The 72,089-nt window shown below is 36.5% G+C and overlaps 5 protein-coding genes across 5 annotated transcripts; 2 read left to right on the forward strand and 3 right to left on the reverse strand.

Annotated features, from left to right (window-relative positions):
- Positions 1-13,094: 13,094 nt before the first annotated feature.
- Positions 13,095-13,663, reverse strand: LOC131435233 (general odorant-binding protein 56d-like). Its single transcript, XM_058602902.1, has 3 exons — positions 13,583-13,663; positions 13,407-13,523; positions 13,095-13,345 (listed from the first exon to the last, which is right to left on the reverse strand). The coding sequence occupies exons 1-3, from the start codon at positions 13,634-13,636 to the stop codon at positions 13,112-13,114; spliced, it is 405 nt and encodes a 134-aa protein (XP_058458885.1). The 5' UTR covers positions 13,637-13,663; the 3' UTR covers positions 13,095-13,111.
- A 4,866-nt stretch (positions 13,664-18,529) lies between these two features.
- Positions 18,530-19,154, reverse strand: LOC131435550 (general odorant-binding protein 56d-like). Its single transcript, XM_058603560.1, has 2 exons — positions 19,059-19,154; positions 18,530-18,997 (listed from the first exon to the last, which is right to left on the reverse strand). The coding sequence occupies exons 1-2, from the start codon at positions 19,107-19,109 to the stop codon at positions 18,650-18,652; spliced, it is 399 nt and encodes a 132-aa protein (XP_058459543.1). The 5' UTR covers positions 19,110-19,154; the 3' UTR covers positions 18,530-18,649.
- Positions 19,155-44,865: 25,711 nt separating this feature from the next.
- Positions 44,866-45,788, forward strand: LOC131438218 (general odorant-binding protein 56d-like). Its single transcript, XM_058608087.1, has 3 exons — positions 44,866-45,025; positions 45,115-45,280; positions 45,354-45,788. Exons 1-3 carry the CDS (start codon positions 45,015-45,017, stop codon positions 45,699-45,701), a joined length of 525 nt encoding a protein of 174 aa, XP_058464070.1. The 5' UTR covers positions 44,866-45,014; the 3' UTR covers positions 45,702-45,788.
- Positions 45,789-50,925: 5,137 nt separating this feature from the next.
- Positions 50,926-51,848, forward strand: LOC131438819 (general odorant-binding protein 56d-like). The gene is made up of 3 exons (XM_058609131.1): positions 50,926-51,085; positions 51,175-51,340; positions 51,414-51,848. The coding sequence occupies exons 1-3, from the start codon at positions 51,075-51,077 to the stop codon at positions 51,759-51,761; spliced, it is 525 nt and encodes a 174-aa protein (XP_058465114.1). The 5' UTR covers positions 50,926-51,074; the 3' UTR covers positions 51,762-51,848.
- A 12,520-nt stretch (positions 51,849-64,368) lies between these two features.
- Positions 64,369-65,161, reverse strand: LOC131436475 (general odorant-binding protein 56d-like). The gene is made up of 3 exons (XM_058605202.1): positions 65,016-65,161; positions 64,815-64,958; positions 64,369-64,734 (listed from the first exon to the last, which is right to left on the reverse strand). Exons 1-3 carry the CDS (start codon positions 65,073-65,075, stop codon positions 64,522-64,524), a joined length of 417 nt encoding a protein of 138 aa, XP_058461185.1. The 5' UTR covers positions 65,076-65,161; the 3' UTR covers positions 64,369-64,521.
- Positions 65,162-72,089: the final 6,928 nt, after the last annotated feature.

The following is a 72,089-nucleotide window of genomic DNA, read 5'->3' on the forward strand; positions in this document are numbered from 1 at the left end:
GCCGTCTGGATTCTTTCTCCTTGTTTTGTTTGGTAGGTCATTTCTTTTTGGAGGTTTATTTTGCAGGTGGGTCGTACTTTGGTTTGAGCCAAACCACGCCGAATTGGACACTGATTGATTGCGGTTTTTCGATTAGCTGAGGATGTATGTCGGCATAATCGAAGATCGGTCTGAGCTCAACCCAATTCGCCAGACACACGCTGTCACATTAAATTGCTACTCCACCGATTTGCAAAACAAACGGATCGCTCTACGCGAGCAAGGAGCCTGAGATGATGAATTTGAATTAATGGAATTCGGGGATTTAATCAAAAATGTTTATCGGCGATTGTTTATAAGTATGTTGATCATATCACATGCCAAGTTCAAGGTGAGTCTACTTTTCTTTTTTTTAATCCAAGATGTTACACTGGAATCTTAATTTACACACAAAGTTGGGATACGTAAATTAAATATCGCGTAGGTTAAATAAAACCTCACGTTATTTCAATTTTTTCGCGAAAAAAAATGCTTTCTCAATTCCATTCGATTTTAGTTTAAATAATATAAGAAATCGAAGTACGTCTATACGCAAAAGCATCTAGGGCCATCATAATTTTTCAATGCTGTTCTGAGTCGTGGAGGTACATATTGTTCACTTGTCTATTCTGATCTATTTCAGGAACATTTTCAGTCATCCAAGGACTTCAGTGAATCACGAGTATGGAACGTGAAGATTAAGCTTGTTAATGCACTTTGTTTTTTTTCTTTTTTTCATAAATACGTTTATTTCTTAAGACAGTTTACATAAGTTTAACTTCGCCGTAGCATCACTTTTACATAAAATTCTTATCCTAATATAATTCTAGTATAGTCACAACGATTTGAATTTAATAAAACATATTGCTTTTTTTTAAATATCATATTAAGTATTTCGTCAATTATTATTAAATCTACTCAAGAATATTATTTGAACCAAACTATTAACTGCTATAAATTATGAAATATGCTGTTATTTTTATACATTTTGTTGATAATTTAATAAATTATTTCGATTTTATTTGTATCATTACATCATTTCATCATCATTACAGAGTCTTAAAAGGGTCAATTATTAAATTGAAACTCCAATTGTCTTTATGAAATAATAAAGAAGTTTCATGTATGGAAGGTCACGACAAGCAAGAATGTCTCGAATTGGAACATTGGATAGCCATCTTTGGGTACGCAAAGAGTTTATTAGTTGAGATCAGACATCACGATACTACACGCATGTCCAAACGACATGATCAATATCCCGATAACCTTCGGCACAAGCACAATGATTAGTCTCGGAGGGTCCAATTCGAAAGAGAGTAATGCACTTTGTTATGCAGGTGGATCTTGGTGCCCAAACTCCAGACGGTTTTTGTATGATCTAGAGCATCCACAATAAGTCAATTATTCCCATGTGATATCACAAGCATAGACCGTATACTAGGATATTGTTAATTCACTTGGTTATGCTGGTAAATCGTAATGCATATACTGTGGGTAGTTTTTTGGAGGAACAAGCGCTTTCTCATCATTCATCACAATGATCCAGATGATGAATTCGATACCACGAGTATGGACCCCAAAAATGAAACTCGATAGTGTCATCGGTTATATAGGTAGACCTTGAGGCCTATATTCCAAGGAGGCATTGGATGAACAAGAACTCCCACAGACATTATCACAGTATGTCAATTTAATTAATATAGAACTGCGAGCATATACCGCCTTTAAAAGTCATATAAAAGTAACCAGTCACGCGGTTATATACTGATTCCTTTTTTTTCAGAGAATTCTTGGATATCCACGATCTTAGCTAGATTCTATGAAACCAATCAATTCCGTAATGTAGATCGCAGAATATTCAATTCACTAAAGCATGCTAGATTGCTTTGTCTGCGTAAAAATAAAAATTTCTTTCACTATGCAAAAACTTTTTATTATCGATTATCGCGTAAATTTAATCGAAAATCGCGTTATTAAAAAAAGTGCTTAATTCACCTATTACTTTTTTATCTATCCGCCTGTGTTTTTTTTTGCGTGAATATTCTTCGGTGTTTTTAGTATTCATGAATTTTTTTCAATTACCGTCGTTTTAAATGAATTGTAATTAAAGTTTTGGAAACATTAAAATTATTCCTTCCAATCTAAACAATCGATCAAGCATTCAATGAGATGTAGAAATGAGTTCTTCTTTAAAGGTTTTGTCATTATTTATGGTATTTCTAGAAATGGTATTCAGAGACCAGCATAACATGAAAAAGTCCATGAATTAGTATGACGAATAAATTAAAATATCTTTGAGTCCAACTTTGAAGATTTTTTGGTATCGTCATCTTCTATAATGGTTTGAATTTTAAAAGCTCATCACCCTGTAATTTCAAAATTGGAAGTCGGAATCGGACAAAATTCACCCTAAGTTTATTTTAATTTGAATTTTTGTTTATTATACTCGTTTTGGTCTTTTTTTAGTTTCTCTATTCCCGATACTTTCACAATAATCAACCCTCACATTGCTGAATGCTCTGCACTGATTTACACGCGCTGATGGTAAATCACCCATAATTTGTTAGGCAACCTTTGGGCGATAGCGGAAGCAAGTAATACAATTCCGTGTTATAGATCGAGCTGTATTTCGTCCATCTATTGGCCAAAACCTTTGGCGAACTGCTGCTAGTAAGTGTGACGGCCCCGAATGCAAAGTTTTTTGATGAATATCAAGAAAAAGAAAAGTGACTGCATGATGATTCTTAGGAAGAAGAATCGGCTGTTTCTGTCCAAACGGCATGACAGCATGCGTTAACCTTCCACCGACTCGTATTAGATCTTCACTTTTACAAATAAACGGATTAAGTTCTGATAATGAAGAATGTTTTTTTTTTTGCTGGCAACCCTGCCAATAGTTGGCGATATTCTGCCAGAAATGTTTCCAATTGTATCTGGCGTATAAGTAACAACTCTGTTGATCTGATTTCTGATGCTAATATTGGACCTGTTATCTTTTCGATGCGAGCCAATTTACGCTGGCAGTTAAGAACAAAACGTCGACAAAAGACCATAACGCGCAGTACATCATGAAGGGACTCGTAGTTTTCGAATGTCCGTTTAAACCAACCTTCGTGTTTTCTATTGTTTGTAATGGTTACCATGGCAGTCGAACGAAACTCAAGTTTAGCATGTGGAAAAGAATGAACATTCCAGGAATAGGAGCATGTAGGCCAGTTCTGCGCTAGGTCAGTTAGCCAACAGGGTGCATTCCACCATAACGATTTACGAATAATGTCACCTAGACTCAGACCGCGAGATATTTAATCAGCTGGGTTATCATTAGACGATATATAGCCCCAGATACCACCTTGCGTCAATTGTTGAATTTCAGCTACTTTATTTGCGATAAATATTTTCCAGGTAGAAGGTTCTTTTACAAGCCAGTGTAAAACGATGGTAGAGTCCGACCAAAAATAACGTGAACAGTCCACTTCAACACTATCTAGTACCTTTTTCTGTAAGTTTGCCAGCAGTAGTGCAGCACACAGCTCTAAACGAGCTAGTGTAGGTCGTCGTCGTTCTGGTGGAGCCACACGTGATTTTGCTACCATAAGACGGATCGTTACAGCACCCGATGAAGAAACAGCTCTAAAGTATACGCATACACCATATGCTCGCAGTGATGCATCGGAAGATCCATGCAACTGGAGAGACACAATATTTTCCGTGAGAACAAATCGCGGAATACGAATTTGTTTGAGGACATGAAGCTCGCTTATGAAATTTGTCCATTCTTCATGAAGCTCCGAAGGCAAGGGTTGATCCCAATCAAGATTTAACTCTCACAGCGCTTGAATAAATATTTTTGCGACGACTACTACCGGTCCCACTAATCCTAGTGGGTCGAAATAACTGGCCGTTTGTGACAGAACGCTTCGCTTTGTAAAATAGGTTAGTGTATTCCAGGCAGGTATTTTAAACCAGAATTCGTCTGAAGCCGGTTACCACAACAGGCTAAGGGCTTAATTGGTGGCAGAATTATCTAGCTCAAAGACAATATCGGTTTTCCAATTATCACGCAGTATTTCGTTGAGAACATTTTGATTGTTTGACGACCATTTACGGAGTGACATGCCAGCTGATGCCATCATTCCGGGTAACTGTTTCGTTGCGGTCAAGGCAGCTTCGAGAGTTTCAAATCCGTATAGGAGATCATCAACATAAAATCCGTTTTTCACGACAGGTGCAGCAGCAGGAAAATTTGATGATTCATCCTCTGCAAGCTGCTGTAAGCAGCGTGTTGCGAGAAAAGATGCAGACGTAGTTCCATACGTCACCGTAGTAAGCTGGTATGTGAAAACGAAAAACCAAAGATAGCATGTCATCCTGAACTGTGGGCCCTTTTAGAAGAAGATCGTTCAAAGAAAATCCAGATGTCGTTTTGCACGAGCTGTCGAACACTACACGTAACTTTGTTGATGTACTCTCTGGCTTAACGATCGCATGATGAGGGAGATAATAATGTTGTCCAGGTAATTCCTCTGCGACATCAACAAGCCTCATATGGCCTAATGAGAGATATTCAGACATGAATGCGGAATATTGCTTGTGCAACTCTGGATCGCTAACAAAACGTCTCTCTAGAGCATGGAACCGTTTCAGAGCGATTGAATGTGAATCTCTCAAATGTCCGACAAGTTCTCTTCGTTTGGGTAAGGCAACGATGTAACGACCACTAGGATCACGCTCAGTAGTTGATTTGAACATGTCCTCACACATACGCTCTTCGATTGACCAAATCGAATCTGACTGACAAGATTCGATTTCCCAAAATTTAGCTACCTGCTTATCTAAGCTCTCAAAGGTAGTAACGTGAGTGACCAAGCATACTGACGAAGAAGTGTTCCTGTACGCTCCAGCAACTAACCAGCCAAACACGTAATTTTGTAGTAGTGGTTTGGCATCATCAATTCGCATGTGACCTCTACGAAGAAGATCAAAAAAGATCTCGCTACCGATTACCATATCAATAGCACTTTTGGTAGCAAAGGTTGGATCGGCAAGTTGAATGTGATCGGAAATACTCCACTCTGCAGTGTCTACTGAAGCGCTTGACAGATCAGTAGCAACTTTAGGCAAAACTAGAAACTCCAATACCGACCGAAAGTTGTTAAAACGCGAACAGATGGTTGCTACGGTTGAAAAGGGAACTGATTTTCTTTCAGCCCCAACTCCATAAAGCTCTGTACTGACTGGAGGTTTTCGTAAAGTTAGTATTTGTCGCATTCGCTCCGTCATAAGGTTGGGTTGAGAAGCATTGTCCAACAAGACTCTGGCAATTGCTATGTTTCCTTAGGTCCAACAACCTTTACGAGTGTGGTTGAGAGGAAGACCTGCACTAGGGGTGAGCGGTTAGATCGAGACGTCACAAAGGAAGACTGAGAGGTACTAGGAATAGTGAATTGACTTGACTTTGTATTTTGGTTCGCTGGTGAAGACGGTTGAGATGCATTGATTTTTTCTGAATTGAGTGTAACTTGCGTATTAGCATTAGGTGAAAATGATCTATGTAGAAGACTATTGTGTTTTTTCCGCAAATCCGACAGTTGCGCTGTTTACATTGATTAGGGTGATGATTTCTTGAACGACGGAGTTGTAGCGAGTTATGCTTTCGGATTTTGAGCTTTCGTGTTTCGCTGAGCATCAATTTCCACCGATTGTAATTGCAATACGTGATTTTGTAAAAAATTCACAAGTTCCTCAAATTTAGGCATTGCTTTCGGATCAGTTGTCCTTTCCCAATCTCGCCTTGTAGATTGATCTAAGCGTGAAGTAAGCATATGAACCAGCAGTGAACTCCAATCATTCGTGGGTTCACCAAGCTTATTTAGAACTCCGATGTTCTTTTGAAAATCATCTAGAAGAGTCGACAGTGATTGTGCCGATTCTGATTGTACTATCTGGATGGCGAATAAGGCATTAAGATGACTTTTAATCAAAACTTTAGGATGTTCAACTCGATCAGTGATGACTTTTAGAGCCAATAAGCTTAGCAGCGGTACCCTTCAAAGACGCTTTGAAATAATGAAATTTTTGTATATCGGAGAGCTCTGGATTGTGATGTATTAAAGAGCGAAAAGTGTCGTAGAATGAATACCATTGTTCAATATCGCCATTGAATTCGGGAACTGAGATGCTAGGAAGACGAAGTGTACCATACGTTGCAATCGGGGTGAGATTAGGCTCTCGCTCTGTATGACTCGTGCAAAGTGTCGTAAGCTAAGCTTTCAAAGCATAAAAATCATCTTCAAATTCTTCTAAATCTTTTTGCAAGTCCATTTCATATTCAGTGTTTATCCCATCAGTAAGAAGTTCGAGATTAGCTGAACTGTCCTGATAACTAGCGTAAATTTGGTCTAAACGCGCTAACCGTAAATGAGCTTCTGCGATTTTTGTCGGGTCAAAAGAAGAGGCAAATTTTTACCCCCGCTCTAAAGCCTTTCGGGCACGATTGCAGGTGAAAACAAGCTTTTTAATCTCTTGTTCATTGTTAGAACAAGGGTTAGGCTCGGGATTTCCATCTTCATTGTCAGACTTTTTCATCATGTACACAGAAATAAAAATGGTGACTTACGTGAATTACCTCCAGGCAAGCGCGTCGGTGGTGTTAATTTTTAGGTCCGAAATCACGTACGGAAAAACGTACTTACCGTGAATCGACGGTGTTGCTACTGAATGTATTGGCCGTTGGTGATGATAATCAAATACGATTCTCCGTCTTATGCTCGAAATTCCATCAACGGTCTATTCTACTAACCTACTCAGTCGTCTGACGCTAAAGTTGTACTCGAAATCCGGTCTCCTCCTGAAATGGTATTGAAAGATCGATGAGTTTCCACTTCTCCGCAATTAAGATGATTGGAACCACGCTTATCTTTTATACTTGGGTGGCGTCCGCGTTGGCTACAAAATGGAGTCCGATTTACTTCAATCCGATGAATGGAATTGTCCGAAATCCGGTTCGAAGGACCATGTACAAGCCTGTGCTCGCTGTGCGTGTCTCCCGTCGTTTGGAGTCCCTTGGTTGGACTTGACTCCAAAATATTATATGCCACGTGTTTTACGAAACAGCAATGGCGGGCGTTCGGTCTACCTACCGAGTGATAGCAGTAAGTCTGCTCTCTATGAGCGTACGTTTTCAACTCTCGTTTATTAAACCTTTTATTAATATCGGTACATGTTACACTTATCGCTATCCTACTCTTTCGTCATCCGTGACGGTAAGTGGCTAACTGTGTGATGTTCACTGAATCCAAGATAGTGTAATATGTAGGTGTGCTTAAAACTAGTGTAATAAATTTACATGTCACTTATTCTAGGTATTTCATTTCAATAAATTGATTGGTAATCATTTGAATATCATGCTTGCTCGTACACTTTCGGAAACAGAATTTGGAAATCGGTGTAGCCGAAGTCAGTTAAATTCGTCCAATGGATTGTAAACAATTTCATTAGATTAGAAAATTTTGAAAATCAGTGTGCGTAGTGCGTTCAAAATAACATGTTTGGGTACCTTCAAAATCTTTGAATCCGATAAACCCGATAAATTTATGTGAACCTCCTGAACCGGAAGTCGGATCTGATTAAAAAACAAGCAGTTTTCATGGGACCTTTTATTTGAATGTTAGATGGACGAAATCGGCTCAGCCATCTACACGCAAAATGAGTTACATTATTTTAATTTTATTACATATATCATCCTGTAGTTCCGGAACCCGAAGTCGGAAGTGGATTAAAATTGTAACGGATCAAAATTGTAACGGTGCATCTATATTGAAGTATGACTCATTGACATATAACAAAAGTTACATATTCTATAACAAAACTAAATAACGCAGACCAACTGGAAGTAAAACATTACAACAAACCATGTTAGTTGCTTGTTGTAAATTTATTCATAGTAGGAAAACTTCCGTAGTTTTTAGGTTTATTTTAATGGTTTAAGAAGAATCGATTTGTGGAATTCATCCTATGTTTACGACTATTGGGTATTTTTGCCATCATTTATTTATCTACATCAGAACCTAAATTCTAAACCAAAATTCAGGAACTGGAACTGAATTCAAGAATCTAATTCAGATAATTTGATCATAAATTTAGTTTAGAAATTTAGCTTTAGAACTCTGAATCTGAAATCATTTTCAGAATCCGGGTTCAGAATTCGATTCTGAACTTGAATTCTGTACCTGAAATGAGTTCCAGCATGCAGGTTCCAAATTCTTAAAACGAATCCAGGAATTAAATTCTGGTTCAGGAAGTCAGCTTCAAAAGTTAGGTTTATATCTGAAATTTAGTTCCAGGATCCGTGTGGCGATTTTTATAATGGATGAAAATTTAGAACAACGGCTCGGCTTCGAAGTGTCATTCGGTCGATTGTTGTGCGGTTTCGACGTCATATTCATAGATCCACACCTCATCACCAGTTATGATGCATTCGATGAATGTGGGGTCACTATCTGCGTTGGAAATCATCTCTTTGGCCACATCAACACGACGCTGTTTTTGAATGAAATTCAGCTTTTTTGGCACCAGCCGAGAAGCGACGCGTTTCAAGCCCAAAACATCAGTTAAAATGTGTTCGGCTGATCCATAAGAGATGTCCAACAACACAGCAATCTTTCTAATCGGTACAGAACGATTTTGCCACACAGTTTGCTTCGCCGATTCAATGTTTTCTTCAGTAACAGATGTTGTTGGGCGGCCAGGGATCTCACCATGATCCAAGCTTGTACGACCACCTTTGAAGCGTTGTACCACTCGTATGCCTGTGTTTTTTCCTAGACACGATTCACCAAAAGCCTTTTCTAACATTTTCATCGTTTCGGAACACTTAAATCCATTTGCAACACAAAATTTGATGCACGCACGTTGTTCTAAATTTTCATCCATTATAAAAATCGCCACACGAAAGTTTTTCAACTTCTTTGTATAGACGCCAAACAAAAACTAATCGTACGATATGCGTCAAAATTTGACAAAATGTGTATAAAAGTGTTGCCAACGTTGAGAGAATAAAAGTTTACCGATTGGACAAGCGCGGGAATTTTAAAATGAAAATTCCGGTTCTTTTTTGATCATAAGGTATAATTCATCAAAAAAAAATATAACGGATATGACTTATAGTTCCAGAATATCCCTTATATCTTCAGTCATCTCTCTAATACTATGTTCACACTATGAGCTAAAAACAAGATTTAACTCTGATTTCATGTTTTAAGCGAAATAACATGTTTTACTTTTGCGTTATTTCATATTCAGAAACGTCACATTAAAACATGTTTTCCCGAAATAACATGATATAATCGACGACACGACCTGCCACTCGTCTATCAAAACTGTATCGTAAATTTAACTACCCCTCAGTAACTGGAAATGTCAAATCGAAAACGCTAGTGATTTTATTTTAAACTGGCAGCACAAGTTGATATATTTATTGATTTTGAATAACAGTCGCCATAACCTTGGTTACTGCATATCGAAGGCAAGATGAATGTAAACAAAATAAATTTCAGATAGGTTATTATATTACGGAACATTTTAATGGATTTACCTGACTCGAGCGGAATGTAAAAATTGAGGAGTATGAGTTATATCTTTTATAAAGCCAAGTTCAAAATTCAGGTCTTGACTTGAAACCGTTGTGTGAGAAGGAATACATGGAAATGACCGACAACGAGCTGAGCGAGGCTAGTGCTCTGCGGTACCTGCATAACGTACGGTAAAATGATTTCTTTGCGGAATTCCACTAGTAATCCTCGAATAGTGGCCAACAAGGTGAAATACTGTTTCCACTGCTGCGCAGTCAACCGACACAACACAATTTTGACATCGGCATGTTACACCGAATCCTACTACCCAGAAAAGCTAGCAGTTGAAGTGTACGAATGAATCGCTGGAAGCAGATCATTGTCCTCGTTCGTTGGTTTCATCCATAGTTTCGATTAAATTCCGAAAATCGAGCTCATTTAAATGCATTTCTGCTTAATTTGGACAAAGTTTAACCGACGACACGACCAGACACTCCGAACAAAAAACTAAACGAGAAGTGATTCCACTCCAGTTACTGCAATGATGAAAGACCCCTTGTTAATGATGGGAAAATTAATTCCAGCAACGCTTTTTTGGTTGCTACGAACTCGTTACCCAGGAAACTTGCTTGCAACTCAAATAAACAAAAACAAACCGCTTCGCATTTCGTACCAATATCGTAAAACTGCTAAGTAATCCTGCTCACTTATTACGTTGGAATCGATCATGCAGTAAATCGCACAAAGTACAGGCAATCAACAGAAAGGATGTCCTGTATCGTCCACGTACCGTAAGATGTACCCAGACATACAATTTTTCATCTAAGCGTTCTATAGTGCCCATAAAAGCGCTGGAGCTAAGCTTAAAATGCATATTGCTACCTGTGTGAATTCGGTAAACTTTTATATCCTCGAATAACCGAAGCCGCAGAAACTCAGGAATCAAGACTCATTTAGAAAGGTAGAGCTCTTAGCATCCAGAATGATACAGTACGACAACTAATGCGGGAATGATTTTCACATTCTCGCGCACAACGGACTGTAATATTGTGCAAAGACAAAAACTTCTGACATCTAGGACTACTGCGGGAAAACGGATCTCCTATAAACGGGAAACAGCGGCATAAAGAGTTGGATACAAAAATTAAACAAGAAAATGAAGACTGACAGGTACCGTCGCTTCAGAGTCAAACGATCTCGTCGTAGATCTCCGTCTTAAAATCGTTCCTGGCGGTTTCGATTGATTCCTGAAATATCTTTGGACGAGCTGGCAAACGTAGGCACTCCCGCTCCAGCATGGAGTAGTGCTGTTGTACTAGTTCGGTAAAACGCTAGATGCTCATCTTCATCTGATTATATACGATTGCTATCCATCACGGAATGAACACTACGACTATCTGAATAATTCTTAGTAAAGTGAAGATATGTTTTTTTTTTTGTTTTACGATAGTGATAAAATGTACTCTTTCAGCCTAACCCCACTGTTGAATGAAAATCTAGTGATAGAAATATAATCCTTCATATAAAATATTGTATTTACATGAAGAATCGGTTTCGGTTTTCAAACAACTAAAAATAAATGCATTCTTAGAACTGTTTTATACGGGAGTGATTCCACGCCCTTAATCATCGTGTGAAATCTGCTCCGTTCGCTTCTACACAGTCATGTTATCCAATTGCTTTGAAAACTCCTTTCCAGCATTTAAATTTTTCTTGGTGAACAAGATTAGACCAACTGTTCAAATCGAAGTATTTGATCTACAACGGAAAGGAAAATAGGAGTAGTGTCTTAGCAATATTATGATTCAAAGCTAGTACCTGCGCAAATACCCTTTTTATATTTTTCTTCATGCTGTAAATTCTTCTTGCTATTTACTGGGTTTACTGGGCGAATTAATCAGTATTTCGGCATTCGTGATAACCAACTAACCATTGTTCTTCTGGTTCGCACAAATCGCGTTTGATTTCTTCAAGGATAAATTATATTTTATAAATAAACAACACGTAACCAAGGTTCTGGTAACTATTATTGAAAATCAACAGATTTCGTCCTTTGTTGCCAGTTTCAATAGTTTTCCAGACAATTTCTTTTTGACATTACCAGTTACTGAGGGGTACTTAAATTTACGATACAGTTTTTATAGGCGAGTGGCAGGTCGTGTCGTCGGTTTAACACTAATAGAACTATTCCACAGCTTTCAAAACATGTTTATTTGTTTTGGGGTTCCTTGGTAACTAGTCCATAGCAACTTAAACAGTGTTGCTCGAGAAGATTATTTTTATCATTTACAGGGGGTCGCTAGATTTGTGGTAACTGGCGGTGAATCTTTAGCGAACAGTTTTAATGCTGATTTTTCTTCGGAGTGCCTGGTCGTGTCGTCGATATAATTGTCAGTAAAGCAAAACCCTGCTAGCATTTTCGGTCACTTTACGACTATGTCAATTGACAAGCTGTTCAACAACAGCAGCTTTCCATCAAAGTAGCCATGTAAACATAATAAAACAAAACTGGAAACTGGTACCAACGTTGCCAGTTATACCAATTTCTCGGTATTTATAAAGATTTTTGCCGTTTATACCGCAATACAAATATGTACTCCCAAAATACCGATAACTCACGAATCATACGATTTTGGTTTTTAGCTTGAATAGAAATGAGAAAAGATTGTCGAGGGACCTTTTTTTTTACTCACCTCTTGATGACATTTTCTACTACTTATGTAAAAGAGACTCTGATACCGATATACATATAGATATTTGCGCCAAATACAGATTTTTTGAAAAACGATCTGGCAATGGAGACTGGTACAACCACTTTTGTTTTTGAATTAAAAGCTGACTTTTTTGATCATTTGCTGCTCAAAAACATTCGAAATGCTGGCAATAAGTGTGAAACAATAATATCCTTCATAGCTAGGAGAAGTACCTGGCTTATTTCTTATTTTTCGGATGTTGTCAGAATACTTTTTCTTTCCTACCTGCGACGTAGGCATTTTTGCAAACTCAATACCAACATAACATAATCTTAGTGTGAACAGTGCGTTTTTAACTTTATACTACTATCGTTAAAACATGTTATTTTCTGTAGGTGTAAACATAGTATAAAATAGTTTTGAGTTCCATGTCGAAGTCGTTTCAGCACTTTTGGAACTCGGCTCTGTTTTGCCATACTAAAATTCGGGTCATCAATTAATAATATCTCCCGTAAACTCAATATCCAAATCAATAATCCGAGAAAAAACTATCTGGAATTCAATAGCGCTGAAAGACCCTTAATAACAATCTCAATGGTAGAATTCGCATTAACTTTGACCGTAACCTCCCAAAATATGCACTGTTAAATACATACACTTACATGCACAATATCCGACAGATGGCGTACATAATTCTGGACGTTCGTATTCCAGTTTTGGGTTAGTGGAATGTTTTTAATGTACAATGAAAACAGCGTGTATTACGTTGAATAGGAATCATATTATATTCATTTGAATACATCATTCGGTACAATCTATTCAACCGATTTGTCATTCCGTCTTCTTCGTTCCCCATTTCGCATAAGCGTTCTCGTAAATACACTGATAAACGTCGAATGCCATCGTACAAAGTGCTGGTTCCACATCGGTCGTACATTTCGCGTACACTTCTTCAGCAGCCGCCGGTTTGATGAAACGCTTCACAAAATTTACTATCGTGCCTTTGTTGAAACTTAGGTCTTCATTCATGAAACCAGCTTTCTTAACCAAACATTCACCAAAACACTGAAAAATAAATCACGCATTTTCAATCACCTGTCGGCAAGTTAATGGTGTTTATGCAAACCTCAACTAAAGGAGATCTAACCGAAAAGTCGCCACTTTTTAATGCATTGAACGTGTCCATATCCACGCCAAAGCCAGACTTGCATGCGTTGAATGCATTGAACAAGTTTTGTCCAAGCTAAATAATACAAAAATATCAATAAAATAAATGTCATTTTTCAAACATGATAAACTCACAGCAATTTCCAAAAAAGCAAGAAGTAATATTGCTAACAGCGTTGATTTAGACATTGTTACGAGTCACAATGAAAGTTGTAAGCCGACTGAATCTAAGATTTTTGTTAGGGCTAAGTTTTATGCTATTTCTGTGAACACCCACGCAACTTTGCATATCAAAAAATTTTCTGTTTTCGTTCACCGCACTGATGAACGCTGCTGCATAGCCGGTAAAATAACGGAACAATAACCTATATTTCTTTCGTACGTTTTTGGGCGATCGACAGTAAAGCCATAATCGACCGTTGAGGTGCAATCACTTTACATTCCCAAAAAACTGGGTAAAATTGAGAATCACTAGCAAATGTTATACTGTTATCGTTTAGAGGTGGGATCATGAATACGCTAACAGTTTGTTTAATTTCACCTTTGAATTCCACCAAAATAGTGATCAAATCTTGATACGCTTACTCTACAGTGATCGATAGTGAAAGTTGTCCACACACCCCACTCTGGATCCGGGCGCGCAGAAACAGTATTTTGTCATTCGCATTTAATTTTATACACTTATTTGGAATCATGCTCCATTGGGTAAAAAAAATCTTTCTGCATATCTATTTGATACATTTTTTCTGAATTTCACCCGTTAGAGCAAAATTACATTTTAATCAATTGAACAGACTGCATGTGGGCGTGACAGTTCTCATAAAATACAAAAAAATCCAATTATTCAAAACTATGTTGAATGTATTTTTATGAACTTAGTATATGTCATGTTACTACCTTTTCAATCAATATTAGTAGTGACATGTAGCAAATTCTTTTATGTAACGATGCAATCATGGGTGTATAGATGAAACTAAGTGTGGAATTAGTAAATTATTTTCTAATCGCTTCCGTGAATTAGCGTAAGGGAGAGTGTTCGGTTACCGGCACTCTTTTTTTTTAGCTCATAACTTCTAACTTAGTGCACATTATGCGGACATCTATACATCAATGGAAAGCTCTCCATGGCTGATAACTGATTAAGAAACTAAGTTGATTCATTTGATTGAAGAAAAAAATTGTTATTAATTTAGTAAAGCGATAAATTTTGGCCATTTTAAAAAAGGTGTTCGGTTACCGGCATCCCAAGAAATATCGCAAAGAAAAAACAGAATTTATTCTTTTTGGAAGCGTTTTTGACAAAAGTCTTCATTGTCTGATTGTGACTTCACCTTGGCTTTCTTGGTCGAATATTTGGATGGTGACGCCTTTGGTATTATTTTGGCCGGTCTTCAACGTTTTTTTTAGACGGAGCATCTGCTGTATGAGCAGCTAGATGTTTGTCTCGACAGCAGCTTGCATATCACTGACAATTTTTCACGATTTGTCGAAAAAATGGGGTGGCGGTAACCGAAATTGGTAGACATTTTGAAAAGGACAAAAAAATCTTTGGTTGCTAAAATTTTGATAGCATCCGGTATTAAATCACGAAAAAGATCTATTTTACCTCATAATATTCAATCCACTCACCTTTCCGATTGATGCTCTTCAATTCATGATACTCTAAAAACCTGTTTTAATCCACCTAGTGGTGTAATGATGCCTTTCTAATGTACATATAATATTGTGCTATTCTATTCAAAATTTTTCTCTTCGATTTTTGAAAGAAACCAAGAGATTGTTTGTGCATAACATACAGAATAAAACAGTGCTTTGATTACGTAGGTCATCCTTAAGAAAACGAAGTGGATTCACTATTATATGCACTTCCGGCACCGAAGCCCGAGAACCGGTATATTCAAAGTCGGTTCGTACGGCCACCAACTAACATGACACACAAACTCTACTAGTACGCACTCTAACTTACGATTTAAAGGTTTGTTGCGTCCGAAATCATATGAATCTAAGTTTGTGGAAATCGGTCAAACCATCGCTGATTAAAGTGAGTGAGATATATTTTGGTATATATGATCACTATTTTCGGTACTTCCGGAACCGGATACCGGGAACCAGGATAGCTGGAATCGATTTGGTCTGTTGACTATCGATTTGTGTAGTTGTGAGATCAGTTTAGAAAATTTTTTACGTTTTTTGTTTCGCCGGTTTAAGTGTCGGTGTACAATATGTAACACACTTTACCCTATAGCTCCGGAACCGGAAGTCGGATCCAGATGAAATTCAGGAGTTCCGTATGGGGCCGGAAGACCTTTCATTTGAATCTAAGTTTGTGGAAATCGGTCAAACCATCGCTGAGAAAAGTGAGTGAGATCCATTTTGGTATATATGACCATTATTTCCGGTACTTCCGGAACCGGATACCGGGAACCAGGATAGCCGGAATTGGTTTGGTTTGTTGCCTACTGATAATGACTATCGAATTGTGTAGTTTTGAGATCAGTTTAGAAATTTTTTTACGTTTTTTGTTTCGCCGGTTTAAGTGACGGTGTACAATATTGAACACACTTTACCCTATAACTCCGGAACCGGAAGTCGGATCCGGATGAATTTCGTATGGGACCACGAGACCTTTCATTTGAATCTAAGTTTGTAAAAATCGGTTCAGCCATCAGATTTTTACAAACTTAGATTCAAATGAAAGGTCTCGTGGTCCCATACGAAATTCATCCGGATCCGACCTAGTGAGATTATTTGACACATACGCACATGTTATGTTATGTTATGTTATGTTATGTTATGTTATGTTATGTTATGTTATGTTATGTTATGTTATGTTGTGTTATGTTATGTTATGTTATGTTATGTTATGTTATGTTATGTTATGTTATGTTATGTTATGTTATGTTATGTTATGTTATGTTATGTTATGTTATGTTATGTTATGTTATGTTATGTTATGTTATGTTATGTTATGTTATGTTATGTTATGTTATGTTATGTTATGTTATGTTATGTTATGTTATGTTATGTTATGTTATGTTATGTTATGTTATGTTATGTTATGTTATGTTATGTTATGTTATGTTATGTTATGTTATGTTATGTTATAGATCTGGATGTTTCATGCATTTCTAAGATATTTGGCATAAGCAAATTATTTTTCTTTAGTTTGGATGTTTTTTGAGCGGATTTCCGAAGTTACACGTTTTCTTTATGCGAATTTCCGGAGTTACGCGTTTTTTTACGCAGATTTCCGAAGTTGCGCGGCATATATCTCCCGCGTAAAAAAAAATCTTAGTGTAGATTTCAATGTGTCAACTCTACACGCTATACAAAATTGAACAAGACACGCTGTGTGCTAGGCGGTGGTGTTTTCTTCTTCTGTACCAGCAGAGCCGTAGTGAGAATTTGTGGTGCCCGAGGCGAACTCAAAAATAGTCGCCCTCGCCAATTTTTTAATTTTAATCGTGTTTGAGGTATATGTTTTTTGAAAATTTCCACCGAATTTCCGCCTGGGCATGAGACACAATTGTGAACTGACGATGCAAAGGTTTTTTTTTTGGTTACAAAAAATGTTAATGCAAAATACAAGAAAAAGATCGGCCTTTTATTTCATAAAATATGGAAAAATAATGAAACCGCACACTGCCGAGCCATATTATTCATAAAAGTTCTTAAAGAACTATTTTTTTTATTTTTCTGAAAATGATGATGAAATCGTGAATAGTATGTTAGGCATGATTTCATGAGAAGACGAAAGGATCAATTTAAAGGTCATGCAAACGGCTTAGAATTTGTTTCCGTGCATTATCCATTTTCCATTTTCCATGTTGGATAATGCACGGAACAAATTCTATGCCATTTGCGTGACCTTTAAATTGATCCTTTCGTCTTTTGAAGAAGATTATTTATTTATTTGGAGCTGAAAAAAGCCCAATGGAGCTGAAATATTAATCTCTCACTCCAGCAGGTATAAAACCTCCTCATCGTTTATATCAACAGATTACAACAATCCAACAGATACATAAATGTACTTAATACTATCACTTAAAACTAACCCTAGCTATCTATATTCTCATGAAATCATGCCTACTATTCACGATTTCATCATCAAAGTGATTTCTATCACGAGCAGCATTGCATTTCCTGGAAGAGGAATTAAAGAAGAAATAGGTAATATTTGAACTGCTTATTCAGTTTAATTAAGTCTATGATATGTTTATTCACTAATTATAATCTCTGTGCATTATTTCGCCGACAGGGGGAATCAAGTAGGTCAGCTAGTTTGACGGGTGATTCTAAAGCCTATTTTATGGGTTTTTTTTTCTGAAAAATCGTTGAAACAAAATAATTTACATATTTCATTTTTTTTTTGAATACATTCAAACATTGTTTGGAAATTTTTTCAAGTCTTTGCATGAAAATTTTTCGGAAAAACTTCGATCAACAAAAACAGATTTAGAAGAAGAAGTGCTCCAATGCTGCCATGATTCCGTTGTTTTGTTTATCGGAAATAAAAAAAAAAACATTTTATTCATGCTACTTGATACTATGTTTGGAATAGAAATGAAGAAAACATTGAAAAAATAAAATAATTGTATTGGAAAGTTTCAAAATTCTTTTTTTACCCTTTTTCTGGGGTTATATGTGTTTTAAAACAACTAACGTAACAATTATAAATCTTTTTGGTCTGTTTGAAGTTGCACATGTACTAAACAAGCTGTATAAATTTGAGCAGAAACAGTCAAATAGTTTTCCAAATATCATGGCACTTTTTGTTTAGTGCGAAAGAATACCTTGCCACCCCGAACTGTATTAAAAATTGTTTGGAGATACAGCAGAAATTGTTTCATGCGTCGTTCTTCTAATGAAAATATTTTAGCTATCAAAGTTTTTAGAACAAGTCACAAAGAGGAAAATAAAAAAAACATAAGTTGTTGAAATCATACGAAAAAGGATATTCATAAGCAGGTTAATCAAACCAGCACTATAATTCGTGGTGTATTTTCAAAATTTTCAGAATCAGAATTCTGCCCGTATAGAAGACGCTTTCCATCTGCATCAATATACATGAAAACAACAATAAATGATGATAGTTTTTATTAGGAACTGTTTTCTACATAATAAATGGAAGAGTTTCACTTAGATTTTGCTGTTCTGTTGCGATTATGCAGTCCATTTCCAGGGTCATGTACACGGTTCTGCTTACATCAGACTAGCTCTATTAGCAACGTAACATTCGTAAAGGCTGAATGACCGCTCGCAGGGATTCGAACCAGCATTGTTTTTACATTTCTGCACAATCTCCTCGGCCTTGGATCGGTCGTACTGAGTGGCGAGTTTGTCTACTACATGATCCTCTTGAACGTTTCCGTCACCATCAACGAAGCCTGCACCGCTGAAGAAGCATTGCAAAAAGCATTTGGAATTGTCATCCACATTCGTGGTATCCCCATTGCGAAGACGCTGGACGGATTCTTCGGAGGTTCCTGTTTCTTGCATACATTTACCAGCTAATTGACGAGCCGCTGCCTTTTCCTCCTCAGTAACGGCCTACAAATAAATATATAAATAGAATGTTATGAAACATTTTCGTTCGTCACCACAAACGCACTAAACAGCCGGCAAATAGGGCTAAGGATAGAATAGTGACAAAGGATTTCATATTGGTAATGCTTTCTAGTTCCACACACAAATCGTTTTCAGCTGACTGATGACGAGTCGCTTGGTGGAACTCACTTTTATAGTGCTTTAACTCATTTGATAATTGATTAATAATAATTGTCTGTCGACCCCAATTGACTGACGTCGATTGTCGTGGTCGGCGATAATTAGCGGTTAAACACTTCGATTAATTATTGTAATAGGCGGTTTTATCGCACACCGTTTATTCGTTGATGAGTATGCGCACACCTGTTGTCTTTCACCGTTCACAATCACAATAATAGGGACACGGAAATCATTCTTGTGTATGTGTGTGTGTGTGTGTGTGTGTGTGTGTGTGTGTGTGTGTGTGTGTGTGTGTGTGTGTGTGTGTGTGTGTGTGTGTGTGTGTGTGTGTGTGTGTGTGTGTGTGTGTGTGTGTGTGTGTGTGTGTGTGTGTGTGTGTGTGTGTGTGTGTGTGTGTGTGTGTGTGTGTGTGTGTGTGTGTGTGTGTGTGTGTGTGTGTGTGTGTGTGTGTGTGTGTGTGTGTGTGTGTGTGTGTGTGTGTGTGTGTGGCTGCGTGTATGTGTCAAATAATCTCACTAGGTTTTCTCGGACATGGCTTAACCGAATTTGACAAACTTAGATTCAAATGAAAGGTCTTTCATCTGGATCCGACTTCCGGTCCCGGAGTTATAGGGTAAAGTGTGTTCAATATTGTACTCCGTCACTTAAATCGGTGAAACAAAACACTTAAAAATTTTCTAAACTGGACTCATAACCGTTATTCCCAATCTTAGGGTCTAATAGTCCGATAAAAAATTACTGCATATTTTCGGATACAACAAAAATTTAAATCGTCGTTTAGAATAAAAACTAGTAGAGTTTGTACGCCATGTTAATTGGTGGTCGTACGAACCGATTTCGATTATACCGGTTCTCCGGTTCCTGTGCTGGAAGTACATATAATAGTGAAACATTTCGTTTTCTAACGGATGGCCTAGCCGATCAGAGAACTGTTTCATTCTCTATGTTATACTAGTTAATGCACAAACAATCCCTTGTTTACTTTCAAAAGTCAAAGAGAAACATTTTTGAATAGAATACCGCAGTATTATATATAAGAAAGGTATCATTACACCACTATGTGGTTTAAAACAGGTTTTTACGTCCATTCACCTTCTTACTATAGCTGTTACCAAAAGGCGAACAAAAAGGTTTGAGCGGATAGGTAAGCTGAGTAACTTACTCGTATTGCGCGGGAATAGAAGGTGTTCTTCCAATCATAATATCCGGTTTGTTCGAAAAGGGCGCATCAGACTCATTTCAAACCTTCAGAAGGAAACAAGCTTCCTTCAAGTGACTTGGGCTGGTTATCCACAATCCCTCGTACAATCATCAATTCGTCCGATGCCCTGATGCTCCCTCCCATTCAGAGTTACCATATTCACAGATTTTTCTGTAAAACCACAGATTTTTTGCCTAATTTTTCACGCAGATTCTGTGTCACAGAACACAGATTTTATCAAAATTCACAGATTTCTACAGACTTTTATGGATATTTCATAAAAATGATAGATTTTCAAAACGCTTTTCACAGATTTTCACAGATTATGATCGAAAATATGCAACACAAGTGTTACACAGATTTTTCAAGTTGAAACACAGATCCCATTATGTCTCCATGATAAATGTTTTATACTAATATAATACAATGTAATCTGTATAACAGTTATAGTATAATATAATTTAACACAATATAATGTAATATAATAAAATATCACAGACTAACAGGCATGACACTATGAGTAAATTCTTCTAAAAATAAATTTTCGTGGTGCACTAGTTCCATCTATATTGAACTGCGCGAACTATTTACAATCGGTACACCCCTTGTTTTATGTAATTTTTTTTTACTAGTTGGTTTTCCTATGTTTGGCAACACAGATCGGCTGCTTGCAGGGATGCCTGTATTTATCAGGCTTTCTATAATATTTAAAAATGATTCGTCGCAATAAATTATGGGATTACGTTGATAATATATTTACCTTTTTTAGAGTTGTTTGAAGGCAACAATTTATTTTTCTCAGCGTTGTTCAGAAAAATGACTTCTCGAGTACGTGAAACCGATTATTGTTTTTTGGTACATACATAGCTGTTTTATTTATTTTTTTTAGTTAGTTTTACGGAACGTTTAGAAGTATGAGAACAATTTCGTATTTAGTTTTGGCACAATTCTGTATTTAGTTTTGGTAAAATGTATTAAACCTACAAATCAGTACAGCATAAAAAATTCTGTATGAATGGCAACTCAGTTGGTAAATGAAAAAACCTTCTTTAATCCACCTAGTGGTGCACTGATGCCTTTTTCACGCTAGAAGATTCATTGGATATGAACTAACATAACCCTTTCAATTTTTAAACAGTTATGTTAAGTTGACAAAAATGTTTCTTCTTATTTTGCATCGTCGCACTAAATGATTAAACACACTTTGCACTATAGTTCCGGAATCGGAAGACGAAACCGAATGAAATTAAACAGTGAGTATCGTTTTAGAGTTTCTTCCACTCTTTTCGATACTTCTGAAATCTGGAACTTGGAACCAGTATAATCGAAGTCGGTTCGTTTAGTAAGTCACTAATATACCTTACAAATTGAATCAGTTTTGAGCCAAATCGAGAAAAATTTTACCCTTTTTCACTCTCGCTCTAAATGACAGTGAGCAATTTTAAACACACTTTGCTCTATGAAAGCATGATGAATTTCAATAGCCACCTAGGGAACTATGTTTTTTTTTAATTTTATAAGTGTGATTATTTGACACATACTCACACACATACACACACATAACGGCACATACATTGCTCAGCTCGATAGACTGTGTCGAATGATATAGAACACTTAGCCAAAAAAGGCTTTGAGTGTACTTTTATAAAAAAGTATCGTTATCATAATTTTAATTTAACACTAACAAGTAAGTAAGAATTGAATGAAAGATTTAGAAATTTAAATTTTTTTCACCTGAAAAATACCGATTTGAATGTGGCAACCCTGCACGCTATAGAAATTGAACAAAGCACTCTGCGAACGGAGCAAAGCCGCACGTACCGACGCGTATCAGTTTTGCATCGTCATTTTGAATGACGATTTGAATGTTTTGACTCTCACTGCCCTATAATATCGTAACCACAAGTCGGATCAGAATAAAATTGCCCAGTATATTTAAAGACAATGAGAACTATAATTTGAATCATGATTCGTGAAAATCGGTTGAACCGTTGCTGCGAAAACCGGAAACTAGTAGTCCCAAAGTAATTATATATATTCACTAACTAACAAGATCTGCCAACTAGATGAATATCGAAGTAAGTTTTATAAAAATGTGCACTTCGTTTCGCCATCGCTTGTGAAAAAATACTCACGAAATTGAAAATTTTTACTAATCGCACTGTAATATCGGAACCGAAAGTCGGATCGAGATAATTTTTTCGGAGACTTTTCTAAGAACTTTAGTTTAGTTTGTAAAAATCGGTTAAAAAAATTCCGAGAACATTGAATGCGCTTTTTCTCATAGATTTGCACATATTACCTTTTAATTCCGGAACCGGAAGTCGGATCGGGATAAATTTCAGGGTCTAAATGATGAATCATATTTGGTATAATAAAAAGTATCATTCGAACAACATTTTGTAATTTTTTCATGAAATAATATTGAGAAATAAGTCGGTAAAGAGGCATTTTTGATGACGCTTCTTGGTTTGCGGTGTCCACTGTTTCTCAGCGCAGACTAATCAGAAGTGAACAAATCAAAGCAGCATAGTTAGAGCAGAAGTTTTTCTAGACCCATATGTTCCTGTTTGATTTTTTTTTAATTTTTTTTTTAATTTTTGGTGGTTGCCTAAATTTAAAAGTACGATTTTTCACGAAAAAATCCGCCATTTTGTAGCTGTAAAACCTCCCCATAGTAACAAACAACGAAAAGGAAAACGTTGGGGTCTGTTTTTTTATATGTAGAAAATGTGTGCAAAACTTGAAAAAATTGGTTCAGTAGTTTTTGAATGACGATGGACACGGACTTTCAAAACTTGCTTTCTAGAAAAGCGCGTTTAAAGTTTATTGTTATTAAAATCGAAGGAAACAATTTATTACTCAAGAGAGCACGTAGGCTCTAGCATTCTCAAAAAAACATATTTTTTCTTCTGTATTTTGTTATAATGAAACATTTCGAGAATGTTTTGTCAAGTTTTTAAGTCAATCGAAGCAGAAATCTTGGGCCTGTGCGCCGAGCTCTTATTTCTTCGTAGTATGAGATCGGCAAAGATAAAGGCCCATAACTTTCTGAGTTTTGTTCCGATAGGCTTCAAAATTTCACAGAATATTCTTGAAATGTTTTACTATAGAAAAAATAGAAAGAAAATAATAAATGATTTTTCAAAAGTCTTAGACCCTACCTTAAGGCTTATTGGTTTGACTTATTTTCTTGCAATAATAGTTGTGTACACTTACATTTGAAACTATCAGGCGCGTACCCAAAAAAAAAATTAGAGAAAAACCCCCAATATTATATTTAGGAAACGAGAATTCTCCGTTTGCTCGCTTTGTAGAAAGAACCCTTGCCCAACACGCACAGCTATTTTCACGTAAACGCTCGAAAGTTAATTTTCCGAATTTCACGAAATTCTGATAACATTTTCTGAAAATATCCACTTGCGACCAAATTAGGGAACGCCTTGATCAATGGTAAAATAGATTCATGGACTCGTGCAATTAGATTTTTGGGGTCAATTAAAATCGTGTTGATGAGCACAGGTTCTTCGAGATGAATACGAATCTGGATTTGATTTGCAAGCGAAATGTAGAAGTTCATTATATTTGTTGAAAAATATTCTTCTTCTTTACACTGAATTACATTATTCGACAGTAGATCCACAAGGGATTTTGCCGTTTGTTCCGATGTACATAAATTCCAATGCTTTGTAGTTGTGTTCAATAAAAATCACTTTTTCAAGGTCTTTACAAGTTAACATGTAATCGGCATTCAAGAAATTGTCCAAAATGGTTCGATATAGCTGTGAAACTTCTGTATGAAGCCTACAAAGTTCAGTTGTTTCGGACTGAAACAATCTGTTCAATTTATTGATTGCTGGTAAAATGTAACAAAGAAACATTCCATAAGTTTTTGTTAGCAGATTTTGCAATTCTTTCCTGTTTCTCACGGAAAGATTTGTCAGCCTTATCATTCATTAATTTTTTTGCCCACCACACACCCCCCCAACCAAAAAGCTTCAATTTGGAGCCCCCTGGTAGTGGACGCAGCTAGTCTCAACGGAAAACAACAAGCAAATATACACTGGCAATAATAATACTAGAAATACAAATTTAATTTTGATACAAAGTCCGCTGAGATTCTATTTATTCATGCTTTGATGTGCAATTTATTGTTAACATAAAGTGGAATCCCAGTGGAAAAAATTTCCTTTTAAGGGATCCACAATTAATTACTACGCTATGTTGGAAAGAAACAAATATGTTAGGATATTAGTTATTAATATGAAATACTGTTGACAATAAATACATTATAAAACAAAACACTACATTAGCTAAAGTGTCAAAGTGCATTATCAGAGCATCGTACCGATCTAACATTCGTGTAACTACTACTTCTAGTGAGAGCCAGCAACACGCTGAAGGATGAAGCATCTTTAATGGTTGCATCTCTAAAAGACTTTGCAATTCTCTCAATCTAACACATTTCAAAAAATTATACACATCTCAGCATACTTGCTCAACCTCACTCAGAATGTTCTTGTATACATACGTCGAACATAATGCGAACGAATGACAAATACATTTCATTAGGAAGATATCCGGACAGTCACGACGAAATAACGTCGCAACTGAATGATTTTCACCCACCATTACTTTGGCACCATCTGTACCTAATCCTATCAAGTTTGTTCTGTGGGGTACATCATCTTTTTCAAACCGTGTAGTAATGAGTTTGAATAATGCAATGGCACTAGTATCCGCGGCAGTTACAATTTTATAAAAGTCATCCTGAATGACTAGTACATCATTCACTTATGAATTTTTGGTCCTAGGAGATCAGTCGACTCATCCACCAAAAGGGTCCATTTGTTGGTTTTCATTAGGTCAACAAGTTCATCCGTTTGACATTTATCAAACACATTACTTTGAATAGCAGTAATTTTTGAGCGAACAAGTTTCAGGTTCTGAGCTATTTTGGAATCCTTCAATATATCCTTAGCTATTTTAGCAAAATTCTTGACTACTACTTATACTTTTTAATTTTTCACCATTGGAAATATGTTTGGTTGTTTTCCGTGTCTTTACAGATCTACAAAACTACTTGTGACCTTTATATTTTGCTCATAAACTAGAGATGGGCAACTCGTTCGTGAACGGTTCAAAAGAACTAGTTCTTTTGAAATAATAAACGAACTATAGTTCTTTTTTCGAGAACGATAGTTCCTTAGTTCTAAGTCGAGGGTTTTTTTTTGTTTTTTGAGCTCGCTCAACCTTTTTTCAAAAACGGTACTAATAAGAAAGTTTCGTCAGGAAACCTCAGTTCTACTTCGAGGGACCTTTTTTTCCTCGCTTAAGCTTATAAGTTCTCTTCTAGTTTTTGAACAAACAAACCAACTGTGAATAGAACGAACGAACGGCTCTGGAGAACTAGTTCTTTCAACCGAACTCTGCATCACTGAACGGTTCTTTGAAATGAACTGTTTTGCCCATCTTTATCATAAACCGTGCAATAAGCATATAAAGGTCCCCATTCAATCTTTCAGTAAACCAGTGAAGCTTTTTCTACTAGTCCTTCGCGTAATGTTGAATTGAATGCTCAAGTTCAAGTTCAGTCCTTCGCGTAATGTTGAATTGACTTCTTTATCTTTTTTGGTTTGATTTCTATCGAAGCTGAATTGAAGAAATCATAAACATTGTATTACAACATTGCATAACCTTTTTTATAACAAATTATTTTTTCTCTATTTAAGACATTGTCAATGAAATTGTGTACAAGAAATACATGCCAGAAATTAAAATAATTACAAAAATTTACAAACCTAACGAAGATGAAAGTTCTAGTTCCGTGAAAAAATGTAAACTTTTTGGACATTAGCGTTTAATGAACCTGAAAGTATTCATTTGAAAACTTGTTGAACTGCAGAGATTAGTAACTTACACAAATCTGAGTATTGCAGTGGGGACTCAAGGAGAAGACTGCTCTCCTCAACAAATAAGTTGGTTTCCGATTCTTCAATTTTCTGATGAGTTTCCTGACTTTGTTTTCCCATAATAAACAAAATGTTTTATTAATATTACATTCTCGTTCTTATGAGCTACCACTTACCAACTCTGTAAAAATAATATAATATAATATATTATAATATAATATAACATAACATAATATAATACATTAGATCATCTCATTCAAGTCAGTCGATAAAACAAAACCGCTTACACGGACGGCAGTAACCAAGTACAGTATTGTGTAGAGAACAATATAACGATCTCGAAATGAGTGAGCCAAATAAACAAAAGCTACCACAGGCTATACGAAAAAATACAATTATTGTTGATTTCGATACGAGAACTTGAAGGTTTGCTTGATGAGAAAGACTCTTTGCAAGCGTATGAGTAATGTCAACAATGTGTGCGTAAAAACAAATAAAATGCACTGAAAAAAACTAAAAATAGGGTTGTCTACCCAAAGTTATAATGAAAACTGTACATAGATGACCTAAGAAAATATGAGACTTTTTACAATGATCGTAAATATCTCGAAATTCAAAGCAATGACCTATATAGTTTTATACATCATTCGATTGCTAGTGATACCAGCTACAATTTTCGGTCAACTACCATTCCTGCACAATCAAAAGAAAACATTAAAAAATCGATGAATTTATAAATATATATGAATTTTTCATTTTTTTTCACATGTTTGTATATAACTCAAAAATTAAAGCGATGACATATACATTTTTTTAATCAAAATATTGGAATCATTACCAGAAACAATGTTTTGATGATCAAAATTATATATCCGTTCAAAGAAGCTCAAGAAATTTGATACAAATACAGAGAATTTCTATTATTGGGAAAATTTAGCCAAAAAAAAAAACAAATCAAAACTTTGAAATTTTATGACATATATTTTTTTTATTATTTTAGTTGGGAATTTATTATAAACAAAATTTACAAGAAAACTGAAACTTGGATTTCACTGATAATCTTAAAAATTTTAGTAAATATACCTAAACTCTAAAAATAATTATGGAATTGGACAAAAGATCTAAACAATTTTCATGCACAACCCAAACGAAATTTATAACTACTAAAATTAGTTTTTTTTGTTTTTAGATTTTCCGTAAAATCTCAAAAAATCGGTAGAAGATCAGAAATTTCAATTTCGATTTTCGGCCAAGAAACCTTTGACTATCAGTTGGCTACATATCAATATTGCCAAAAAGCTGTTCATAAAGGTAAGCCATATGAGAAACTGGACAAGAAGACATCTACACCAAAGGACAACGGCGCTTCTTCCATACCAACCCCGAAATAGCACATCGGTGACAGTCATCAAAAACAATTAAACATCCTTCTTAACAAAACCAGCGGCCGTACCTTATGCAGAACAAGGTATGCCAGCTGCATCTAAAAACCGCCAACAGGATGGGATGGATGGGAGCGTGAAAAGCGAACCACTGCTCCCTCTTCATTTGCTGGATAGCAATGAAAACGCGTCTTCTACAAGGAAGAAAATGACGACTAGATCGAGCCAAATGATTTACTCTTTTTTTCAATATTGTTAAACAGCCACGTTAAGCTTAGTAGTGTAAATCGATTCAGCCATCTCAGAGAAAAGTAAGTGCATATTTTTCTCTCACAAACATACATACTCACATACACACACGCACAGACATTTTGCGTACTCGACGAACTGAGTCGTATGGTATATGACACTCGGCCTTTAGTTCAAAAGTCGGTTTTCATTGTGATTCCATAGTCTTTCTATATGAGAAAGTCAAAAATCGGTTTTAAAAATTTGGCCTTTTTCAAAAGACAGCCTAGATCAATATTGATGAAACAAAGTGACATAGTCTACATGTCCCGAAATATTCATCCTAATTTGAGAGATTGTCGCCAGCTGCGAATACGATTTGGCCCGAAATTCGTCACATAGTGGAATGAGAGGGATCGTGGGGTTTCAAAGCAAGATTTGAGTTCACGACAATGATATCGATGTAGTGCAAAACGGCTTCGTGTCTGGGATAAAGAGGTGACTTCGGTACAAAAAGGCTTGGCGAAAACTCTTCACTGCGTGTTATAACAAAAAGGTTTTTGCTATCGACGATCAATTCTATTGCCTAAACTGTTATTTTGTTCTTTTTCGTGGGAGATAGTTAGTAAAACATCGTGACATTCTTTAGCTAGTAATATTAAATAAATTTCCCTTGATCGATAAGTGAGTGTACAAGAAAAGTTCATCACACAGTGCTGAAAATATAATCCCAATGCAAGCTGCGGAAATTGCATCGTTTCCCATTTTGAGCAAGCATCTCAGGAATGACTTAATATCTTTACGTAAAATTAACACTGTAGCAGTCTTTAATGAAAAATAATAACTACATTACTATATTTTTTGGTCCTTTCTCGAAATTAAAAACGCGAAAACCCCCGTTTTCTGGAAAAGCTTTTATTAAGTGATGAAGCGAGCTAAATACTAAAAATACGATGCATGATTTTAATTTGTAAATAAATCTAATTGTTTGATATCTAATTTCCACATTCTCGTCCATTTAACAAATCATAAGAAATTCTAAGCCTAGAACCCTGTGCAAGAAGGAGGAAAAATGTTTGTAAATAGGAAAATACGATCTAACAATCGTTCGCAGGAGCTTCTTTTTTCTGTGATGACCTACACAAGAATATGCACATTAGTGTATAAAAAGATTAGAAAACTACTGCCCGTGAAATTACTTTTCCGGGTGTCTTTTTTTTCTCTTGATTTATCACTATAGCTGGTTCTAGAGTTAGCTCTCTGCCAAATGAAAGATGCTACTGCCCTTGAAGCGTGGAATTACTCAATCGCCTCAGCAAGGCTTTTACTACCGGGCAGTCTCCTGGCTCATAGACTATTTACGTTCGGGTGGAGGATTGAGATAGCCAAAGCTTCCACTCCCTTGGTATCATCACATCGTGTGGTTATAATTGGAAGAGGACGGTAGTGGATACATAATTTCATCAGAAGAAAGCCTTTCAAGTTTGTTGCTTTGAAAGAAAGTAAATTAGAAATTGGGAAAGTATAATGAACTTTGGCTTCTGTTAACAATGACCAACGCAAAGCAGCTTTTCGCGGGAAATTCTTCTGATATCCGATTTAAAGAAGAGCGAAAATAAAAGTTTTTCATTTGATGAACCTGATGGGACTCAGGTATGCTATCAGAAGTTTCAACGCAGCTCTCCCTTGGCATCTGCAGACTCTTTCTGTTCCAAATGTTCACATAACCAAGAGGCAATGTACGCCTTTTTCAATACTAATAAAAAGGGTCAAGCCCACTCGACGGGTATTTCAACTCAAAGTTGAAGGAACAGGAAACGGGAAAGTCACAACATGAATTATCTTCAGAAATTTGAAATTACACTCATAGGAAATTGAATGCTGTCATCAGAACGGCTGTGAGATTTACATACACATAAAATTAACTTCCTCAATCTCATAGATAGGATAACGCAATATTTGGACGCCACCTTGGTAGAATCGTGTTTCGCTTGAAGAGTTTAACTTTTTTTCTGTTCGCACAGAACCTGAAAAGTTCCATCATCTAGACGCGGGAAAGTGGGAACTAATCAGATCAAACGATCTGATGTTTGCTGGCAGATTGAGTTTAGAGTGCGGAAAAGGTAGTCGATGAAAGTCCAGCCGCTTGTGATTTGCTGCGAATGCAGAATTCGCCAAACTTTTTCGCTGGAGTCTGGTTATTACCAAAATTAATTGGATGGAAAAATTGAGTTTTATAAACTTGCGGGAGTATTGGTTATTAGTATTTGCATGAATGAAGGCGTCTCAAACGGAATTGGGGAAATGAAATATTCAGCTATCGCCTTTCCCCACTTCCGTTCCAAAATAATCAGTATTAGTATTAGTATTAGTATTAGTATTAGTATTAGTATTAGTATTAGTATTAGTATTAGTATTAGTATTAGTATTAGTATTAGTATTAGTATTAGTATTAGTATTAGTATTAGTATTAGTATTAGTATTAGTATTAGTATTAGTATTAGTATTAGTATTAGTATTAGTATTAGTATTAGTATTAGTATTAGTATTAGTATTAGTATTAGTATTAGTATTAGTATTAGTATTAGTATTAGTATTAGTATTAGTATTAGTATTAGTATTAGTATTAGTATTAGTATTAGTATTAGTATTAGTATTAGTATTAGTATTAGTATTAGTATTAGTATTAGTATTAGTATTAGTATTAGTATTAGTATTAGTATTAGTATTAGTATTAGTATTAGTATTAGTATTAGTATTAGTATTAGTATTAGTATTAGTATTAGTATTAGTATTAGTATTAGTATTAGTATTAGTATTAGTATTAGTATTAGTATTAGTATTAGTATTAGTATTAGTATTAGTATTAGTATTAGTATTAGTATTAGTATTAGTATTAGTATTAGTATTAGTATTAGTATTAGTATTAGTATTAGTATTAGTATTAGTATTAGTATTAGTATTAGTATTAGTATTAGTATTAGTATTAGTATTAGTATTAGTATTAGTATTAGTATTAGTATTAGTATTAGTATTAGTATTAGTATTAGTATTAGTATTAGTATTAGTATTAGTATTAGTATTAGTATTAGTATTAGTATTAGTATTATTATTAGTATTAGTATTAGTATTAGTATTAGTATTAGTATTAGTATTAGTATTAGTATTAGTATTTGTATTAGTATAATTATCTTCAAACATTTCCCAAACAAAGTACAAAATTAATAGCCTTTCCGCGTTAAATGTCGGATACCAAATTAATAGCAGCAAAAAATTGATATATTCTACAGAACCAGCTGTTTATTTCAGAACAATTGAATTATATTCCTTCTTTCTGTGAAATTTTCGAACTTTCTGTGATTCTTCATTTTATCTTAAAATAATCGGTACCGTTTGCTTTCATATTAGTTTAGATGTTATCAATATAGTGGAATTATGTGGAAACAGTTTTGTCATTTTGATCGATTTGGTTTCCGCTTAACCAGCCTTCTCTATTGGGCAAAGTTCTGGACAGTTTGGTGGATTGGCTATTTTTGGCACATATATGTTTGATCTCTTGTAACTCAAACCAATCCAGGACGGATTTCTCATAGTGACAAGAGGTTGAATCAAGCCAAAACAGAGCTGGAGAATCGTGACTTCTGATAAATACTAGCACTCGCTTTCGCAGACATTTTTTCTCGTAAACATTTTGCAGGTGAAAGCGAAACTTCTAGATTTCCAACCGGATTTTTCTTTATCCGTAAATGGTGATCCTTCTACATACCCAATAGAAAGCCAGACCTGCAAACTGTTTAAAGTCTTTTAGCACGTACGTGTGGTAGTCTTTCACGGTACAAGAATAAAGTTGCAAAAAAATTGGTAAGGTGTTATCATGATTTGGCACCTTTTTCGCTTTGTACGCCTTCACTTTTTGTACGTAAAATTTTGACTTTCTAGCTTGGCGAGCCACAGATGATTTAAGATTTTCTCAAAGGTGTTTCTAGTCAAAAGATTTTCAAACACAAAACAGGCGTTATCCAGTAGGCAGTTTAACTGACTACTGCTAGTTTCGCCGCCAATCCGGGACGAATGCCGGGAGCAGTTAAAATCTGGACTTGTTTTACGAATTCACCGACTAGTTCCAATAGGTTTTTTTCTATTCAATAATATAATATAATTTAAAGGCACACTGCTTAAGCTCTAAGATGCCAAGGGTATTTTCTAATCTTAATTAACGACTAACTTATAACTAGTATATTATCATAAGGTAATATCGTATCGGGGTCGAAAATCCAGTTTTCAGCAATGGCCGGCGAATTGAATATAGCATGACTGTCTTCCAGATGGCGTTGGTGAATATTGGCCGCATCCTTCGGTCCGCGGAAGACACTCCCAGGCTACGAAGAACCGGCGGATAGCCCGCATGCTGGTCATCGACTGGAGCGGTCTTCCGTGGGCGGTGATGGTGATGTTACTGTTAACAGCGTGTTAGCAAACCGATAGGTGATCAGTTTCCATGCAATCGAAAAATTGTTTACGGTGTTAGAATGGATTGAATTATGAGAGCTCCGTCACCCTCGAGTAGAGCTCGAAGATAGTGCAGCTTATTTGTTTATTTGAAGTAGGGAAAAGTCCGGTGGAATTAGCTTCTGTCAAACTTGCTCTCCAACAGGCATAGAACATTCTCTTATTTTGCATCATACAATCATGCAATCATCCAAATTATATATTTTCAGTGTTACTCGGTGGATTTTACGTTTCCATCATAAATGTTGACATATTTAACCATCACCATCTTCAGAACATTCTGCCATTTAAGCGCTATTTGTTTTGTTTATAGTGAGATGAAAATTTTACCTCAACAAAAAATGGAATTGAATCGTGAACATTTTCGCACAATGATTTATTACAATTTTCGTCGAAGATTATCATGACGAGAGTGCTTCAATCAACTTAGCTCGACTTTTGGCAATGTAGCACCTTCCTATGCGACTGTAAGAACCTGGTATAACGAATTCAATCGTGGTCGTAGTTCCCTTGCCGATGAATTCAAAGAAGGTCGTCCGAAAATAACATGTTTTGCCAGAAAACATCGATACTGTGAAAAGTCTGTTAATGGAAGATCGTCATGTGACGTATCGTGAAATGGAGGCAGCCTTGGGTATTAGTGTGAAAAGTTTATATGTTATTTTGCATGAACATTTAGTCGTGAAAAAATTTGTTCACGTTGGATCCCATATAATTTGACAATCGCTCAAAAATGAGACTCGTGTCAATTGGTGCAAAGAAATGCTGAAAAAATCAATCGCGCTTCAATTTTGGTGTATAATATCTACACAGGTGATGTAACATGGATTTACTCATATGAACCCGAAAGTCGACTGTCTGAGTGTTCCAAGAAGAAACAAATCCAAGAAAAAGTTGTTCGCGCTCGAATCACTTCAAAGAAAATGGTGACTTGTTTTATCGGTATGAACGAACACATCACTACCGTTGCTTCAGAGAATCGTAGAACCATCAATTCTGATTGGTACACTACCATTTGTTTGTCGGAAGTTTTCCGTGAAATAAGGAAAACAAACGCAAGACGCAAAATCATTCTTCATGACTATAATGCAAGCTCTTACACATCGGCTCAAACAACCGAATATTTGAGCACCCAAAACGCCGAATTGGTAGACCTCCCGCCTTATAGTCTTGACTTCGCACCTAACGACTTTTATTTGTTCCCTTCCGTGAAGAATAAACTGCGTGGAGAGCAATTTAACACTCCTGAAGAAAAGAATAGTTTCGAAGATTCCAACAATGAATCGAACAAATTTTCGTTGGATTGCTTCAATGTGTTGGATTTTGTTTTGGTAGTAAGGTGAACAGACAATGCTTTCAAGTAATGTACATTATCGAAATCTTTAGTAACGTGGAACATGTAGCTCCTAGTAGCTCAGAAGCTTTAGAGACAGTAAATTCAATGTGACAATGTGGCATCAAGTTCCTTCACAGGCGATGAACGTTCCAGAACAATTTGTCAAATATGACCAGCTTCTAGATATTTGGAAACATTGGATTACTATCAAAATACGACCAATACAATTAAAACAATTTTTCACATTCGGGAACTTTAATCTCAAGCAGGCGGATTCCAAGGGTATGAGCGGGCGATTGTCATGAAGCGTGATATCATGTTTTCGGTTTCATCACACGTGGTTCAGACTAGTTATTCATGGAGCTTCTCTACTTCCTCCTTTAACCTCACCCGTTTACCATCGTGTTGAATGATCCAGATCTAGATTGTAGCAGTGAGTTCGAAGTGATTTTCCGGGTTGGACTCAAAAATTGGTGACGACCGACCCGGCTGCTTAACGTCCTTCCAGAAGTCGTGATCCGTTGAGATTGATTAGGCCAGTTGTTCAAGGAGCAAAACTATGCTTCCAGCATTTCTGGAAATGTGAGTTGACATAGGATAAGCCACTTCCAGACTAGACTAGTAGTTGGCGTAGTTGGTCGTCTTCCGAAAAACGAAAAGATTTGATGCTTACTAGATGGATCCTCGCATCAAGAGATTCATCGTATGCTTTGCATTACGTCTGCGATGCATCATAAGGGATGCTCTGACTACGTATTTTCGACCGATGCGAATGGAAGTACTGTAAGTGAGGTGAATGAGGCTCATCACCAAATGCAGGTGGCACTTAGAGTTATGAGCCGCCGTTCTAGGAAGCCAGTTTGTCGATGGTTGTCTCTCTAATGCAGTAAACTTCACTCTCTGACACACACAATGTTTGCTGACGGCCCGAACGGGCAGCATTTAGCTCATCACTCGTTTCTCTTCAATCAAGGCTCAGTTTAACCACCGTCAGTTGATCTCTTGAAGTAACAAAATATCTCTTTCAATAGTGTGCGAGCGGCCTTCAAATGAGGTTCATGTAAACATTCGAATTGGTTCAAGATAATAGATGAAAAACAAACCAGATAGCTGAAATATCAATCACAGAATACACATAAATTAATAGTTTCCTCCTTCAGTTTTTATTTTTAATACTTTACTCCATTTATTATTCTATTCGTTCGGACTTGCTTACTACCAAGAGCGAAGGCAATGAAGGAGCTAGACTACTTGACACTCGAAACTGAGCAAGCAAAGCTTCAAATGACTAGGTACGATTATTCAACTGACGAAGAATTCCGGGAGCTTCACTTGAAAATGGCAGCAAAAGTCAAATGAATTAGTAGGGATATGCTGACGGTCAGCGGCCATAAATTTCATTTTCATCTTATATCATTCGATTGAAAATGAAATTTTACTGCACTGAGGTGGACACATCGGCTCATACCTAGGGTCTCACGGAGAAGCGAACTTCGGCCTGACGCAATTCCTCTCAGGCCACGGGTGCTTCAGATGGTACCTCCACAGGTTCGGTCACGCGACATCCCCTGTATGTCCTGGCTGCTCAGATGAGATCGAGACGGCAGAACATGTTTTGTTCGCATGTTCCCGTTTCGCGGCTCAAAGGAGTGAGCTACTGGAGGCATGCGGCATTGACACCACACCGGAGAACCTGATCCAGAGAATGTGCCACTGCGTAGAGAACTGGACCGCAGTGTCGACTGCGGCATCCCAAATTGCGGGCATATTGCAGCGGAAATGGAGTGCGGAACAACAACAGGCAGCCGCGACCGCTAGCCGCGTGCAACCGTAGTAGGCTCAAGAGGGATCAGCGAATAAACGTCGGTTTCGGAAGGGCCTCCTTCGTCGGGAAACTCTCCATCGGTGTAGGCTAGATCCTTCGGCGGGGGCTAGTCGAGTAGCTCGCCACAACACCGATTCGAGTCGTCGAGGCGCGGAAGCCATGCTCCAACCGGAATCGCGAGACCGACTTCGGCACTCCATCGGGTGTCCCGTGTGGTGTAAGAGACTCGGTGTCGGGAGATTCTCCTTCGCCGGGGAACTCTCCGTCGGAGTAGTCTAGATCCTTTGTCGGGGACTAGATGAGTAGATCGTCGCGTGGTACCGCTAGGATCGTCTGAGCGCCAGTGAACCGGAAGTCACGCTCCAACCGGAATCATTGGATCGACTTAGGCATCCGCCCGGTCGGGTCGTAGACGCGCTCCGTAAGCGTCGGTTCGGGAGGACCCTCCGTCGGTGTAGACTAGATCTTTTGGCGGAGACTAGTCGAGTAGTTCCGCGACGTAGCGTCAGTTTTGGGTCGTCGAGGCGTCAGTGAACCGGTAGTTACCCTCCAGCCGGCATCACTGGACCGACCTCGTCATTCAACTGGTCGATCCCTCGAGAGCAGGATGCTGTGAGCACCAATAGCCTTCCACCCCGAAGTAATACCTAGCGGTGATGCCGGGGAGGTAGGGTTGAAGATCCAAGGTGTTTTAGTGGGTAGTTCCAATCAACAGTTGGGTAGTCCTGTGGAGAGTCCCACACTCCGTGCGTAAATGCATTTCACCTTGTAAAAAAAAGCCACCTTTTCCACGGATTCGTCAGACGTCGTACTCTTGATATTTTGTCTTCAGATTCCTCCTGCCGAGTATTTATGTTCTCTAGTGTCATAGAAATCAACCAGCTCCAGCTGTTCAAAACTTCCAAATTATCCAAAACAATTTGTGGTAAAAAGGCCTATCATTTCTTTATATACAAGGTGACCAACTGTCTACAGTGATCGTTGGGTGGTCTTCTTCTGATAGTGATTTACATAATGAGGGCCTTTTGTTTGGTTATTTGCAAACCGTTTGAAATATGTAGTTTGGAACGACTCTCTGCATCGATCAATAGCAGATTGTTGTCCGACAAACGCCGTATAATTACTCGATCCATTCACCTGCACCCGGGCCCTCACCAATTGTTCCATTTCCATTTAAGCTTAAAGTGATACAACCAACCCCAGATACCAGAAGCATTGCTTTTGTGAAATTTTACCATCCTGCATGCATGGGTACGGATCTATTGACACTAAGAATCTTTCCAGGTCCGGACTCGAACTTACAACAGCTGATATGTAAGATCAGCGTCCAATGCATTCAACCGCCAACCCATCTTTCTAAAAGTAGCGTTCGCTCATCGCAACGGTCACTTTCGAGTGAGCAATACTGTTACCGCCTGTTCTATACTATTCTTGCTAATATCGACCGTGAGTTGGAAAAAGTCACCTTTGAATCAAAAAGGTACCAATCATTGCGCTATAAACTGTAAAAAAAACGCCTAAGAATTTTCGTTTATGACTACGATCGCTGTCCTTCGGCACTCAAGCGTATTACCGGTAGCTTACCAGTGGTGAATCGGACTATCAGCGAGCGAAACTAAGAACCAGGTTGTACATTTAACAGCTACAACCCCCTCGCTAGAAGCTGTCGCGAGCTTCTATCGTGTGGGATTTGCAGAGGAAAACTTCTGCTTTGCGGGGGGCAGTGATTCGCTCTGTAAAAGGGCGATGCAAAAGTTTTCGCTTCGAATATGCCAGCAAACTTTTTCAGTTTGCAAAGTGCCCAGTTCCACTCGGTAGATCAAACGATTTCAAGTTTGCAGGCAAATTGAATTCCCAGATGTACGTTGGCAAGTGTAAGTGAAACATTCTTGGTCGTAGCTTAGCGGACTAGGCAAACTGTTAATGGTGTGGCGGATGTAAATTTAATTCTGTTGAACTTTGTACTGAAGGAATTAAAATCATGGATCAGTATGATACTAACATTTGGCAAATGCAGTAACCGTAAAATCATTAAGTGTGTCCATTAGACAGCACATTAAGTTGATGCGGTGTGAAGTGAAGAAAAAATTAAAGAGAATGAGTTGTTCCATCAGAAAAATTGTCCGATATTATTATGCAATATATACCGTTGTTTTGCATTACTGTAAATTTTAAAGTATATTTTTCTAATGCCATGTATTCGAGATATACATATAATGAACGTTTTGTTCAAATTTATAGTAAATTTATTTTTAACAAGTGACATAAAATAGAATAAAATTCATTTTTGAGACACCGTAATATTTTTTTTCCACGTAATCCAAAGCACTCAACACTCACTGTGAAATAAAATTTAAAAAGCACAGAAATTAGACATACCCAAAATGAATAGTAAATTCAGAAAAGAAAATCAGTAAAAAACGATCGCGTTTTGCTATGAATACGATTGACATCAAACTGAATTGACTTAGCTTCATCCAGCTAACTGATGTCAGCCTGTCACATGAAAGCGCGCTAATAAAGTCAATTTATGGATCAACATAATTGCTGGTATATAAGATAATTAAGCTGTTCGTTTTACCCCCGTGTCCGGACTAGTCCCGGTCTCCCCAACTTTTTGCCTTTCTCATATAGAAAGGTTATGCAATCACTTGAAAAACCGACTAGTGAAAATTGAAAATATACCATTCGACTCAGTTCATCGAGTTTGACCGATTTCCACAAACTTAGATTCAAATGAAAGGTCTCGTGGTCCCGTACGGAATTCCTGAATTTCATTCGGATCCGACCTCCGGTTCCGGAGTTATAGGGTAAAGTGTGTTCAATATTGTACACCGTCACTTAAACCGGCGAAACAAAAAACGTAAACAAATTTCTAAACTGGTCTCAAAACTACACAAATCGATAGTCATTATCAGTAGGCAACTACATAAACCGATTCCGGCTAACCTGGTTCCCGGTATCCGGTTCCAGAAGTACCGAAAATAGTGGTTATATATACCAAAATGGATCTCACTCACTTTTCTCAGCGATGATTTGACCGATTTCCACAAACTTAGATTTAAATGATTTCGGATGCATTTCGGAACATTTAAATCGTAATTTAGAGTGCGTACTAGTAGAGTTTGTATGTCATGTTAGTTGGTGGCCGTACGAACCGACTTTGATTATACCGGTTCTCGGGTTCCGGTGCCGGAAGTGCATATAATAGTGAACCCACTTCGTTTTCTTAAGGATGACCTACGCAATCAAAGCACTGTTTTATTCTGTATGTTATGCACAAAAAATCTCTTGGCTTCTTTCAAAAATCGAAGAGGAAAATTTTGAATATTATATACATGAGAAAGGCATCATTACACCACTAGGTGGATTAAAGCAGGTTTTTAATTCTTGGGTGAGCATTTAACTGTTTTCAGCTACTATCAGGACGGTACGACCACTTTGTTGTAGTTTATTAAAAAAGATGGCGTTAAAGGCCGTTAACGCAAAATAAATATTTTGTAAAGCAACATTTGACCAAAAAGCCATCTTTTATAATAAACTGTTTTCAGCGTATACCCCAGTGCCCAATCGGTTTTCTACTACTTCTTCCTATAGACCATATTTTTGTACAATTAACAATCTCCGAGTAACGGCAATTTGAATAAGAGCATGCAAAATAAATAATTTACCCTTTAGTCGAATTGGTCTGTCATGCTGAATACAAGTGCAAAGTTTGTGCCGAATCGGATCCAGTCTATCCTGATGTTGTTACCTGTTTCGATTGTGATTTCTGTAATTGCTCAATCACGGCTCATAATATAGGGGAAAATGGGGAATTTCGAGCCGCAATTCGATTCTGACTCACCCGAAATGCGTAATTTTTCAAAATTGTCGATATACAGGTTGAACAAAAAGCAAAATGTCACGTTTAATAATTTACCGAATTGAAAATCTCAAACATGTTTCAAAGTTATAAGGATTATAGAAATATATTGAATCTAGCCATATTGAAAAATCCTGGGAAATTTCGAACTATTTTGCAGATTAAGAAAATTTTAACAAATACTCAAGTATTTATTATTTATTTATTTTACGTTCATTTATGGCATCGTAATGAAAAAAAAACATAGCATTGTCATGAAAAATATGAATGATTATGATCGGTAGAGTTGTGCTGAATCTGAGTTGTCAATCTGTTACAATTATACTACTTGTTAGTATCTGAATAAATAGGAGTATTGTACCAGCAGTCACTTCATTGGTAGAGCCGCTGTATTATATTATCAATTATTCGATTATTATTAATGAGCGGACTGTGATAAAACCGGATACAATATGTTTGCTTCGGCTCTAAAGCTTGCTTCAGATAGAATTGGAACGAAGACAATTGCCTGTATTTCAGTTGTTTATTATTGAATTCAAGATTTTTTTTTATAATAATGTAGCGTTGCTTCATACTTTTAAGAAAAAATACGAATAAAATTATTCGTCACGGTTTCGAAGGAATTCTCGAATTTTTCCTGTAACACGGCTCATTAGGCGGCGAACACCTTCTTTGTCCATCGTTGTAGCTATCTTATTCCACAGGTCGTCATCTGATTGATGTCTTCGATAACCTTTCCCTTTACCTTGAGTCGCCTCTTCATGATTACTCAGTATTTCTCAATAGGGCGGAACTGGGGGCTGTTGGGTGGATTAAGGTTTTTTGGAACAAACTGGACCCCTTTCTCTGCATACCAGTCTTGAACGACTTTGCTGTAATGACAGCTTACATTACGGGATGGTCGTGGGATCGAATGAACGGCAAAATTTATTTATTTTATTTATTTATTTTTTTTCAAGGAGCAGGGAAAAGCCCGATGGAGATGAAATATAGCAATCTCTCTCTCCAGCAGGCATAAAACCTCCTCATCTTTTGTATCAACAGATTACAATGATCCAACTGCCTTGAAAAGGGAAAAACCATCAACAGTGACTATTATATAGCGTTATTAGAGCGTTTGAAGGACGAAATTTAAAAAAAAAACGGCCTCATTTGAAGAAGAAAAAAGTTTTGTTTCATCAAGACAATGCACCGTGTCACAACTCGATGAAAACCATGCTGAAATTGAACGAATTGGGCTTCGAATTGCTCCCTCATCCACCGTATTCTCCAGATTTGGCCCCCAGTGACTTTTTCCTGTTCTCAGATCTCAAGAGAATGCTCGCTGGTAAAAAAATTAGAAGCAATGAAGAGGTAATCGCTGAAACTGAGGCCTATTTTGAGGCAAAGGACAAATCGTACTACAAAAATGGTATCGAAAAGTTGGAAGATCGCTATAATCGCTGTATCGCCTCTGATGGCAATTATGTTGAATAATAAAAACGAATTTTGGCAAAAAAATGTGTGTTTCTATTAAACGATACGAACTTTTCAGCCGAACTGTTATAACTAGTTGATGACACAATATTACAGCATTACAGAGCAGCTTCCTTGAAAGACGAGATAGAAGAGAAAAGTGGATATAACGATGGAAGAAGAATGTTAGTTGAGGGAGCAATGAGTGAGCGTGGAGAACGACGGGGTTAGAACCGGGATGTAGATCTAGTTAGTGATCAAAAAGATGGTGGAAGACGGAGAAAATGAGAGGGAGGACGAACAGGTTAGTTTCGGCGAATCTGATTAGTTTCCAGTGAAGATGGTGAGCATTTATTTACTGGATAGTTAAGGAATCGTTGAATAAGCGTTTTATCACATTACGCGAGAGATGAAAATCAAAGACCTGCGAGCAACTGTTAAATAAACTACACATACTGAGAAACGGTTCATTATATCCGTAGTTAGTTCTAGCACGAGGGATTCGTAAAAATGGATGTGAACGAAGATAGCGACGATGGATGTCAAAGTTAACCAATCGTAGGAGGTCTGGGCAATCAATATTTGATTGTATTAAATCAGCGATGAAAACAGCCTTGTAGACGTTTCTACGAATACACAGCGGATCCAGTTCGATCAGTCGGCAACGATCATTATAACTTGGAAGGTTTAATGGGTCCCTCCATGGTAGATTTCGGAGAGCAAACCTAATGAATTTGCGTTGAACAGCGTCAATACGATCAATATCAGTTTGATAATGAGGTGACCAAACGACAGCAGCATATTCAAGCGATGATCGAACTAGTGCACAATAAAGAGTTTTCAAGCAGTGTATGTTAGCGAAATTTTTGGAAATTCGAAATATGAAGCCTAAGAGTTTCGATGCCTTCGAAATCACGTAGTCAATGTGATTCTAAAATTTAAGTTTATCATCAAGAATAACTCCTAAATCTTTCACGAACGATTCACGCTTAAGAACATTTTGCGAAAGATTGTAGTCATATCTTATTACTGAGTGCCTGCGGGAAAATGATATGACGGAGCATTTAGAGACGTTTAATACCATCTTGTTGGAGTGACACCATTCAACGAATGTATTCAATTGAGCTTGCAAAAAGTGTGCATCTTCTTGTTCTTTGATCAGATGGTAGAGTTTGAAGTCATCCGCAAATGATAGTTTGAAACATTTCAGTAAGAAGTGCAGATCATTAAGGTAGAGTAAAAATATATACGGTCCTAAGTGACTTCCTTGAGGTACTCCAGAACTCACAGCAAACGGTGATATTGTACAGTTTCCTATTTTTACCGACATCTCACGACCAGTAAGATATGAATGCATTCAATTCAGTAAAGAACCACCAAAGCCAAGTCTGTCAAGTTTAGCCATTGTTATTTGATGGTTTATTTTATCAAATGCCGCTGAAAAATCAGTGTAGATAGCGTCTACCTGTAGACGAGATTGCATGAATTGAATGATAAAAGATGTGTAAGTTACTAGGTTAGTAGATGTTGACCGTTTAGGCATAAATCCGTGTTGATTTTCAGAGATAGAGTCATTGCACTTATGAGTCATGAAGTCGAGAACAATGATTTCAAATAACTTGGAAACACAACATAGGGAGGCTATTCCACGGTAATTTGTAATACCTGATTTGTTGCCCTTCTTAAAAACCGGGAAAATGTAAGATTTTTTCCAGAGGTCAGAAAATGTTCCCAACTGGAGGGACATGTTGAACAGCATTGTCAGTGGTGAGACGAGGCTATCCAAGCACTTTTTTAATACTATTGAAGGAATACCATCAGATCCTGCATTTGTAGAGCTTTTAAATTTAAAACATGCCTTACTTATCATAGTCGGTGTAATAGTAGGGTGTGGTCCAACAGGGGAACGAAGAGGAACGTTGTTTATCGCTTCAGATACTTCGGAGCTGCTGAGGATTTCATAGGAGAAAACGCTACTGAAGTGCCTTTGAAATAGATTGCAGGTATCAGGCAAAGTAGATGATTTAACCTATCCGACAGACATATGAGTAGGCAGTCCTGTTTCTTTACGTTGTTCATTAACATGACAGCAAAAGCTCTTTGGGTTTTTCTTTAAATTACTTTGAACTCGAAGAAGGTGGGTGTTGTATAATGATCTGTTCAGTCGTTTATATCGATTATTAAGATACACATAATGAGACCTCAGATACAGAGTTGGCCGCTTCGTGAGTTTTTTCAAGACAGATCTCTTAGCACTCTTTAATTGCTTCAGGGTTGGATTAGACCAAGGAGGGTAAACTGGTTTATTGCATTTTCTTTTAGGTACGAACTGATCAATAGAATATGAAATTAAATTTGTCAATGATGCAGCCGCATAGTTCCCATCATTATTTGATAAAATAGTGTCCCTGTTTAATGAAAATAGGAACTGATTCATTGCGTTGAAGTTAGCTTTCTTGTAAACGTAATAAGTCGTATCTGTTAGATTTACGAAAGAAACAGGTTTATGGAGACACTCTTTTTGGTATAGTTCCGATGTCATTGTCTTATTTGTAACGAAAACTTTCGTTTTTTTGCCACAGCTGCAAATGCCCTGCCAAATCGTAAATTTTCTTGCAAATTTGTCGAAAAATTTAAATTTGGTACATCCCCCCGAGCCGTTGCCAAGTAAAATTTTTGACCTGGGATTCGCCCGAAGTCAGCCTTGACATAGTTTTCATCGTCCATCAGAAGACACCCGTCGAACTTGGTCAGCACCTGGTCATATAGTTTCCGAGTACGAATTTTAACCACACTATTCTGTTTTATGGTACGATTTGGCTGTTTGCTAGCTTGATACGACTTGATTTCGTTCCGGAGTCGAGTTCTCCGCACGGTACTATGGGCAGCACCGAATTTTCTGGCCAAATCTTAATCGTCTTCAAAATCATACCACGCAGTTTCCGGTCGACAGTTCCACTCCGACGATTGGCTTGAGGCTTCCGAATCGTGGTCAATGTTTCCTTATAATTTCAGCTGTTTAGCTAGCCATGATGAAGACCACAATGAATTTTCCAAATAACTGTGCACATGTTTTTCCCTTCTTTCGGCTTCCATGTTGATTGTTTACAAAGTACAGTCGAATTGCGGAATGTCAAAAATCATACGTGTAGCTGACAAAATTCACGACACGAGGGCGCCAAGAACTGCTAAATCCGTTCACCAGGAGCGCCACAATAGGAGCAAAAGTTTGTTCCAATTCTAAATGAAACAAGCTTTAGGAAGCAAGACCACAGAAAAAATAGTTTGAAAATCGTTCAATACTGCTGTTGTAACGACGCCAAAACTCGAAGCAAATGCAACTATTTTTATCTTATTCTTAGGCAATCTATCGAACAGAAACAGCAGATCTCACTCTAACTAATGGTTTTCGTACATGAGAAGACTACTGAAACTGAGAGAAATGGGAGTACCGGTACCCTATATTTGATAACAATCGTTAATAAATGTAAGATCGTCGTAAGCTGTAAAGTTCAATATGAAGGTTTGTCAGCCCAATATTTATACAATGCAGAACATTGTTTTATTTTCACCCATTTATTACAAGTAAGTTGTAAGTGGTAAATAAGGAAAAGCTTGACATTCAATGAAAACTTGCAGAATTTTCATTCACAGTATCTGCAATTACTTTTTTGTATGCTTTACATTTTTTTAATTCCTACATTTATCCTTTCTTCTTTGCGAGAAAGTATTGCCTTTACTACTTGTAGGCATTTTCGGAATCAGACGTTGAAGAAAAAAATGCTCACTAATGCTTACTGAGAAACAAATCAAATTCAAAAACAAGTATGTGAAATGATACAGCATATTTCGCTTTTGCTAAGACGAACATAAAGCGATATATCAAACTAAAGCAGTGAAACCGAAAAAAAACGGATTGAAAAAGTGAACACCGTTGACTTCAGTGCTCCATACTGACAAGTTTGATTGATCTGTTCAGTAGAACTGAATTTCGCGAACCCACGATTGGTCAATCAATCATCGATTTGGGAAACATGATCGTTGTCATATTAAGATGGACCAAGTTCTTATGAATTTGTAAGGTGAGACACGATCTGATTAAGACTTGCTGAGCGAACACAAATGGAATGAACGAATGGTAAGTGTAAAGATGAACATTTATTTCTAATAAAAAATGCTTGTCGGGATCAAAGTACATTTCTGTTGCTTGTACTATTAACCGGAAAGCTGTCAAGAGAACAGGTTTTTTGCTAAGTCATCAGGTGAATCAGAACAATATAAAACGCCGGTCAGAATTCTTTGGATTATATCAGTCATCCAAAAGCCATCATTCAGAGCAGTTATGAAATCGTTCGCCTGTCTCGTTATTGTAGTTGCAGTAGTTGGTGTTAAGGTGAGTGTCATTATCAAATCCAAAACTAGACAACTTAAATTATTCCAAACCATCCATTGCACTTTTATCTCAGGCACTGACGGAAGAACAACTGAAGAAGGCTGATTCCTATGCCACTGATTGCTTGCAAAAATTTTCTAGTTTGTCGAGAGAAGCCGTGGACAAGCTGCGTTCTGGAGCGTTCTCCGACGTCAATCAGGACACAAAATGCTTTACTAAATGTTTTCTAGAACGCTCTGGATTTTTGGATTCCGAAGGTAATCTGCTGACTGATTATGCCATCGAGCGGCTTTCACTGGATCGTGAAAAGAGCAAGGTTGAAACTCTGGTGCAAAAGTGCAGTGTGAAAAAAGATGATCCCTGTGAAACCGCTTTCCGTGCCTTCGAGTGTTTCCACAACGGAAAAGCTTCATTATACTGAACACGGCTATCGATTATATTGTGATTATTTTCTTCAAAACATGATTGTGAGCACAGATTGAATAGTATACTGTTTGTGGAAGTTGGACTTCAAATTTTGATAATTCATAGCTGAAAGAAAAAAATCAAACAATCCTTCAATCACCCAATTTCGCTTCTGAATAACTCTGCAACGTACAAGAAGGGAAAAAAGAATAAAATCACAGCTTTTTTCAATATTTTCAAAAAAATCGATGCGTTTTATTTTTTGACATGAATACGTCTTATTTTACTATGGGACACCCTTTCAAAAATCGCCCTGTGGAAGAATGGGAAGATCGTAAATATCTCGAGTTGTATTAAACGCAACAACATAATTCTTTTTCCATGCCACCAGAAATATGATCAGCAATTTTTAATTAAATTTTCAACAGTGTGAGATAGCTATGAATTTACGTTCGGAATTCGTATCCAGAGGTGGAATCATGTAAGGTGATTATCACCAAGTGATTATCACTTTTAGAAATTTGGAATCATGTAAGGAGATAATCACCAAGTTCTGTCACCACTGCTGAAAGGCTAACATCACTATCAACTGTTGGCATTACGTAAGGTGATAGTCACCACGATTTAATCACCTTCATGTCAAAATGGAGGTGATAGCAATTTAGTTATCACTTTCAGTAGTGATTTGATTTTTTGAGAAGTGGCTTTATAAATTATTGTCCGTTAGGTGAATTTCAAGCCACTGATATATACAACCTACCAATATTGGTCGGAGAGGATAATTTTTTAATAAAATTCGTACTGATATTGTGTCAGAATTGAATACCAAAATGAAAAGTAACTTAGTTTATATAGTTTAAAGAATTCATAGAATGAATGAATCAATTCATTTATGCTATAATTATTATTTGAAGGAATATCATTGGGGTATTCGTAAAGTCAAAGATTAATTGCTTTCTGGAAAAGTGATAAGTTTATGAATGTAGACATCTCCTGTTGCACATAACGTAACATTAAAAAAATCTATGCTAACATTTTCAGTAGAATTAGATGGCCGTGACTTAGTAAGCGACATATCAGTCTCGTTCAACTGAACGAGTAAAAAAGATTAAACTGCGTTCTTAATTTTCTTCTTGTGAGTTGAACTAAATAAGGCAATATTTTTGGACAATTAGTTGCTGCTAATCATAGTGGATATTCGTAGTACCGGTGGGTAAAATTTCCAAAATGGAGGTAGCATTTGAAAGCTCTGTGAAATGCCATAATCGTAAAGTGAATGAAAACTATACAAGAAATTATTTTACGGATCTTTCTCATTCGAGAGGAATGCCATCCGTTGTGAAACATCAAGAAGATCTAACAATTCGTGTCATTTCAAAGCAAGCAAATTTATCCCAAAGAATTGACTGTGACATTGATTTCCATTGAAAAATAAAAATCGGCGCTAAATTAAACCAACAAGTGAATTTTTTTATTTGTTTGTGCGCAGGTAATTTTTTTCAACGTTACTCTTCGATCCATACAAATCATCATTGATAAACATGACTCGAATTAATGAAAAAAATTGAAAACTAAAGGAATAAAACTTTAGATTTTAAAATATTATATGGGTATACGCCACTTTCATCATCAACTCCTAATATCAACGGTATACGCCACATTCATATTTTACTCCTGAAAAATTGACGTTTCTTGACAGGGGATAAATGGAGTGAAGTTGGCACAATCACCGGTGATGGTGATAGTAAAAGTGATCACCTTCGGTGATTCCAAACATTCTGGTGATCACCTCGTTATCACCAGGAGGTGATAGTCACTTATCACCTTACATGATTCCACCCCAGAACTCTGGTTCTGGAACCAAATTCAAGATATGAATTCTTGATCTGAATTCTGGAACTGAAATTCAAGAATTCAAAATCGGCATGTTGAGATTGAATTCGAAACTGGAGTTCTGAAACTTGATTTTGGAAGTTAACTAAGGTTTAAAAATTTTGCAATACACTTAGAAATGAACATTTGCACAAAATTATGTCTGTTGATTCAAATGAATAAATAAATAATTAACTGAACCAGGGTTCTGGAAAAGGATTCAGCTTCAGAATTTTTGAACTGAATTTATGAACTGAGGTATTGATTTGGTTTCCGATTGAAATTTTGCAACTGAATTCGGAACCAGTCCCATATACCATTCGGCTCAGATCGACGAGCTGAGCAAATGTGTGTGTGTACATGTGTGGTAGCACTTTTCTCGGAGGTGGCTGAACCGATTTTCATAAGCATAACTAGTATAGTAGCTAAGCTTAGCTTAGTATAACAATGCAAATTTAAAAATATTTTTGCGTTTCTCATATAGACAGGTTATGCAATCACTTGAAAAACCGACTAGTGTCATATACCATTTGACTCAGTTCATCGGTTTAAGTGACGGTGTATAATATGGAACACACTTTACCGTATAACTCTGGAACCGAAAGTTGGATCCGAATGAAATTCAGGAATCCCGTATGGACCCCGATACCTTTCATTTGAATCAAAGTTTGTCAAAATCGGTTCAGCAATCTCCGAGAAAACGTAATAAGATAATTTGACACACACACACACATACAGCTCATGTTTTCATTAATATTACTAAGGGATTCTTAAAAAACGTTTCGTTGAATATTCAATAAGAACAAAATATTTGTTTGGGCATACACTCGCATAACCGTTTCAATATTTAACAGTGTCGACCCAAGTTAATAGGAATTCCTCGTTTTTTGCATTTTCACTCTATATGACGGCCTAAAGTTTTATACAAATCTCACCCTGTTGTTTCGGTACCGGAAGTGAGATCAGAACAAAAGCTAAAAGTAGTATATTTTTATTAAAAGTCAACATTAGTTATAGAAATTCAATATTATTTATTGAAATTCAATTGTAGGCTATGGAACTGTAAAGTTTTAAGTTCGAATCTGAGTTGAAAAAACGAGTGCACGTTTTTCTTCATTTTTTGCACATTTTGTTCCGTTACTCCCGAACCGGTTGTTCGATTCGGGTAAAATTCAATTGCAAACCTATGAGTCCAAGAGACCTTCCACTTGAATCGAAATTTGTGAAAATCGGTTCAGCCATTTGTAACATACACACATACATACACACATAAACATTTTGCATACTCGACTAATGTCGTTTTCGCTTGAAAAAACTGAAACTGACCCAAGGTAGTTTCATCAAACAAACGCTTTTCCCGAAACTGTGTTAATTTCGCACTTAGCAACGGGGGTTTGAGTAAAACTGATTTAAAAACCAGGTTCGAAACTGACTCGATTTTCAGTTCAACAACGTTGAAACTAGGTTCGAAACTGACTTCAAACAAATGGTTTGACAGCAGTTAGAGTGGAAACTGGGTTAGGTTTGGCATCAAGTGAAAACGACATAACTAAGTCGAATGTTATATGACACTAGGCCATTGCATAGCCTCTCTTTATGAGAAAGACAAAACAATTATAATATTGTTTGTTGCACAATCGATCACGATCAATTATGGATATTCGGAAGTGTGAGAGAAGCATGTTAGTTGTATTCGTATTCACGTTTACCAATTATGTCTCTGGCATTACTCACCTGTCTACTCTCTTTCGCCCCGCCTTTTTGCTTTCTCATATAAAAAGGCTATGTAATAGTGTCCCTGTTTAATGAAAATAGGAACTGATTCATTGCGTTGAAGTTAGCTTTCTTGTAAACGTAATAAGTCGTATCTGTTAGATTTACGAAAGAAACAGGTTTATGGAGACACTCTTTTTGGTATAGTTCCGATGTCATTGTCTTATTTGTAACGAAAACTTTCGTTTTTTTGCCACAGCTGCAAATGCCCTGCCAAATCGTAAATTTTCTTGCAAATTTGTCGAAAAATTTAAATTTGGTACATCCCCCCGAGCCGTTGCCAAGTAAAATTTTTGACCTGGGATTCGCCCGAAGTCAGCCTTGACATAGTTTTCATCGTCCATCAGAAGACACCCGTCGAACTTGGTCAGCACCTGGTCATATAGTTTCCGAGTACGAATTTTAACCACACTATTCTGTTTTATGGTACGATTTGGCTGTTTGCTAGCTTGATACGACTTGATTTCGTTCCGGAGTCGAGTTCTCCGCACGGTACTATGGGCAGCACCGAATTTTCTGGCCAAATCTTAATCGTCTTCAAAATCATACCACGCAGTTTCCGGTCGACAGTTCCACTCCGACGATTGGCTTGAGGCTTCCGAATCGTGGTCAATGTTTCCTTATAATTTCAGCTGTTTAGCTAGCCATGATGAAGACCACAATGAATTTTCCAAATAACTGTGCACATGTTTTTCCCTTCTTTCGGCTTCCATGTTGATTGTTTACAAAGTACAGTCGAATTGCGGAATGTCAAAAATCATACGTGTAGCTGACAAAATTCACGACACGAGGGCGCCAAGAACTGCTAAATCCGTTCACCAGGAGCGCCACAATAGGAGCAAAAGTTTGTTCCAATTCTAAATGAAACAAGCTTTAGGAAGCAAGACCACAGAAAAAATAGTTTGAAAATCGTTCAATACTGCTGTTGTAACGACGCCAAAACTCGAAGCAAATGCAACTATTTTTATCTTATTCTTAGGCAATCTATCGAACAGAAACAGCAGATCTCACTCTAACTAATGGTTTTCGTACATGAGAAGACTACTGAAACTGAGAGAAATGGGAGTACCGGTACCCTATATTTGATAACAATCGTTAATAAATGTAAGATCGTCGTAAGCTGTAAAGTTCAATATGAAGGTTTGTCAGCCCAATATTTATACAATGCAGAACATTGTTTTATTTTCACCCATTTATTACAAGTAAGTTGTAAGTGGTAAATAAGGAAAAGCTTGACATTCAATGAAAACTTGCAGAATTTTCATTCACAGTATCTGCAATTACTTTTTTGTATGCTTTACATTTTTTTAATTCCTACATTTATCCTTTCTTCTTTGCGAGAAAGTATTGCCTTTACTACTTGTAGGCATTTTCGGAATCAGACGTTGAAGAAAAAAATGCTCACTAATGCTTACTGAGAAACAAATCAAATTCAAAAACAAGTATGTGAAATGATACAGCATATTTCGCTTTTGCTAAGACGAACATAAAGCGATATATCAAACTAAAGCAGTGAAACCGAAAAAAAACGGATTGAAAAAGTGAACACCGTTGACTTCAGTGCTCCATACTGACAAGTTTGATTGATCTGTTCAGTAGAACTGAATTTCGCGAACCCACGATTGGTCAATCAATCATCGATTTGGGAAACATGATCGTTGTCATATTAAGATGGACCAAGTTCTTATGAATTTGTAAGGTGAGACACGATCTGATTAAGACTTGCTGAGCGAACACAAATGGAATGAACGAATGGTAAGTGTAAAGATGAACATTTATTTCTAATAAAAAATGCTTGTCGGGATCAAAGTACATTTCTGTTGCTTGTACTATTAACCGGAAAGCTGTCAAGAGAACAGGTTTTTTGCTAAGTCATCAGGTGAATCAGAACAATATAAAACGCCGGTCAGAATTCTTTGGATTATATCAGTCATCCAAAAGCCATCATTCAGAGCAGTTATGAAATCGTTCGCCTGTCTCGTTATTGTAGTTGCAGTAGTTGGTGTTAAGGTGAGTGTCATTATCAAATCCAAAACTAGACAACTTAAATTATTCCAAACCATCCATTGCACTTTTATCTCAGGCACTGACGGAAGAACAACTGAAGAAGGCTGATTCCTATGCCACTGATTGCTTGCAAAAATTTTCTAGTTTGTCGAGAGAAGCCGTGGACAAGCTGCGTTCTGGAGCGTTCTCCGACGTCAATCAGGACACAAAATGCTTTACTAAATGTTTTCTAGAACGCTCTGGATTTTTGGATTCCGAAGGTAATCTGCTGACTGATTATGCCATCGAGCGGCTTTCACTGGATCGTGAAAAGAGCAAGGTTGAAACTCTGGTGCAAAAGTGCAGTGTGAAAAAAGATGATCCCTGTGAAACCGCTTTCCGTGCCTTCGAGTGTTTCCACAACGGAAAAGCTTCATTATACTGAACACGGCTATCGATTATATTGTGATTATTTTCTTCAAAACATGATTGTGAGCACAGATTGAATAGTATACTGTTTGTGGAAGTTGGACTTCAAATTTTGATAATTCATAGCTGAAAGAAAAAAATCAAACAATCCTTCAATCACCCAATTTCGCTTCTGAATAACTCTGCAACGTACAAGAAGGGAAAAAAGAATAAAATCACAGCTTTTTTCAATATTTTCAAAAAAATCGATGCGTTTTATTTTTTGACATGAATACGTCTTATTTTACTATGGGACACCCTTTCAAAAATCGCCCTGTGGAAGAATGGGAAGATCGTAAATATCTCGAGTTGTATTAAACGCAACAACATAATTCTTTTTCCATGCCACCAGAAATATGATCAGCAATTTTTAATTAAATTTTCAACAGTGTGAGATAGCTATGAATTTACGTTCGGAATTCGTATCCAGAGGTGGAATCATGTAAGGTGATTATCACCAAGTGATTATCACTTTTAGAAATTTGGAATCATGTAAGGAGATAATCACCAAGTTCTGTCACCACTGCTGAAAGGCTAACATCACTATCAACTGTTGGCATTACGTAAGGTGATAGTCACCACGATTTAATCACCTTCATGTCAAAATGGAGGTGATAGCAATTTAGTTATCACTTTCAGTAGTGATTTGATTTTTTGAGAAGTGGCTTTATAAATTATTGTCCGTTAGGTGAATTTCAAGCCACTGATATATACAACCTACCAATATTGGTCGGAGAGGATAATTTTTTAATAAAATTCGTACTGATATTGTGTCAGAATTGAATACCAAAATGAAAAGTAACTTAGTTTATATAGTTTAAAGAATTCATAGAATGAATGAATCAATTCATTTATGCTATAATTATTATTTGAAGGAATATCATTGGGGTATTCGTAAAGTCAAAGATAAATTGCTTTCTGGAAAAGTGATAAGTTTATGAATGTAGACATCTCCTGTTGCACATAACCTAACATTAAAAAATCTATGCTAACATTTTCAGTAGAATTAGATGGCCGTGACTTAGTAAGCGACATATCAGTCTCGTTCAACTGAACGAGTAAAAAAGATTAAACTGCGTTCTTAATTTTCTTCTTGTGAGTTGAACTAAATAAGGCAATATTTTTGGACAATTAGTTGCTGCTAATCATAGTGGATATTCGTAGTACCGGTGGGTAAAATTTCCAAAATGGAGGTAGCATTTGAAAGCTCTGTGAAATGCCATAATCGTAAAGTGAATGAAAACTATACAAGAAATTATTTTACGGATCTTTCTCATTCGAGAGGAATGCCATCCGTTGTGAAACATCAAGAAGATCTAACAATTCGTGTCATTTCAAAGCAAGCAAATTTATCCCAAAGAATTGACTGTGACATTGATTTCCATTGAAAAATAAAAATCGGCGCTAAATTAAACCAACAAGTGAATTTTTTTATTTGTTTGTGCGCAGGTAATTTTTTTCAACGTTACTCTTCGATCCATACAAATCATCATTGATAAACATGACTCGAATTAATGAAAAAAATTGAAAACTAAAGGAATAAAACTTTAGATTTTAAAATATTATATGGGTATACGCCACTTTCATCATCAACTCCTAATATCAACGGTATACGCCACATTCATATTTTACTCCTGAAAAATTGACGTTTCTTGACAGGGGATAAATGGAGTGAAGTTGGCACAATCACCGGTGATGGTGATAGTAAAAGTGATCACCTTCGGTGATTCCAAACATTCTGGTGATCACCTCGTTATCACCAGGAGGTGATAGTCACTTATCACCTTACATGATTCCACCCCAGAACTCTGGTTCTGGAACCAAATTCAAGATATGAATTCTTGATCTGAATTCTGGAACTGAAATTCAAGAATTCAAAATCGGCATGTTGAGATTGAATTCGAAACTGGAGTTCTGAAACTTGATTTTGGAAGTTAACTAAGGTTTAAAAATTTTGCAATACACTTAGAAATGAACATTTGCACAAAATTATGTCTGTTGATTCAAATGAATAAATAAATAATTAACTGAACCAGGGTTCTGGAAAAGGATTCAGCTTCAGAATTTTTGAACTGAATTTATGAACTGAGGTATTGATTTGGTTTCCGATTGAAATTTTGCAACTGAATTCGGAACCAGTCCCATATACCATTCGGCTCAGATCGACGAGCTGAGCAAATGTGTGTGTGTACATGTGTGGTAGCACTTTTCTCGGAGGTGGCTGAACCGATTTTCATAAGCATAACTAGTATAGTAGCTAAGCTTAGCTTAGTATAACAATGCAAATTTAAAAATATTTTTGCGTTTCTCATATAGACAGGTTATGCAATCACTTGAAAAACCGACTAGTGTCATATACCATTCGACTCAGTTCATCGGTTTAAGTGACGGTGTATAATATGGAACACACTTTACCGTATAACTCTGGAACCGAAAGTTGGATCCGAATGAAATTCAGGAATCCCGTATGGACCCCGATACCTTTCATTTGAATCAAAGTTTGTCAAAATCGGTTCAGCAATCTCCGAGAAAACGTAATAAGATAATTTGACACACACACACACACATACAGCTCATGTTTTCATTAATATTACTAAGGGATTCTTAAAAAACGTTTCGTTGAATATTCAATAAGAACAAAATATTTGTTTGGGCATACACTCGCATAACCGTTTCAATATTTAACAGTGTCGACCCAAGTTAATAGGAATTCCTCGTTTTTTGCATTTTCACTCTATATGACGGCCTAAAGTTTTATACAAATCTCACCCTGTTGTTTCGGTACCGGAAGTGAGATCAGAACAAAAGCTAAAAGTAGTATATTTTTATTAAAAGTCAACATTAGTTATAGAAATTCAATATTATTTATTGAAATTCAATTGTAGGCTATGGAACTGTAAAGTTTTAAGTTCGAATCTGAGTTGAAAAAACGAGTGCACGTTTTTCTTCATTTTTTGCACATTTTGTTCCGTTACTCCCGAACCGGTTGTTCGATTCGGGTAAAATTCAATTGCAAACCTATGAGTCCAAGAGACCTTCCACTTGAATCGAAATTTGTGAAAATCGGTTCAGCCATTTGTAACATACACACATACATACACACATAAACATTTTGCATACTCGACTAATGTCGTTTTCGCTTGAAAAAACTGAAACTGACCCAAGGTAGTTTCATCAAACAAACGCTTTTCCCGAAACTGTGTTAATTTCGCACTTAGCAACGGGGGTTTGAGTAAAACTGATTTAAAAACCAGGTTCGAAACTGACTCGATTTTCAGTTCAACAACGTTGAAACTAGGTTCGAAACTGACTTCAAACAAATGGTTTGACAGCAGTTAGAGTGGAAACTGGGTTAGGTTTGGCATCAAGTGAAAACGACATAACTAAGTCGAATGTTATATGACACTAGGCCATTGCATAGCCTCTCTTTATGAGAAAGACAAAACAATTATAATATTGTTTGTTGCACAATCGATCACGATCAATTATGGATATTCGGAAGTGTGAGAGAAGCATGTTAGTTGTATTCGTATTCACGTTTACCAATTATGTCTCTGGCATTACTCACCTGTCTACTCTCTTTCGCCCCGCCTTTTTGCTTTCTCATATAAAAAGGCTATGTAATCACTGTGAAAACCGACTTTGTCATATACCATTCGACTCAGCTCGACGAACTGTGTGTGTGTAACAAAAATATGCACACACTTTTCTCAGAGATGGCTGAACTGATTTTCACAAGCTAAGATTCAAATTAAAGGTCTTATAGCCTGCTATTGAATAGCCTGCTATAGTCCCATAGCCTGCTATAGTCCCATAGCCTGCTATTGAATTTCATCCCGATCCGACTTCCGGTTCCGGAGATATAGGATAATATGCGCCAAAAATATGGATATTTTTTTTAGAGATGACATAACCGATTTTCACAAACTAAGATTCAAATAAAATGTCTTAATATGTAAAAATTAGAGAAAAAGTGTGCATTCAATTTTCTTTGAACCGGCTCAACCGATTTTCCCAAACTAAGTGATTTAAATGAAAGGTTTTATAGTTTTCCACCGATGGGTACCGATTTTACATCACTTTGTATGCTAGTTTGAAACGTATGATACTCATTGCCCTATAATTTCGGAACCGGAAGTCGGATCCTTCTAAACGTCCATTAGTCTAATACGTGAGCAATTCCAGGAATGAGTAGACGAAAAAGTGACAAAATCAAAATCGACCCTCTCCGATTTGGATGAAACTTTGCACATGGCTTCAGTATGGCTTTGAAGTTTTGAACGACTCAGGACTGATTTTTAAAAAAGGCGTATGTATTTTTGCATTTCACCAATATTGCCTTTTTCAAATCGATGCAACTCGGAAACCGTTAATTGTACAAAAATGGAAGGAAAGAAGTTGTAGGGAATCGATTGGACACTCTAAAAAAATAAAAAAAATTTTGATTTTTTCTCTCAATAATTATCCGAAAAAGGTAAAAAGAAAAAAAACATGGTTTTAATATTTTTTTGAAAATTTTTATTTTAAAGCTGTTATTAAAACCTACAGATTGATGGCTATCCCATCCGTGCCTTTTGAAAAATGAAGAAGTTACAGTTAAAACAGTTTACGGGTCTCGTTGTAATTCGGAAACCGTTCATCGTACCTTAAATATAATTAGGAATTATTCATGTACATGTGATAATTGTAGATATAGCATGCAAATAAAAAAATCATGGAAAAATAAAAAATGGTGTTATAATTAAATATCCAAGTATCTCAAGAACAGCTACTTTTAGAAGAAAGGATATCATGAACAAAATTATTGCCTTTAACCTGTAGAATAATATTCTACTGTTTTAAATGATTATCTTTTTAAATGATTATCTTTGAAATTTCGAATATATCTGTAAATTGTTTTAGCTGTAATTTATTAATTTTTCAAAAGGCACGGATGGGATAGCCATCAATCTGTAGGTTTTAGTAAGAGCTTTAAACTAAAAATTATCAAAAAAAAATCGAAACCCTGATTTTTTTTAATATAATTTTTTTGGTTCATTTTGAAATTATTGAGAAAAAAAATCGAATATATTTTTCAGTGTATATTGTTTTTTAAAGTTCCCTACAACTTCTTCCTGGACGCCATTTTTGTACGATGAACGGTTTCCGAATTACAACGAGACCCGTAAACTGTTTAAGCTGTAACTTCTTCATTTTTCAAAAGGCACGGATGGGATAGCCATCAATCTGTAGGTTTTAATAACAGCTTTTAAATAAAATTTATTTTAAAATAATAAAACCATGCTTTTTTTATTTAACTTTTTCGGATTATTTTGTAATATTTGAGAAAAAAGATCAATTTTTTTTCAGTGTATATTTTCTTAGAGTGTCCAATACATTCCCTACAACTTCTTCCTGAACGCCATTTTTGTGAAATTATTGGTTTCCGAGTTACAACGATCTGAAAAAGGCAATTTTGGTGAAATGCAAAAATACATACGCCCTTTTTAAAAATCAGTCGTGAGTAGGACTGACCTCTCCATCTGTTCAAGACTTATGGTTTGACATACTGAAGCCATGTGCAAAGTTTCATCCAAATCGGAGAAGGTCGAGTGCTAAGCATTTCTGGAATTGGGTCTTCTAAACGTCCATTTCTAGAGCACAACAATCCACAAGATTGTGATGATGTGATCAGTGCTGTAAAACTTCATTCAATTCAATTGAAACTGAATGTGGAACACATTGACGATCTCTCTATTGCAGTAAACTTCACTCTCTGACACACACAATGTTTGCTGACGGCCCGAACGGGCAGCATTCAGTCATCACTCGTTTCTCTTCAATCGAGGCTTAGTTTAACCACCGTCAGTTGAACTCTTGAAGTAACAAAATATCTCTTTCAATAGTGTGAGAGCGGCCTTCAAATGAGGTTCATGTAAACATTCGAATTGGTTCAAGATAATAGATGAAAGACTAATCAGATAGCTGAAATATCAATCACAGAATACACATAAATTAATTGTTTCCTCCTTAAGTTTTCATTTTTAACACTTTACTTCATTTATACTTTTATTCGATCGAAATTGCTTACTACCAAGAGCGAAGACTATGAAGCAGCTAGACTACTTGGCACTTGAAACTGAGCAAGCAAAACTTCGAATGACTAGGTACGATTATTCAACTGACGATGAATGCTGGGAGCTTCACTTGGAATTGGCAGCATAAGTCAAATGAATTAGAAGGGATATGCTGACGGTCAGTGGCCATAAATTTCATTTTCATCTTGAATTATTCGATTGAAAATGAAATTTTACCGCACTGGATGTGATAGATTTTGGGAAGTGGGCCGAGATAGTTTCCTTACTTCGTTTCGTGAAGAACAGAAAACATCTTCTAAATTCGTAGGTCATATTAGTTGTATTGTAGGCTAGACCAACTTGCTTTGGCTATACTTGTTTCGGTTTCAGGTTCCGACAGTAGCGGTTTAAAATTTCAAAATGAAACTCACACCGATTTCTCAGAGATTACTTCAGGTTTGGGAACAGATAATAGTTCAAGTAAGCCAAAGATTTCAACCATGGTGACGATGCTCATGGGCTTCATGTAAGGCCCTTTCATAGCGATTTCGGTCTTTAATCGCTTTATTAATGCACCCGGTTTTTGGTTCCAAATGCACCGATAATAGTGAAGAAAATCTCCAAGAATGGAACTCACTTCGATTTTCTTAGCAACGGTTAAGCCGGTTTTCACAAATCATGAATAAAATTAAAGCTCTCATTGTCTTAAAAGATACTGTGAAATTTCATCCAGATTCCGGCTCCGAAATTATAGGGTGTCAAAAAATCAGTCGGTGTTGAACAGTCGTTCGCACCGCACGCGTATAGCTCTTGGCTCCTGGAATTTTTTTTCTGGCTACCTAGAGTTTCATTGATTCAAGGCTTCAGTCTTTTTCAAGGCTACCTGAATCACTAACTAAGTGACTAAGTGATACAAAGAGTGATATTAGAGTGACTAAGTGATACAAAGAGTGATATTAGAGTGACTAAGAAATTAATCAGCCTTTTTTAAGGCTAGCTAGGAGTCTAATCGAAGACTAATTTAGCCTAGTTAATTTAATTTAAAATTTCATTAATTTCAAAAATGCCTGCGTCCAACCGGAAAGGCAACAAGCCTAAGGCTAAAAATAATTCAATACGGAATAAATCACAATCCGTTATTCAACATTTTTCTAATAACATTCACGATCTTATAGAATCTGAATGTAAAAATAAAAGACAACGGACGGATTTCCCTTCCGTTGATCCTATGCCGTCTAACAATATTTACGAGATTCTACCTGAATCCGATTGTAGCGACATAGAAGAAAATTCTTCAAAAATTCCCAAAATGGACGCTTGTCGTTCTGGGAAGAAACATCAATCTATGCCACCAGTGACGGTGATGATTTCCGACTTCAAAGCATTCCGTACTGAGCTTTCTACTTTTCTCCCGGAAGTAAAAGTCTCATTTCAAATCGGACGAAGAGGAGAATGTCGAGTCTTGGTGGATGGATTGGAAGATTACGAACGTCTTATTCGATATTTGTCCGAAAAACTTCATAAATTTTATTCATATGATATAAAATCAGACAGACCCTTCAAGGCTGTCTTGAAAGGATTATCAAATGATCAAAGTATTGATGAAATTAAAAATGAACTAAAAGAATTGCTTGGTTTTGCCCCTTCCCAAGTAATACTTATGAAAAAAAGAGCGAATGGTACTTCTAAACCACGCTCTGGAATTTCCCATGAACTTCAATCTAAGTGATGTAAACAATTTGAAAACTTTAGAAAAAGTACGTTTCATTTCCCACATTAAAATTCATTGGGAACATTATAAACGGCATAATCGTATTGCTAACTTAACGCAATGTCGTCGTTGCCAAGGCTTCGGTCATGGAACCAAAAATTGTCATATGGATATACGGTGTTTGAATTGTGGTAAATCGCATTCGAAAGACGTTTGTCCAATGAATGAAACCACTGATAAATTTTCATGTTCAAATTGCAATGGAAATCATAAATCCAATTATTTGAAATGTCCTGTCAGGGAAAAAATTTTAAACGCTCGTTCGCTTAGACAACAAGTCAAATCAACGACCTTAAATTTACAGAATATACCTGAAAATTCTTCTAAGGCACCTGCCAATTCGTCTTCTAACGAAAACAATTTATTGACAGGTAGATCGACCTCGTCATCATCTTCTTCTAATGTCAGTTATGCTGGTATATTAGGTAGAAATCTATCTCCTATTTCTTCTAATGTAAATAATCAAAACACAGGACCGCCTTGCAGTTCTTCTTCTAACGAAAACAATTTATTAATAGGTAGACCGGCCAAATCATCTTCTTCTAATGGCAGTCTACCTACAAATATTCCTTCAATGCCATTCGCTTCTTTAAATGAAGTCGATTTAGGCGATATAACTGAAAATAAAATGATCTACCTACAAGATCAACTTTTTCAAATGATCATCCAAATGAATTCGACTTCATCACTTTTTGAAGCATTTCAAATCGGATGGAAATTTGCAAATAATATTATAATGAATTTAAAATTTAACAGTGATGTTAAATAATTATTTGAATATTTTAAATTGGAATGCTCGATCTTTGAAATCGAGTGAAGATGAATTTTATAATTTTCTCAAAGTTCACAAAATTCATATTGCCATTGTGACAGAAACTTTTCTTAAACCAAATGTAAAATTGAAAAGTAATCCACATTATGTGGTTCATCGATTTGACAGGTTTACTGGAATTGGTGGTGGAGTTGCCATTTTTGTCCAACGGCAAATTAAACATCGAATTTTACCTTCTTTCAATACTAAAGTTATTGAAAGCTTGGGAATCGAAGTTGAAACCATTCATGGAATTTATTTCATCGCTGGAGCATATTTGCCATTCCAATGCACCGGCGAACAATTAAATTTCTTTAAAGGCGATTTGCAAAAACTTACAAGATATCGATCGAAATTTTTCGTAATAGGGGACTTAAATGCTAAGCATGTCCAGTGGAATTGTAGGCAAAATAACAGTAATGGTAAAATACTTCATAATCAACTCTCAGCTGGTTACTTTACAGTTCTTCATCCCAGTAATCCTACTTGTTTCTCTTCCGTGAAAAACCCGTCTACAATTGATCTGGTTCTAACAGATCAAAGTCACATTTGTAGTGAACCGATTACTCATGCTGATTTTGACTCAGATCATCTTCCTGTAACATTCAGACTTTCCAACGAAGCTATAATTAATCCAATTAGTTCTATTTTCAACTATCATAGAGCTAATTGGTTGGATTACAGATCTCACATTGAAAATCATGTGGATCATGAAACAATTTTAGAAAATTCTGCGGACATCGACACAGCAATTGATAATTTGAATCATTATATTATCGAAGCTAGAAATCTTTCAGTTCCCAAAGCTCAAACTAAATTAAATTCTCCTATCATCGATGACAATCTTCAACTGCTCATTCGGTTGAAGAATGTTCGTCGACGACAATATCAACGTTCTCGTGATCCTGCTATGAAAAACATAGTTAAGGATTTACAAAAAGAAATTAAACATAGATTTACTCTTTTGCGAAATGAAAATTTCGCTAAAGAAGTTGAACAAATTAAACCATATTCTAAACCTTTCTGGAAACTTTCTAAGGTTCTTAAGAAACCTCAGAAACCAATTCCTGCTCTCAAGGAAGGAAATCAAATACTTCTTACAAATGGTGAAAAAGCTCAAAAACTTGCTCAGCAGTTCGAGAGTGTCCACAATTTTAATTTAAACATTGTGAGTCCTATTGAAAACGAAGTCTCACTGAAGTATGATCATATTTCAACCCAAGTGTTATTACCAAATGACATTCTTGAGACCAATTTTGATGAAATTAAATCAATTATTAGGAAACTCAAAAACATGAAGGCTCCTGGTAATGATGGAATTTTTAATATTCTTATTAAAAATCTTCCCGATGTTGCCTTGAGACTCCTGGTTAAAATTTTCAACAAGTGTTTTTCATTAGCTTACTTCCCAAAAAGATGGAAAAACGCTAAAGTAATTCCTATCCTAAAACCTGATAAAAACCCAGCAGAAACATCAAGTTATCGCCCAATTAGTTTACTTTCTTCTATCAGTAAACTTTTTGAAAAAATTATCTTGTTAAGAATGATGACTCATATAAATGAGAATTCAATTTTTTTACCAGAGCAGTTTGGATTTCGTCATGAACATTCAACTACTCATCAACTTGTCAGAGTAACGAACATGATAAAATCAAATAAATCTTCTGGGTTATCCACTGGAGTTGCTTTTCTAGACATAGAAAAAGCATTCGACAGTGTTTGGCACAAAGGTTTAATAGCAAAAATGTCTGATTTCCAGTTTCCTATTTATTTGATCAAAATGATTCAAAATTATTTAACTGATCGTACTCTTCAGGTTAGCTATCAGAATTGTAAATCTGAATTGCTACCCGTACGAGCCGGTGTTCCGCAGGGTTCGAGTGTAGCTCCAATCTTGTATAATATTTTCACTTCTGATCTTCCAAATCTACCCGTTGGTTGTCAGAAATCGCTATTCTGTGACGACACAAGTCTGTTAGCCACAGGTAGAAATCTAAGAGTGATCTGCAGTCGCCTACAAAGAAGTTTAAATATTTTCAGTGATTATCTGTCAAAATGGAAAATTAAACCAAATGCAGCAAAAACGCAATTAATTATCTTTCCTCACAAGCCAAGAGCTTCTTTTCTAAAACCAAACAATAATCACATTCTCAAATTGAATGGCTTGGAATTGACATGGTCTGATCAAGCTAAATACTTAGGTTTAACGTATGACAAAAAACTCACTTTCAAGGATCACATTGAAGGAATCCAGGCAAAGTGTAATAAATATATTAAATGTTTATATCCTCTTATAAACAGAAATTCTAAGCTCTGTCTAAAAAACAAATTGTTAATTTATAAACAATTTTTCAGACCAGCCATGCTTTATGCGGTACCAATTTGGTCAAGCTGTTGTTCCACCAGGAAGAAAACGCTTCAAAGGATTCAGAATAAAATTCTGAAAATGATTCTGAAGCGTCCTCCCTGGTTTAGTACAAATGAGTTACACAGACTCACAAATATAGAACCATTAGATGTAATGTCACATAATATTATAAGCAAATTCCGACAAAAATCGATGCAATCTTCAATTGAATCGATTCGCTCTCTGTATTAGTTAGTAAGTTAGTATATAAGTTCCTTTTCCCCATTACACAATACAAGTAGGTTTAGAATTTTCCCTACACAAAAATCTCAGAATTGCGGAAGCAAATGATGTCTTCATGGTAATAACCAAATCATATACATATAACAGGGCTGAAAAGTCACCACTTGTGGCTGAACACCCAATTTAAATCTTAATAATTTAATTTTAACTCATATTCCAATAAATAGTTATTAAAAAAAAAAAAAAAAAAAATAGGGTGTCAAAACTTTCAAACCGTCTTACAAAATCACGATTCAAAACCGTTATGCCTCGGATACCATACCAGCACGGAAGAAGAAAACACCACCCCCTTCGCGGACGAAACACACAGCATGCTTTGTTCAATTTCGTATAGTATGTACGAAAGAATTGAAAATTTTTTAAAAACACAACCAAATTCATCGGCACCAAGCACACATGAGCACGTGTTTCCAATCGTGTTGAAGAAGCTAGAACACCAAATGTTAGTTACCGGTGTTTGATTTCGTTGACCATGGTGCTGCGTCATCGGTGCTGCGGTTGAATAAAATCATTGCTACTTACCGTAGCAGAAAAAATTAAAGAATTCCTTTGGAATAAAGTTTAGTTGAATAGGCATGAGAGATAAATCAGCCAGCTTCAATTCAAACAAAATCTTTCTCAATAATTAATATTTGAATGGAATAGTTTTTCCGCTAAAACTATTATATGCATGTCAAAATGCTTAATCGTCATAAAATTTATGACACAGATAAGTACGAAATTTTCGATGAAAATTTATAACTATTTGAACTTGTATGCCTGGTTTTTCATGATAGCAAAAACTTTTTACGATTGTGACGGTCTCCGGGTTCCGACTCTGGAAATAAATTGTCAAAAACTCCATTGAAACTTGCATTGATTTCTTATGAAATGCTAATGAGAAAGGTACACCACTAGGTTGTTTAAAACTGATTTTTTTAGATCGAGAATTTAATTTTCTAATGCTTGATATTATTGTTTTCAAATGTCGCAATCCGAGTCCGACTTCGGTTAGAACGGTAGAACGGTTGAATCATCGAAACTGATCGCAAAACTATTCAAAAAAATTCTCTTCCGAAATAGAAATTACATCGATTTCTCATATAACTATTAATATGATAGGCACCAATACATCCCTAGGTGCATTAAAACAGATTTTCATAGAGACGTTTGGTGATTATCAATGCCACATTGAATCTAATGGTGAAACAATTCTATGAATTGCACGCATAGCAATGAACAAATTATTGATGAATTCTCCCATGAGCATTGCATGAAAAAGAATGTTTTCTTTCAAAGTAATGAATTCAAACTATGTTTAATTACTACGCTTTGCTTTACGCACATTGCATAACCTATCACCTGCGTCATGAATGGTATGTAATTAGAATTTATTTCTGTCTTTAAACCATCATCCATACTAGGAATCACGTGCTAACACAGAACAGTGGAAATTTAACTAAAAACCATTCAGAGCAATCCAGCTTTGTTTTCGTAGTAGCACTCCACCGAGCGTAAAGCCGTATCACATGGATCGGTTCCTTGGGTATTGCATCTTTTCACCAATTCTTCCACATGCTCTTTAGGCATAAATGTACTCAATTGTTTAGTTATAGCGTCTTCTTGAAGCGTACCCTGCGCGTCCATGAAGCCGGCTTTTTCATAGAAACACCTCACTAGACACTTTGAAATTTAAAAAAAAAACTATAAGCAACTGTGCTTAGATAAAATCACTAAACCACTAGGATATCTGTAAACTCTACCTTGGATTGATCTCCCGCTACCGAGTAGTCACCGCGGTGCAACGCTTGTAACGCATCCATTTTCAATCCACTAGACAAAAGACATTCCAAAGCGTGCTTTTCTCCGTTTGGAATTTTGCTTATATCATCCAGATGCTGTTGAGGCTGATAAGAATGGTCTTTTCTTAATTATTTCAACCAATTAACAGAAACTATACTAACCGCTGCTACCGCCGAACAGACAATGGCTGCAATCGAAACTATCAGCACCGCCGGTTGCATTTTTTATCTAGTTCAGTTGAAATTCTAGCAAACTACGTACTCTCACCTTAGGTTCGACACTCAGAATGATGTTCTCAAAACATTACCTCACCCGTTTTATACCTCATCGGGTATTCATCGATTGCTAATACAATGTACAAGTTTATTAAAAATGAACTAGTATAACTAGCCGGCTCCGAGTGGAGATTTTCAACGGAGGCAATCGATGTGGAAAAAAAATTAGGCGGCCGTTGAGAGATGCGTGTGAGCTAAAATAATAGTAAAAGTACATATTGTTGTCTAGAAGAAAGAAAAAACACCTCTTTAACAGTGCTCCAGCTGGAAGTGGTAAAGGGATTAAATTTGCGTCACTTTTAACACTGGGTATCGATTATCAATAGACATGACTGATGACCATTTTTCGGACGAACTCAGTGTGTATGACTAAAAAAAAGTATGTATTAAAAATTAGTGAGGAAATGTTGATATATTTCAATTAAAAACGATTTTAATACATAGTGTTTAGTTCCATTCCAAGAACTCTTTAGAAACGGTAGCAGATCATTTATGACGATGAAATTCTTTCTACCCAAATGGTTGTCTCAAGTCAGCTCGGTTCAATTTCATATGCAACTCATCTCAAATCATTTAAATTCGATTGAAAAAATAGACAAATGACTTGTTGATGCATTTGCTTCTGTAGATGTCATACGCAAAGCCGAGGAGTACCGTCCCATTAACATATTGCACACGTTAGGAATAATTTTGGAACTTGTTGTTAAAGATCAGCTGATTAACTATTTGAACTCTAACAGTTTGCTAATACCGGAACAATCGGGATATCGAAAGAGTCACTCTTGCGAAACCGCTTTAAACTTGGTTTTAGCAAAATGGAAGGAGAAAATCGAGGTTAAAGGGTCTATTTTTGCAGTGTTCTTTGATCTCAAGTACGCTTTCGAAACAATCGGAGGATAAGCACATTAATGGTTTGAAAGCTATTTATTTGATAGAACCCAGAGAACTGTTTTCAACGATGTTGTGTCTAGTTTCCAGAGAAATTCACTTGGTGTGCCACAGGGTTGTGTTTTAGGACCGATTTTGCTTATTATGTACACAAATGACATGAAGCAAGTTTTACGGTTTTGTGAAATCAATTTGTTTGCTGACGATACTGTTCTGTTCATTGCAAGTAAGAATTTTTAATGAATCGGTTGCACATTTGAACGAAGACCTACATTCTATGGCTCAGTGATTGAAATTCGAACAATTAAAGCTTAATGTCACAAAAACAACATATTTATTCATTCTTCTTTAAGCACTAGATATGATGCCAATATTAACACATGGATCAATGAGTCCCGAGACTAACAATGGAAACAAAATTTTTGTTTGCAATTTTTTTTTATTCATCAACATAATCACCTTTTAGGGTAATACAATGGTTCCAACGTTTTTCCAATTTTTCAATACCAATTTATCTTTCGCTTCAAAATAAGCTTCAGTTTCAGCGATGACCTCCTCATTTGAGCCAAATCTTTTTCTCTTGAGCATTTTTTAAGATCAGCAAAGAGCCAGTAGTCACTGGGGGCTAAATCTGGCGAGTCTGGGGGTGGGAAGCAAATCAAAGCCCAATTCGTTTAATTTCGCCATTGTTTTCATCGACTTGTGGCGGGGTGCATTGTCTCAATCGCGGCACCCACTTGGAAAAAACCTTTTTCAAGCTCAATTTTTCATGACGGATAGTAAATACACTTCCATATGATATCTGTGTCATCTCAGCAATCTCACGGAGCTTCACTTTACGATCTTTCATTATAATTTTTGTCACTTCACTCACATTTTCCGGTGTAACGGCTTCCACAGGTCTACCCGAGCGTTCCGCGTCATTTGTGTCGGTACGACCACGTTTAAACTCGGCGAACCACCGATAAATCGTTGCTTTTGATGGACTAGAGTCCGGATAACATTTTTCAATCCATTGTTTCGCTTGCACGGTGTTTTTACCCATTAAAAAACAATGTTTTATCAAAACACGAAACTCGTTTTTTTCCATTTTATAAACAAACTACAAAACGACGTTACTCCAACCTCGATAACTCAGCTGTTTCTGGTCGGATCGACTTAAAATTTTGACCCGTTTCAAGCACAGGTTAGTACTCTAGAAAAACGTGGTTACTGGTTTACTACGAGCGCCATCTCTGCTTTAGTCTCGGGACTTATTGATCCATGTGTTAAAATTTATGGAGAGATTATAGGTCGAGTTGAAGTATCTTGGAGTCAGTGTTGGTGATTGCCGAAAATTTGATAGAAGCTGCTCGATATTTATCTATATTGTATACAACATTTTCAATCCCGTAAAAGATGCTACAAGAACTCGAGTCTCTCAATGCATGAACCGCGAGAGAATTTTTCTTCATTTCTTCACTCCACTTCATACTCTGAGTATTCCACGGCCCTGAAAAAAATTACATTCTGATAATGATCGGTGCTGTGTGGAATTTACCAAGAGAAAATCACAAGTTGACAATTATCGCAGAAAATAGAATCAATGATTCGACTTGATGCTTCTCATACAATGTAGCAATAATTCAAAACCCTTGTGTGGAGCATTCACAGACATTTTCATAGACATAACTTATACAAATATGCACATAGTTAGAATAAGGGGCAATAGTAAAATGATTCTATCTCAATTATCCACTGCCCATACAGAATCGGATCACAAAACGAGAATAAGCGACCGTTTGTTGCTTCAGAGAGAATTCCCACAGTAGCGTGCTAACCATTGATTCTCAGACAGGTCTTCGAGAGAAATTCGCTCTCGCACTGGTGTCTATTCTATGTTAAATGAACCAAACCGGTTTTTTGTTGCTGCGATGATATCCGTCTCTCTTTGATGGCACTGATTGAACCGTGTGAAGAGTTGCTAATGAGCGTTCTTTGATACGATAAAAGCCATCCTTGCTTGGAGTCATAATTGATGTAAAGCTAACATTCAAATCTTACGCTCACAACATCAAAAGGAGGTTGCCAAAACGTGCGGTGTATTCCCAAGTAACATTTTTAATATAAATAAATACTATTTAAACTTTAAACTTTACGAAAACCTACTGAAACCCACTACAAGAGCTTATTCCTGCCAAGTGGACCAATCGTCATAAAATTTATGAAGCAAAGTTAAAAATCTGTATAAGCCTGCAAAAGAAAAAAGGTCAGTTGGTGATGATATTCGCACGCGAATATCTCTTGGCTTCTGGAAATTTTTTCTCGCTACCTAGAGTTGCATTCAGTTTTTTTCAAGACTAAGAAATTAATCTGACTTTTTTAGGGCTAGTTATCCAAATAATTATTCTTGTTATTTCTAAACCAATTTCTAAATTTATTGTTATTTCTAAACCATGCTTCGGGATTTCCCATGAACTTTACCTAAAACACTTCAATCGAAGTGATGTAAACAATTTGAAAACTTTGGAAAAAGTACTTTTCATTTTCCACATTAAAATTCATTGGGAACATTAAAACGGCATTTTTTGTTGCTGGTATTGCAAACTTAACACAATGTCGTCGTTTCCAAGGTTTCGGCCATGGTACTAAAAACTGTCATATGGACATACGGTGTTTGAATTGTGGTAAATCGTATTCGACGTATGTCCAATGAGAGAAACCACTGATAAATTTTCATGTTCTAATTGTGATGGAAATCATAAATCCAATCATTTGAAATGTCCGGTCAGGGAAAAAAATTAAACGCTCGTTTGATTAGACAACATCAAGTCTAAATTTACAGAACATACCTGAAAATGAAAACAAAACGATATCAATGCCACGCTTAGGTCTTCTAGGACACTTATTTCTTCGAGTCTAAAACAAAAACCAGGTACGCCTTCCAATTCGCCTTCTAACGAAAACAATTTATCTTCTTCTTCAAAAGACAGTTCCGCTAGCGTGCCAGGTAGACCTACCAGTAATAGAGATGGTCGGGTATCGGGTATTTTACCCGAAACCCGACCCGTACCCGTACCCGACGGGTTTTTGGTCGGGTACGGGTAAAAATTTTTATTTTCTATCGGGTACGGGTCGGGTACGGGTAAAAAAATTTACCGCTCACTCGGGTACGGGTAAATTTTTTTTTCGGATCGATTACCCGACCATTTGTACTTCACATAAATATGTTTACACGTTGACGAGATTTTTTCATTGCAAAACGGTTCTTCCGAAAAATAATCAATTTGATTCAAGGGGTTTTGACATTCGCGCCTAGGACCGACCTGTCAACTGGCATCTTTTTCTTCATTTAAAAAAAAGATCAATCATAGTTACGTGAAAAGTTATGTGAATATTTCCCGCCCTACTTTGTTTATAACATATTTAATAAGACACACTGCCTTAGCTCTATGATGTTGCGGTCGGAATCTACTTTTCACGTAGGTTTTAATGGACTGCCATTTTAAAACTGTTTAATGCACAATTCAGTAAAAATTATTTGATTCATATACTGCCCATACTCGCATATCAGTCTCATATCGATTTTCGCCAATTTTGAGCTAGCTTGAGGAATGGAGTCTTTCCTCAATATACTCTCAGAAATTGCAATGAAAGTTGAGGGTTTGTTCAGTAAAATATAAAAAAATATCAACTCATTTCTGTGTCCCATATGCTAAAGTACCCGCATATCAGTCCCATTCAGTGCAAAATTTCAATAATTTCATTTGTTGCAATATTGGAACATCAAAGGTGTATTACCGATATTTCATGTAATAATACCAAGATTTAGCATTAGGGAGCAAAGCAAAGTCTTGGCATTACATTCCTTTCGTGGAGTTTGGCCTTTCTGTTTCAACAGACTTCGCAGCCGATTCTTAGCGTACAGAATCATTGCATGGCTAGTACTATGGATCCTACTGACACTAAGAATCCTTCCAGGTCGGAGCTCGAACATACGACAGCTGGCTTGTAAGACCAGCGTCCTATGTATTGAACCGCCAACCCGGGACCAGCATTAGGGAGCACAATAAATAAAAAAATTCGGAAATAAACTTTTGATCGTCTTTTTCTCAACATGCCGATATCCCATATGGGACTGATATGTATATAAAATGTAGTGTAGTACTCATATCACATTCAGATACCAGACAATTGTTATTTTAAATATTGGTTGGAGATTTTCAAAATTTTCATAAAAATCATTAGGATTCTTACCATAAAAACATGAACATTTATTTCAGAAAATCTGCATAGAAGTTCTTCTTATTCTGCACTTCTGGGTGGTGTCACCTCACTTGAAATGACACCGATTGATGGCACAGCAAGTTGGGCTATATTGCTAATTAATTTTTGTTTCTTTTCACTGGACTACAAGTGAAAATCTCGATGCATGACAACGTGGAGTCGCATAAGTAAGGGTGAAAATCTTTTCTTGCGAAATACTCAAATTTTCACCGTGTTCACTCGTTGAGGGTTTCACCGGTTCAATGGCTGTAAAAACCACCAGCTACCGTTAACATCGTGGGTGTGGGTTTGTGAGGTTTACAAAACGGGCATAGTTGACAGATTAATTTAAATCAAAATCATAATTCATTTTGCTTTGTAGTAAAAAACTGTAACCAAAAAAATTTCCTACGAATGTTCAAACTACTTACACTTGAAGGACTCACTGTTCACCATGTTCAAAATTGAATTTTTCACACCGGGAATACACGTACATTGTTTGATTCTTTGGTCAATTCACGTAATCGAACTGATAACACACTATTCATTTTAGGGGATGTTTGCATAACATTCATTTTCGTCACGTATAATATTCAATTTGACATTTGGAACTATTTTACGTGATTTTTCAAGTGATTCGAATGTGAATTTTTATTTGTGTGTCAAGATAATGAGCACGCTTACTTGTGGTTCTAAAGAATTGGATCAAAAGTCGCACTGTTTCGTAAAAACCATACCTACCCAAAATTGAGTACAACGGGTATTACGACATATTGGGTAAATATGCTTCTCGAAAAATTTGAGTTGATATTACTCCCTTTTGTTGACATTTGTAAATGAGTATAAAGTACCAAAGACATTGAAAATCTACAGGGTCCGCCATCTAACATTTATTTTTGAACTAGCGGATATTTCGACATTGGTAACCTCAATGTCACTTCTGATTTGACAGAAACTTAGTTGTATCCTTCCGCTGAACGAAAATGGTTGTGTATACGCTTGAGAAACGCGTGAAAATAGTGCAGTTTTACTTTCAAAATCATGGTAATGTTGCGGAATGTGTGCAAAAAAATCATCTTCTCGGATGAGGCACATTTTCATCTCGGCGGGTATGTTAATAAGCAAAATTGTCGCATCTGGGGACGGAAAACCCCCACGTCATCATGGAGAAGCCGATCTCAGAGAGTGACGGTTTGGTGCGGATTTTTGTCTGGCGGCATCATTGGGCCTTTTTTCTTAGAAAATGAGGCAGGAGCCGCCGCCACGGTCAATGGCGAGCGGTACCGCGTCATCATTAGCAATTGGTTCTTCCCGTTACTTGAAGAGGAAGACTTGGACACCTTTTGGTTCCAACAAGACGGCGCTCCGTGCCACACAGCCAACGCTACGATCGATCATCTGTGCACAGTCTTCGAAGATTGAATTATCAGTCGACATTCGGATGTCTTTTGGCCGCCTCGGAGCTGTGATTTGACACCGTTAGACTATTATCTTTGAGCGGCTGTCAAAGATAAGTGTTATGTGGACAAGCCAGAGACAATTCAAGCCTTGAAGGATAACATTCGTGCATCCATAGCTGAAATAAAGCTGCATACAATCGAAAATGTATTAAAAAGCTGGACCGACCGTATGGCGTACTGCAAGGCCAGCCGAGGCAGCCATTTGAATGAAATTATATTCCACAATTACCCGGAAGGATTGTACTTTAATATGAAAAAATAAATTTTGAATTCGGATGAACCGTTTGTTTTTACCTTTTTTTATATATATAAAAAATAGGTATAGAATTCGCTCAAACTTTCGAAAAATTTTCCGAGGCCCGGAGGG

This window comes from Malaya genurostris, chromosome 3 (genome assembly GCF_030247185.1).
Source record: "Malaya genurostris strain Urasoe2022 chromosome 3, Malgen_1.1, whole genome shotgun sequence".
Lineage (NCBI taxonomy): Eukaryota > Metazoa > Arthropoda > Insecta > Diptera > Culicidae > Malaya > Malaya genurostris.

Bases quoted from the DNA above. Each gene is read 5' to 3' on its own strand.
- LOC131435233 (XM_058602902.1), bottom strand. From the start codon at position 13,636: ATGTCTAAATCAACGCTGTTAGCAATATTACTTCTTGCTTTTTTGGAA. The intron at 13,524-13,582 runs GTGAGTTTATCA...TGTATTATTTAG, and splicing joins TTGCTTTTTTGGAAATTGCT to CTTGGACAAAACTTGTTCAA. The intron at 13,346-13,406 runs GTTTGCATAAAC...TTTATTTTTCAG, and splicing joins TTAGATCTCCTTTAGTTGAG to TGTTTTGGTGAATGTTTGGT.
- LOC131435550 (XM_058603560.1), bottom strand. From the start codon at position 19,109: ATGAAATCCTTTGTCACTATTCTATCCTTAGCCCTATTTGCCGGCTGT. The intron at 18,998-19,058 runs GTGCGTTTGTGG...ATTTATTTGTAG, and splicing joins CCCTATTTGCCGGCTGTTTA to GCCGTTACTGAGGAGGAAAA.
- LOC131438218 (XM_058608087.1), top strand. The intron at 45,281-45,353 runs GTGAGTGTCATT...CTTTTATCTCAG, and splicing joins TTGCAGTAGTTGGTGTTAAG to GCACTGACGGAAGAACAACT.
- LOC131438819 (XM_058609131.1), top strand. The intron at 51,341-51,413 runs GTGAGTGTCATT...CTTTTATCTCAG, and splicing joins TTGCAGTAGTTGGTGTTAAG to GCACTGACGGAAGAACAACT.
- LOC131436475 (XM_058605202.1), bottom strand. From the start codon at position 65,075: ATGCAACCGGCGGTGCTGATAGTTTCGATTGCAGCCATTGTCTGTTCG. The intron at 64,959-65,015 runs GTTAGTATAGTT...CATTCTTATCAG, and splicing joins TCTGTTCGGCGGTAGCAGCG to CCTCAACAGCATCTGGATGA. The intron at 64,735-64,814 runs GTAGAGTTTACA...TAAATTTCAAAG, and splicing joins TAGCGGGAGATCAATCCAAG to TGTCTAGTGAGGTGTTTCTA.